At 35.6% G+C, this 60,948-nt stretch overlaps 7 protein-coding genes across 7 annotated transcripts; 3 read left to right on the top strand and 4 right to left on the bottom strand.

Moving 5' to 3' along the window:
* The first annotated feature begins 451 nt into the window (after nt 1–451).
* On the top strand, nt 452–2,231 carry LOC111879364 (protein DUF642 L-GALACTONO-1,4-LACTONE-RESPONSIVE GENE 2). The gene is made up of 3 exons (XM_023875802.3): nt 452–742; nt 858–1,355; nt 1,487–2,231. The coding sequence occupies exons 1-3, from the start codon at nt 652–654 to the stop codon at nt 2,008–2,010; spliced, it is 1,113 nt and encodes a 370-aa protein (XP_023731570.1). The 5' UTR covers nt 452–651; the 3' UTR covers nt 2,011–2,231.
* Nucleotides 2,232–2,476: 245 nt separating this feature from the next.
* LOC111879484 (protein SEMI-ROLLED LEAF 2) lies at nt 2,477–8,100 on the bottom strand. The gene is made up of 19 exons (XM_023875953.3): nt 7,791–8,100; nt 7,269–7,596; nt 7,097–7,171; nt 6,729–6,844; nt 6,504–6,618; nt 6,300–6,428; nt 6,144–6,191; nt 5,868–6,028; nt 5,513–5,709; nt 5,131–5,423; nt 4,909–5,058; nt 4,429–4,809; nt 4,189–4,338; nt 3,893–4,102; nt 3,620–3,817; nt 3,429–3,548; nt 3,244–3,342; nt 3,000–3,158; nt 2,477–2,919 (listed from the first exon to the last, which is right to left on the bottom strand). The coding sequence occupies exons 2-19, from the start codon at nt 7,413–7,415 to the stop codon at nt 2,782–2,784; spliced, it is 2,886 nt and encodes a 961-aa protein (XP_023731721.1). The 5' UTR covers nt 7,416–7,596; nt 7,791–8,100; the 3' UTR covers nt 2,477–2,781.
* A 1,765-nt stretch (nt 8,101–9,865) lies between these two features.
* Nucleotides 9,866–11,756, bottom strand: LOC111879395 (zinc finger AN1 and C2H2 domain-containing stress-associated protein 16). The gene is made up of 2 exons (XM_023875839.3): nt 11,411–11,756; nt 9,866–10,793 (listed from the first exon to the last, which is right to left on the bottom strand). Exons 1-2 carry the CDS (start codon nt 11,507–11,509, stop codon nt 10,014–10,016), a joined length of 879 nt encoding a protein of 292 aa, XP_023731607.1. The 5' UTR covers nt 11,510–11,756; the 3' UTR covers nt 9,866–10,013.
* A 3,267-nt stretch (nt 11,757–15,023) lies between these two features.
* Nucleotides 15,024–16,750, bottom strand: LOC111879378 (40S ribosomal protein S2-4). Its single transcript, XM_023875819.3, has 2 exons — nt 16,018–16,750; nt 15,024–15,354 (listed from the first exon to the last, which is right to left on the bottom strand). The coding sequence occupies exons 1-2, from the start codon at nt 16,696–16,698 to the stop codon at nt 15,190–15,192; spliced, it is 846 nt and encodes a 281-aa protein (XP_023731587.1). The 5' UTR covers nt 16,699–16,750; the 3' UTR covers nt 15,024–15,189.
* A 13,477-nt stretch (nt 16,751–30,227) lies between these two features.
* Nucleotides 30,228–30,840, top strand: LOC111879421 (uncharacterized). Its single transcript, XM_023875877.2, has one exon. It carries the CDS (start codon nt 30,308–30,310, stop codon nt 30,671–30,673), a length of 366 nt encoding a protein of 121 aa, XP_023731645.1. The 5' UTR covers nt 30,228–30,307; the 3' UTR covers nt 30,674–30,840.
* Nucleotides 30,841–48,259: 17,419 nt separating this feature from the next.
* On the top strand, nt 48,260–50,710 carry LOC111879360 (pentatricopeptide repeat-containing protein At5g66520). Its single transcript, XM_023875798.3, has 2 exons — nt 48,260–49,337; nt 49,427–50,710. The coding sequence occupies exons 1-2, from the start codon at nt 48,468–48,470 to the stop codon at nt 50,252–50,254; spliced, it is 1,698 nt and encodes a 565-aa protein (XP_023731566.1). The 5' UTR covers nt 48,260–48,467; the 3' UTR covers nt 50,255–50,710.
* Nucleotides 50,333–53,460, bottom strand: LOC111879361 (calcium-dependent protein kinase 7). Its single transcript, XM_023875800.3, has 9 exons — nt 53,167–53,460; nt 52,515–53,034; nt 52,287–52,410; nt 52,010–52,153; nt 51,696–51,848; nt 51,490–51,605; nt 51,147–51,314; nt 50,827–51,057; nt 50,333–50,734 (listed from the first exon to the last, which is right to left on the bottom strand). Exons 2-9 carry the CDS (start codon nt 53,022–53,024, stop codon nt 50,579–50,581), a joined length of 1,602 nt encoding a protein of 533 aa, XP_023731568.1. The 5' UTR covers nt 53,025–53,034; nt 53,167–53,460; the 3' UTR covers nt 50,333–50,578.
* Between the last annotated feature and the right edge of the window lie 7,488 nt (nt 53,461–60,948).

The following is a 60,948-nucleotide window of genomic DNA, read 5'->3' as shown; positions in this document are numbered from 1 at the left end:
ATAATTGTTGAAGTGAAAGTTTGGTATATATTCTTCTTAAATATCAAAATATAATATTTATCCAAATTAAATTTTAAATATCATATTTAGTCTTTATAAACTTAAATATCATATTTGTCAAAAATCCTTTTTTTTTACAATATTTTTAATAGTTTATAATCAAATTTTAATTTTAAATGCTCTACAAACAAGTTAATACCATTAACGTGATATTCGTAGAGTAGAATGGAAGTTATGTTAATTTTCAGACAAACAAATTAATATCATTAAGGTGAATTCAATAATTCATGGTTACATCACAAACCTTTATGTATTATTTAGTGTACTTCATTAAAGCGATCGACTTCACCACGTGACACATGGAACCAGCATTTGGAATCTGTATGAAGCAATTTGGAGTTAAGAATCGAACGTTCTTCAAATTCAAAGAACGAAAAAGAGAGCAATCACAGTAACCAATAACACTCACAGTCTCACATCACACCCAGGTTTTCTTGAACCCAACACCCAAACCCACGCATTTTGCTCCTAACTTTGTGCTTATTGAACATGGTGTGTCCCTCCTTAAGTTTCCAATCTTTAATGTTTCCCTTACATGTATATACATATAGGTTCTGTAATTGTTATCCTATATACTATGCATAAACAAATATGACTTTCTTAATGTCTCTTATCTTTTTTTCCGTTCTCTCCTTAAGCTTGTCATACTCTCAAGCTGCTGCTCATACTCCATTTCTTGATGGTAAAGCTACACGTCCTCTTTATTACGTGTGTTCTGTCCATTAGGGTTTATATATATAGGGTTCTTGCAAGATCGATATCAACTCTTTTTAATCTTTTGATTTGTCTTTATTTAGGGTTGCTCGCAAATGGGAACTTTGAAGAAGGACCAAAAGCATCAGACCTCCAGAAAACAGTGCTCATAGGGAGGTATTCCTTGCCGAAATGGGAAATCTCCGGCGTGGTGGAGTATGTCTCCGGTGGGCCACAGCCGGGTGGGTTCTACTTCGCGATCCCTCGTGGGGCTCATGCAGCAAGGCTTGGGAATGAAGCCTCCATATCGCAAGTTGCTGATTTAAAGGTTGGATCAACATATTCGCTCACATTTTCTGCAACAAGAACTTGTGCTCAAGACGAGGTGCTAAGGGTGTCGGCTTCCGGCCAGTCAAGTGACCTTCCGATTCAAACTTTGTATAGCAGTGACGGAGGAGATACTTATGCTTTTGCTTTCAAGGCTACTTCTGGTAGTGTGAAGATCAGTTTTCATAACACTGGTGTTCAAGAGGACCCGACCTGTGGACCTCTCTTGGATGCCATTGCAATCAAAGAGATGCGTCCTCTAAGATACACAAAAGGTATTATTATCGTCTCTCGATCTCCACTTACATCGGATAATAATTGATCAACTCTTATATATCTTTTTATGGATCTTTTAATTAGTGTTATACTGTTATGTGAGGTAACGTGATTGAAAATAATGCTTCAGGATATTTGGTGAAAAATGGGGGTTTTGAGATCGGACCTCATGTGTTCAAGAACTTCTCAACAGGAGTTCTCCTCCTTCCCAAAATACATGACATCATCTCACCACTCCCCGGGTGGATTGTAGAGTCACTAAAACCAGTGAAGTACATAGACTCAAAACACTTTCGAGTACCCGAGGGTCAAGCTGCCATTGAGTTGACTGGAGGGAGAGAAACTGCTATATCACAAATCATTCGCACCATTCCTAAGAAATTCTACACATTATCATTCACCATTGGAGACGCAAAGAACAGCTGCCATGGATCCATGATGGTGGAAGCGTTTGCAGCAAATGAAACTTTAAAGGTGAAGTTTGAGTCTACGGGAAATGGAGGTTTTAAGTCCTCTAGCTTTAAGTTTCAAGCGATTTCGGCTAGAACAAGACTCACATTCTTTAGTGCTTTTTACCATACCAAGCTTAATGACTATGGTCACTTTTGTGGCCCTCTCTTGGATGATGTTAAGGTTTTGCCTGTTTTTCCGTGAACATGGCAAATACTTGAACAACTAGAGATTGATTCAAAGGATGCTTCTTTTCTAGTTAGATTAGGGTACTGTACTGTAAGCTTTTTTTTTCATGGGCTTAATCAAGTAAGCTGGAGTAATAGGCATAGTTTAGCCCTTTTAAAGTCACTTTTCAACGATTTAGATTGGTTAAACTTTGCTTTGAAATAAACGGAGGTTGTTTTTTCAACCATTTCTTTTTAGAGTTAATTATTAATATTTGACCCTTCAAAAAGCTCTCCAATCATTGGAGATGATCTAAATATACAAAAGTTTAGCACTTATGAAAGTGGATTGAATGTAACATATCATTTGCGTTTGATGAACTAAATGCAAGTACTCTATCCTCAATACAATGTTAAACAAACAAATTAGAGTAAATCAATCCAGCCTGTACAATTATAAGTTTATTATAAGGTCCTTATATATGTATTCTTTGTTATAAGAATGCTAATTTAAATAAGCAAACCATTTATTCGAAAAACGGATAAGACACGACTTTGTTCTTATTAGTTACAGACTTACAGTCTCAATGGTTTACTCTCACCTTTAAGAATAAAGGCCAAAAATGGCATGTACATCAAATGTGTCGAAAAAGAATAACTCACATTGCTGAAATACCTTTTAAGACTAAAATCATCAAGATAAATAATTAATTAATGCCAACTTTAAAACGCCTTTCTTATGTTCTCCTTTCACTAGTTCAGGGTTGCATACGTAGGATAGGACCTTCAATGGCTGAACATGTCATCCTTAATATTGAGATGCTCTTAAGAAGTTATCATATGGACTTGATGTTGGTAGAGGAGAAATCTCATCTGTTACACCTTCATTACCAGATTTACTTGCACCAGAAGCTCCACTCTGTTCATTCAAACCATCGCCAGCTTGCTAAATAAAATATTAAAAAAATATGTAAGCCACATATCAAACCGATATGTATATATGTATGCATGCATATATGTATATACCGATTGATTGTTTGTGTCACCATTGTTTTGCCTCTGGTTCATGCTCATCATAGTGGACATTTTTGTTTGCTTCTCACAGTGATTTGTCATTTCCAAGAAAGACATATTAGGTGCATTGCATACTGACAGTCTACCAACTTGTTGTGCAGACTCCATCACCTACACAATATTTAAATAAATAATTATGATCATATAATCATAATCATAATCGTTCTTATAAACTAGAATAACTAAAAAGACTTACTGAGTCTAACAATTGATCGACACTCCAGAGATCCATATCAAAAGCCGTTTCTGAATCTGCTTTAGTGATATCATCATCAAGCGAAAAGAGTGGAGAAACCTACAGAAATCAACAAATCGTATGTTTAAAGAAATAAAAAAAACAAAAAAGCAAAATTATAAATATGCAAGAGGATTTGATTTTACATCATCTTTGAAGCGACCCTTATTTTGTAAGATATCTGCCAACCCATATTCCGTAGGACATACATCATCATCAGGCACGAATTTGTGGAGCAACTCTTCCTTAATGGAAGTTATTTCAGTCTGCACATATAAACTGAGTCAATACAATATATACACTTGCAATCCACAAGTAAATAAAATGACAGGTTTACCCCTGCGACAGTTTCCAAGTGTTTGACAACTGCAGCAGCCAGTGATTCTGCTGACATGTTGTCTGCAAGCTTTAGATCCGAAAGGGATTTCTGTGCAGCCTTATTATCCTCTTTAGAACCAAACTTAATCTGATTCTGATCTGATCCATCTTTAGTGGTCAACTTGCAGTCATCAACCAAACACAAGAACGGATCAACCTGCATGACACCATTAAGGTTATAAGTCTTTTTCTGCACAAGGGTAAAAATGACATTTTAGAGACATATTCTTACCATATTAGAAAGTGCAGCCTTAGCCAGTGGGACAAGTGGGACAACACCAAAAGCTTTAGAAGAGATAATTATCATGGAGATTGACAATGTATAAAGAGATCTTCTACGCGATGTTGGCAGTGATCCTTCTATACCTCCTTCCAAAAGAGACATATTTAGCAACGAAAACGCCAGCTGGAAGCTTCTGATTAGAGCCTCACGGCTGGAATTCTACACAGTTTTTCAAAAACAAAAAAAAAATTACAAAAAGGAAAAATATATTTAATGAAACCATTATTAATTAATTAATTACTTACTTTCCCTTTAGAGAATAACAACACCAAGCTGTAGGTGTGAGCAATTGCTTCATAATTTTCAGGTGTGTTTTCAGAGGAGATGGCTTGTGTCCAGATTGAAGATAGAAGTAGGGATATTTGATGACTACTGAGCCGAAGTGTAACTGCTTCCTGTATTATTTTTTTGAACAGAAATATATAAATTAACAGAAAATGCAAAAATGAAAACGACAGTGAGTGAAAGAAAGAATGAAAGTATACAATATCATTGTTTGCAACTGCTGCTGCACCAGCTGAAGAATTTCTCATGCTATACTTTCGGCTGTAAGTTGACTTGATCTTATTCATGACCCCAACATTATTGGCTTTTTGATCTCCTTTATTGGAAGCAAGCTGCTTCTCCTTTTGCATTTTCTGAAAGAGGGCAGCTGAAGAAGAAAACACAGAAACACTTCTGGAAAGCGACCTTGGAACAATTTCAGCTCTTTTTGGATCATCCAAATCCATGGATGGACTTGCATGAGGACAAACAGATGATGGAACAAGAACCACAGAGAAGATACGATGAGCTCCAATTCTAGTTTCATTGTCTTGATGAACCATAGCAGGAAGTAACTGATGAAATAACGCTTCAGGAAAAGCCTGCATATATAAAAAAAAAACATAAATCATTCATTTTAGCAATTTGAAGCATGATTTATTTAATATCATTCATATAAATTTATCATCATTGATCCTTGCCTTGTTGTTATATGCCATATTTGGTAAAGAGGCGACAACTTGAGCAGTTCGGTAAACAGCAGCAACTGTGGTTTGTGCTATAACTTTAACACTGGAGATGTTTTCCATCATGTCAGCCATGATATCAAAAATAGGGCTAGCATCACCAACCTGATTCATTAAAATAAAAAGACTCGTGTTTTAGCAATATATTAAGTGAATATTAATGAAGAATGATGATACCTTTGAAGATAACTCAACAAGGCATTCATCAATGGCTTCTGTGAACTGTTTGTTAAAGTTGATGACATCAGTTCCAAGGTTTCCATCGGTTAGTGAATGATGTATGCATTTCTTCAAATGTCTAATGATGTCACTTATAGCACCGACGATTGCAACAGATGCTTTTATCTTTGTTTCACGGGAGAGTGACGTGGCAACTTCTAGAATGTCAAGTTGCATGTTTGGTCGTTTAATGACATTTTTGTGGTCAAGATGTTTGACTAATACCGAAAGCAGAAAATGCGTAATTTCTCCTGAAAATTTCAAATAAAATATTTGTTGCTAGTGAAACAAACAAAAAAGAAAAAAGATCTAAATAGAGGAGTCCATGAATAATTAATACCAGATTCATCGATTATGTTCTGCATGTCATTGAGTACTGGGAATGCGACCCCACTTGAAGCAGGCCAATGATTCTCATTATCAAAACAACGGAATAAAGATTCCAGAATACGCCTCATGGTTGTAGCTTCCTTAGCCAACTTACCCATGTTATGAAGACACACACGTGACCAAAAGCTTGCGCTTTTAGCATCTTCTCTGTATAAAATAAAAAAATGACAAAAGTTATATTAAAATTATTTCTCTATTTCATTGTCAAAAGGGTTATTCTTAAAAAAGTATCATGTGAGATGTAAATCAGGTACTACAGTTGTGGTGGAAAGTTGAGAATTTGAGTTTTTGGAGAAGGGGCTTACGTTGACACAGTTACTTCACCCTTATCATTAACGATTGCTCGCCATGATTGAACCTTCACCAAAGCGTCTTTTGGGGTGACACTGCGATCATTTTTAAGCATTTCACGTACCCAAGAGTCCTTTCCTGGAGCTCCATAATTTTCCAAAACTACCGAAACGATCTATGTAATGCAAATCATTAATTAATTAATTAAAAGCTCATTTACTTTGTAAAAAACAAATAGGAAAAAGTATAGGAAGGATGTAAATAAAACCAGGTGTGGTAATTATGCTTACATTGTCAAACTCCGGTGACATATACGAGTATCTACCCATGAACCAAACCTATAATTAAAAACAACACATCAACAAAAGATAACAAAATAATTGATTTGATACCCTTATTATATACTACTATTGTATAGTATAAAGTATAAAGAAAAGGGTAGATACCATTGAAGAAAGGGCTTGCAACCCAGCTGAACGTAGTGGCACCACTCTCTCATCTTCCCCAACTTCTTGAGCTAATTGACAGAGTTTAGGGATAAATTTTTCTAAGGTAAACATGTAAGTCCCATCTTTCTGCAAAACACAAAAAGACTTGATGATTCAGAAGCTAAACATAAAAAAAAATGAAAACAAACAAAACAAACAAACCTGACTATTTACGAAGTCAAACAATGTTTGGCATCCGATAATTTGCATGTCATCTTGTCGTGTCTCATCCAGCAGAGTGTGCATGATTGCTAACAAACTATTAGCAAAAAGGGGCCTGATCATAGAAACACAAAAGTATTCGTTTAATTCCAAACTTCTTAAAAAAATGTGGTCATGACATGGTGGAAGAATAAGATCAAATATCACAGGAAATGAACAACTCACATTTGATCCTTGCATGAAATCAATAGCTTCCTGTATATAGCCATGACAATTCTTGCACCTCGAAAGTTCTGATTTCTTATTTCCTTGTAAAACCGTCGCTCAAGGGTATATGTGATCTGGAGGTACAAAAGGACATTATGGGAAATTAACAACATATTGCTTCTACTTCTTATATGATGAAATGTCATTCAGATCTTTCATACATACAAAGCCAAGCAATAAGCAAGTTAATGTTCCTTATTCTTTTTATTGTCCAAAAGAAATGTATCATGTATGGATATATACATGGATTGTGCTTTTGCCACAACTTACATTAAATGATTAGCATTCATTATAAAAGGAATCATTTACATCAAAAAAAAAAGTACCTTTGGGATCCGTAAAGGGTTCCTCACAGCATATTCACAGAGTTTCCCAACCTTACGATCATTTGGTTCTTCCTCCTTTTTTTTTTTTAAATTGAAAACAAAACATGTTACATAAGCATGATTATATAATAACATACACATAGAAATTTTGATAAATTTATAGGAGACTAACCGGATATACAGGGAATGTCTCAGCAATGAGCTTCTTGTACCTCTTCAAAGGCTGCCTAGACCTTGTACGGATTCCAGGGCAGAAGCAGCAAAGATGGCCACATGCTGGCACAACTTGCCTTGATATCACCCCGGAAACAACCGTCATGTTTGATGTTTAGAAAATAACAAAGATTATATAATTAATGTATGCCAATAAGGGAAGGATTCTTGTTCTTGTAGCTTTTATCAGCTTCCTTCCCTTCCAAATCACGATATTCTCGTAAAATGAGAAGGGAAGAAAAGCTATAAAAACTAAAACTTGGGTACTTCTTCAGATGTCCACCAGCCTGTAACAATACAAATCAAAGATCTGAATCAACAAATCGAATTCACATCAGAAACAAGAACAATAAAAAGTGTTCAATTTCAGTCAGGCATTTCATCGAATGGGTGGTATGCATACATATTGGAACGTGGAAAACGAGATTAAATCAAATAGGTGATAGGATCGTATAAAGTAACATGAAAGATCTGTTGTTACCTTCAGTCGACGCCAATACGGAGAAAGGCTAGAAGGCTGGTTAACAACGTTAAAGAATCTCAACAATGTACCAAATTTCCAGTTTCGCTCCACCCTTCCTCTTATGCATCTCCCCCTCAAACCATTCCTCTTTTCTCTCTCTTTCTCTCTCTTCTGATTTTTAGTTTTCACCCAAATTTTTCCATAATTAATATGAACGTATAACATCTCAGCCAGTCGCCAAACCATATTGTAAATAAATTTTAATGATTAACGTAGCATATATCAAAATTGGGGGAGGGAAAGATTCAACTGTATTTTGTATACTCGCTTTTGGCCGTTAGATGTGCTGAACCGTTCCGACTTGCAGTAGAACCGGGCACTTCTGGCTTTGTTTTTAAATTGAAAGGCTCCACCGGGTTTTTCACATATCCGAACTTTTTGGGATACTTTATCTTTGGCCTTTGGACTTTTAACTCATTTAGATGTTTAATCCCTCTTTAACTTTTTTTCCCGATTTAATCCCCAATGAACAATACGAATGCTTTTAGGTAATCGTTTGAAGTTCTAAATTTTTTTATTCGACAAAAGTAATATCTTGATGATTGTAATTTTATGATCTCATAAAGTATAGTGTGTATCATAAAGTACATTATGTTTCTAAAAACTTAAACATCATGGTTCATATCAATTGATTTTATGGTCAATATTGGTGTTGTAAAATAACGATTTGAAACTAAGATCTCACTTACCGACTTTTGGATAGATATACTTTAGTAATGCAAGTAAAATTTCTGTTTTTGTTTAAGTCTAGAACCCAAATAAATTTGACATTAATATATTATCTTTTCAAAGAAAATATATAAATCTAACATCAAATATAAGAAGTGTCTATATGTGCATCTAAAATGATCTATCAATTTGCAATAATCAATTTTGAGTGTTTTGCATGCACTAAATGATTCTAATTCTCATTTTCTGGTTATTTTGGATCAAAATGTTTTAATTTGTAGAAATACAATTCAAAAGAATCTTTGTTAATCAATTTAACAATGATTATTTGATTTAAAACATGCATTATTTGTGTTTTTTAGTACAAACTTAGTAATTTATTATTATGATGGCATTCTCATTAGGATTTGGTGTTAGAATTTAAATAGACAAGATTATATATAAGATGACTAATTAACTATGATCCTGTCAACTTGGATTTACTAGTTTATGATGGCATCAATATACTTATGATACTTTCATGATTCATCTTAATGAAACATATACCAAAGGCCTTCTAGTCTAATTACAGGTGTTGCTCTCTCTCCTTCAGATTGAGAGATCAAGTTTCGTATGAGACATAGATGGTGTTAGGAGTAATTTAAAAATAGATTAGATTTCTCATTTCAAAAAAAAAAAAAAAAAATCTAATGAAACATATAGCTTATTTCCGGTGTGTCAAAAAAAATTGTAACATCATTAAAAACAATTATTTCATCAAACCATGATTATAAAATGCAAATCAAAAGTGAAAGAAATTAGATAGGTAATCCTTTGGATTGTTATTTTCTTATGACATAAAAAATGAATACATATATTTAATTGCAATGACATTAAATGCTTTGGTGTATGTTTTTTGCTGAGAACATCATGTTGATAGCCGAGTCGATTAATAGGTCGGATACTTGAATGACAGAGGTTAGAAGTGAAGGGATCAACATTGTTGAAACAAAGTATCTTTGCTAAAACTTCAGCGGGGAACACAATAATGAAAGTTTAAGCATTTGGTTTCTATTATCCATAAGGGTGGGGTTTGTATAGTTGGATGTTTCACATTACATTAAGACATGTTTGTTAAAGTAGGGGTAGGCCTCGGGAAACTGTGAGAAAAAGATCCCGTCAACTTAAAGGCGAAATTTTACAAGACAGCTATGATGTTTGGTTTGGAATATTTGAGGGAAATGTACAAAATTATACAATAGTAAGATTTTTTTGTACCATGTTACGATATTTTATACTCAAAAGATTCAAGTTTAAAAATATTGTACGATAAATTTTCATATTTAATAATATGTAGTAAAATCAAATGAACCCAGAACAAGCCGTTGAGACACAAATGATTCTATATCTAAAACAAGACAATTCATCTTCACGGTTTCCTTCACAAAAATAATGATATGGAAAAACGAGGAAGAGTAACAAATATGGTTTGCAAATAACAAATTGACAATGGAATAAAAGAAATAACGATCTCTAAGCTTTGGAAGTACCTCTATGTTCTCTTTCAACATGCTCCACAAGTGCAACAGGATCACGAAACCCTTTACTACACTTTGGACACACATCTAATGTCACCTTCATCACCTCTTTCTTCTCATGAACTTTCTGCACATGATCTATCAAATCTCCAACCCTAGAAAACTTCATATTACAAACAGGACACACCTCCATTTGCCCCACCCTGTCACCACCACTGGAACCACCCTCTCCATCTTTCCCACCCTGAAACACTTGCCCAATATCATTACCCCATTTCACTATTCCAGCTCCAGCAGAAGCCTTAACAGATGAAGCCGCCTTCAAGAAACCATTAGCCCATTTCGATCCAGATCCGGATCCGGATCCATGGGTCGCCTGTTTTGGTGGTGGGTTTTGCTTTTTGCGATCCGGGTTCCCGTATCCCCAAAATGGGAAAGTGGGTTCGGGTTTTTTAGGGCCAGGGCAAGTGTGGTCGGGTCCGAACCGGTGTTTTAGGCAGTGGTCAATGGTGCAGTCGCGACATTTGATTGTGTTTGAGAATGTGAGGATTTCTTTACAGCCACGAACTGGACATTTCTTTTTCTTGGTGGCTTTTTCGTAATTTGATGGATCACAATCTGTGTTCACGTGTGATTCCCATGTGATGTTTGGATCTTGATTTGGGACTAAATGAACTCCCTTTGCACAGAGTGGACAGATGACAACTGTTATGTCGTTTTTATTAGCATTTGGGCATTCATGTGTACTGTAACTCCGGTGTTCTAGACAAAAAACCTGCAAATTTATCACAAATAAGATGATGATGATGATGGGTGTTCTATCCACCATGGAAGTAAAAAGTGCTCACAAATAGTCAAATACTAATTCATGAAGATGAAGTTATGACAAACAATTATGGAATACAAGAGTTGAGTAGTATTTGCCTTGGATTAAAAGAAAGAAAAAAATGCTGCTATTTTCAAGTGGATAGAAATCATGGCATGCAAGCAGCAAGCTTGTGTATCATTCTTTCTATGGCGCCTTCATGGCTTCTTGCCGATAATCAGTTTCCTGATTCATGTCAATGACATGAGGTTTTAGTACACATATGAATAGACCCTTTCCCCCTTTCTATAACCTAAAAAAAACCCTAAGAAGACATATACGTATTTAAACCCTAAAATTGAAACAAACAAGTTAAACAATCTGCCATCAAGGTCATGTAGAGTGCTAATTAAGCTCGCAATGATCAATTTCAACAATTATATCAAAAAAACTAACCATGCATCAAGCATCACAGGAACATAATAGCATCCACCAGTGAAACTCCACGAATTTAACGAAAATTTCAAACATTATAGCAAAGATTTATGAGGAAAAACAGCAAAAAGAAAGAGGGCTTGGAATAGGACCTTGTTGCAGCAATCGCAGGTGAAAGGAAGGAAATCTATGAGCTTACAATCATTAACAGAGCACTGTTCTCCCAGATTTGGAATTGCCGGCGTCCCCATTACTTTAAGCAAAAAAAAAATGCTTTTTTTCTTATATATGATGAATGAAAAGTATGGAAGTATGGATGTACATGAATGCGTATGTTGATTTGTAGGATTTGATGAAGCTTTCAGACTCCGCGTTCAAAGTCTTCTTCTCTGCGCGGAATCGAACAGTCCAGATGGGAGAGAAGACGGCGGAGCCCCCTTTCACAGAAACACGTAAAGACACGTCAACTGCATCCTCTCGGTCGTATCAATGTTTACTCCATTTGTTTATTTTTGAGCGACAAAATTGCAAATTTGGTACTAATGGTTAACAACAAGGTCCAAAAAATTTTAAACTTGTGTTCTAAAATCAAATTTTTTTTGTGATTATGGTCTTTTTGAAAGGTTAATTTTGTCTAGTTGTAAAACTCATGTATTATATGAGTTAATTTTAAAAAAGTTAAATATAAAAATTTAAATATTTAAGAACTTTGAATTTATAAGAAAAAAAAATTATGAGTTATTATATAAGAAATGTTTTTTATCTTTTAAATTTATACAAATAAGTTAAATAAATAAACAAAAAAAAAACTAATGAACTTTAATTTTAAGAATTTTGAAATTAAAATGTAAGTTTAATTAATGTCATTGATATCCATTTATTACTATATTTGTTGCAATTATTATATTAAAATGTTATGTATAATTTAATAAAATAGAAAAACTCATAAAATGACATGTGGAAAAAATTTCAAAATAACCATAAAATGACATTTGACAAATTGAATGAGAATGTGACAAGTGACAAAAAAAACTTTCATTTATTAGAAAGGATATTTAATTTAGTATTTCTATTAATTTTAAATAAGAAAAAAGTAGGCTTTAATAAGAAGCGTGTATTAGCACAACCTACACATGAAAGTACTCAAACTCAAACCTCAATTACCCAAGATGACGAAATGGACGATGAAGAGATGTATATGAAGTTGTTGGAGGATAATCTAAAAAGTTTCGAATCGATTTGATTCATAACACAAGTATTGTTCATTGTCTCCTTCCACCAACCCCATCAAAACCAGAGATTCCATGTTGATTTTCAATCTCTCTTTCATGTGGAACTCCTTGTATCTCCGATGATAATGAAACAGAAACACGAGGATGGCTTGTTGCAGTAGTCACTTCCTCTAATGGTGAAACAAAGGTTATGGTTTTGATTCAAAGTAGGAAAATCGACTTCCATATGGTTTTGTTAAGAAGAGAGCACCAGTGGTATTGGGATCAAGTTTCAGGGGTCTAGGTTTGATCATATATGTAACTTTCCAATGAGGCTTCATTGCATCTTTTCTCGTGAATGTTCAACAAATCCTTGAAGGTGGTCTTTAAATGAAGTTCTTCCAACGGGTTATTTGCGGTGATATAAGGTTTTTCTGTTCAGTAGAATATTGTTTCCAATAAATGAGGATATTGGTTACCAATTCATGTGTAGAAAGTGATAGGTATTGCATCGAGAGGGATATATATATATATATATATATATATATATATATATATATATATATATATATATATATGTGTGTGTGTGTGTGTGTGTGTGTGTGTGCGCGCCCAAATGAGGTTATTTATTTTGTTTTTTTATTTAATAGTTTATTTAAAATTAATTATAAAAAGAATTTAAAAGGGTATAAAATAACTTTTAGGTGGGTGATGGACTATTTGTTAAAAGTTTTGGAACAACAGGGACATCTATGAGGTTTTTTTAACTTAGAGATTATATCTTAAATTTCAAAAAACCATAAGGACCCTTTATGATGTTTTGTCTTTAAAATATGATACAAGATTTTGTCTTTAAAATATTATATAGATTTGGTCCTTCCAAAATTTAAATGCATTTGAAATTACTATTTTGTCACTCTATATTCTTTTCCATATTTTTTATTTACTTAAATATTTTTAAAAATTAAAAAAATAAAATAAAATAACTAATAACCTATCTCATTCAACCCTTTCTCTTTAAATATCCAACTCTTTATTCCCTCTCTTTCTTCTCTTCTCTGCTAGAGCACCACCGTTAGCCACATGTCACCGGATTTGCTTCTGTCCAGATCTACCATCGTCCACCCCCGTGCAAATCAACTGTCGTCCACTTCCATTCATCTCCGTCCAGATCCCCCACTGCCTACCTCCATACATATTTATCAGGATCCACCGTCGTCCACCTGCCCCGTCAATCAGATTTACAAAAACCGTCGTCCACCTCCTCTAATGAGTTGATCTTCACCTTCGTCGAACTTTCTTTCTTTCTCTGACGAACTAGATAAGGTGAAAACACGTGTGATTGTGATGCTAGGGTTTGCCTCTAATAGATGTTGGTGGTGGGTTAGCCCTTCGATCTAGCAACTCAAACAAAAAGTGGAGATGGAGGTTCAAATCGGCACGTGTTTCTTTGTTACCATTCCAGCGGTGGTACAAGAGAACTACTTGTACATTCATCACACTAATACTTAAAACTATACAACATTATGGCGATGATGATGGATGTTGTATTTCCTCAAATACCAAATACAACACGTAGTATAGGCATGTTCAATATTTAGATGATTCTATAAGAAAAAACATATTTAGTAAGGTTAATTATGTCTTGATCATTCAAAGATAATAATAATTCACAAATAGGCGCAAAGCAATAGAAATATTAGATGTACGCAAAGGTAGAGACTAGAGAGGTTCTTTCTATAGGAGACCTCCATTAGAAATAGAATATTGTGTCATACATGAAAAAATAAAAAAAAAAACATAATCAGTTTTTTTAACTAATGTGAACAACAATACTAATATAAATAAATGACATAAACAACTTAATAACACAAAATGCAAGCATCTGAATGCTAAGTGGTCCAATGACATGTAAATGGAACAATTCAAAGATCACCTCTAAATAGCTAAGCATTCAACGCATTTGATACATCATCATTTGACATGTTTGATAGAACCATACAACCTCAGGCTTCAATACGTTTGATACAACATCTAAACGATCTCTAAACGTATCAAAAGTCTTTGAAGGATTACAGAGTCTTACATTTTCTTAACCATTAAAAATGGTATTATAAAACAGCCCCCAACTAAAAATCATTTAAAAAAATCATCCACGTACATTTTATATTGCAAACAACAAAATACTTACATTTGCAATGTATTCTTTTGAGAATAAGATACTAAAGGAATAACACAACCACCAAAACGAAATACTTTGTGTAACACCAATCCATTTTGAGAATAAATTATTCAAGCTAGTAGTTTGTGCAATGGCTTTAAAATCTGAATCAAATAAGATGATGAACATTCTTAAGGCTCTAATTGTCAAATAGGGTAGAATTTGCAACAAGGATCTGAAGAGGAAGTAAAATTGGCAAGTTTATAAGGTATATGAGATTTTAGGGTGAATGGGAGAAAACAAAATTTGAATATCATCCATGCATTAGGGAGCCATTACTCATTACTAGTTTTAACCTATTTTTTCAGGGTGCATATCAAGTAAGAAACATGATGAGAAAACATCCATACGGCATTATCAAAGATTGTACTTGTATTCCAAAAACAGAACAGAGTAATTATCAAAAATCAAAAAGAAATAACATAAAATTCAACCGGTAATCTGTGACAAAACATCCTAGATAAAAACATAACATACTCTCCAAAATTCTCAAAGATTGTCAAGCAGGAATTTCAGCAACATCTTCAACATAAGTTATTGCCTTTGTGGTTGGCTTTGCAAGAAGATCTGTGTACTCTTGGAATGGTGATCTTGAAAACCTTGTCTCCCTCCAGAAATCAGGAGTCAAAAACCCATAAGTTTTCAGCAAACAGTCAAAAGTAGCCTGCAAAAAAAATCAAAAGTTGATTTTAAATGCCTTTATATCAACAAAATTCCAACCCTTAAAATACATATATGACATGTACAGGAACATAAAAAGCATAAAGTTTAAACACCATAAACACATGAGCAATTTAATAAATAATAGATGCAAGTATTTGGAACAAAAAGTAGAAAAAAAAAAAGACAACTAAAGCAACAACAAAATAGTGAAAAATAAACTAATTCACGTAGTTCATATCAAATGCAGCAAAAAGAACAATGTATAGATAAAAAACAATTGTGAAATATTCAATATTAATTTAATTATAATACCCAGATAAATCTAGCCAAAAAACACAGACTTTTTCTGAACTGATAGAATTACTCTCAATATAAGAACTCATGGACTAAAAGATTAAAAATTTAATACATCCTGCAAATAAGAATTAGGGGTGTGATTTTGGCAAATGTATAGCGAGATACAATGTTTAATTACTTCATACTTGACACTAGCAAAAAAAAACTATCGACTTACATTGAAACTGGAAAAATATAAGCAATAATTTCATATGCAAAGTAGTATAGATAAACCAGAATTGATGAGTAACTACTGAATAAGAGCAGATAACGTGAACAAGCAACTTATAATCAGCTCAAGTAATATGCAAAAAGAATAGTAATTGACCTTAACAAAGTTTCCAAGGGTTTTTGTGGATCCACGAGACATCGTAAACACGTCATCGATCCCAGCCATCTGAAGAACCTTCTTTGGAACTCTGGCAGCCACAATACCAGCACCACGAGGAGCAGGAACCAACCTAACAGTAACTGAACCACACTTTCCAGTAACCTTACATGGCACTGTATGGGGCTTTCCAATCTTGTTACCCCAGTATCCCCTCCTCACTGGAATCACAGACAGCTTAGCCAATATGATTGCACCTCTAATGGCAGTAGCCACTTCCTTTGAGCACTTGACTCCGAGTCCTACGTGGCCATTTCCATCTCCAACAACAACAAAAGCCTTAAACCTGGTTCTTTGTCCAGCACGGGTCTGTTTCTGGACAGGCATGATCTTCATCACCTCATCTTTAAGTGACGGCAGGATTTGATCAATGATCTGGTGCTCCTTGATGGGGAGGGAATGAAGGTAGACTTCTTCAAGCTTGGTGATCTTACCATCCTTCACAAGACGCCCCAGCTTGGTTACTGGCACCCACTTCTCTTCTTCTGTGTCGCGGCGAGGTCCACGGCGACGACCTCTACCACGGTCACCACCACGGCCTCCGCGGCCACCGAAACCACGTCCAAATCCTCCACGTTCTCCGCCTCCAAATCCACCACGTTCTCCGCCTCTTTCTGCCATGGTTGCTGTTTGCTTATGAGAAATAAGAGAGATTTAGAGATACGAAACCCTAGAGCTGAAGATGGAGAAATATATATGTGGCGCCGAAAATGCTAGGGTTTGTCAGATGGACTATGAGACTGGGTTGGGCTTATATTCGGAAGTCCATCAAAATACTTTTTTGACTGTTTCGGCTGTTATGTCGTGAATAAATTTAAATTTTCATTTCCTACTCTTAACCAACATGGACATGAATATTTATAAGTTTTGGGTTAAATAGAGTTATAACCAGATAAAATAAATGTATTTTATCTAGCAACATTGACATGAATATTTACTGGCCTAGCAACATTGACATAAATGTATAAGTTTTGGGTTAAATAAAGAAGTAGGTATTTTGCCAGTTTGCCTTGCAATATAATGTGTCTATCTTTTCATGAGATTTTTATGAGATTGACACTTTAAGTCTTATCTAAGATATGTGTGGAATGAAAAGTAGTTTAACAATAGTTTAAAATGTGTGTTACCATTCTAAAGCAAAATTTAATTTTTACAACTACCAAAGTATGTAACTACAAACGAGGACAATATATACATGTGTGGTTATTTTGTGTAATTGACCCAAATACAAATCATATGCGGTTACTTGCTAAATATTTTGGTATAAATTTATATAATTAGTACATTTTCTTGCTATGTGACCATTACAGTATGTTTATGCATTTTATGAAAAGTATTTTTGGAAATTTCTTCATTTAAAATAAAAATGTTGGTTGGATTTTTTTTTTTAACCGTCATTTTTGTGTATATCAATTGGGGTGGGTTGGATTGCGTGTTTCATGGACATTTGAAAGATTAATTTCATAGATTTTAAATGATATAACATCATGTTTTGACCTAATGATCTTGATGAAGGAAATTATTGATTGCATAAGCACAAATAGACTTTACAAACCTATTAGATGGGAACCATGTTGATAGTTATACGATTCTCTAAATAATGAAGGATTAGATATTGGTTCCTAACTATGTTGGTCAGAATTTATTTAATTTATTAAGTCAACGACAATGGGCTAAGTTGTAGCTTATACCCAAATTAGACTTAGACCATTTACACCCTAGTATGGGGGTGTGCATTTGAGTCACTCTAGTTGGCAATATGGGCTTGAAGAGCCAAGACTTGTTATCCTTCGACTATCGAAATCGAGGAACGTGCAAGTCAAATCACGCGCCATCAAACCCAACGTATTTCCCCCTTGTCTAGGTTCCAAGAGACCCAAAGTCTTTGCTCAACCCACTTGAAGGAACTCTCTACTTGGAATGGGCAAGTCAAATTACACACCACCGGACCCCAACTAAATAGGACTAAATCATAATCCAACCCACTTTCATACCCCTACTTGGGTTACAGGTAAACGTTACAAGGCCTGTTATTTACACCTTAGTATGGAAGAGACATTGTTTGGGAGTAAGTAACTTCGATTATGATTTTGAAGCATGTGTATTTCATTTGATTTGGTTTTATAATTAATCATCACAAAAGTTTCTAAAATTGCATGCATTGCATTTATCAATGGTTTGAAGTGTTTTTGGGAGTTATGATTGAGAATTGGATTGTTGTTATTATCCAATTCCAATCCAAAGGCTAACAACATGTTTACACAATTACTATTTTGACATATATTCACATTGGGGATTTGAGCATGGATTGAAGAACTAGTGAAACATCCCAAAAATACAACCCAAAAATTTTGTTTTTAAAACATTATTAAAACCATCAACCATCATAAGTAAAATCATAATCATGTATCATAAAACATCATAGTATCTGTCTCAAAACAAAATCTCATATCAAATCATCAGAGTGAACTCCCAGGCTGTGATTGTGGTGTGTATCATGCGATCAACCCGATCCCTTTCCCTTTACTAGTGGAAGTACCTATAACCAAAACTGAAAACTGTAAACACAAAGCTTAGTGAGCTCCCCCAAACTACCACATAACACACACATATAACATGCAACTAGGAGATATGGGCCCCACCCACACTCATGGAGATAAAGGCCCCGCCCACACTCCGCCTACACTCTGCTATTTTTAAGATATGGGCCCCGCCCACACTCAACTATTCGAGATACGGGTCCCGCCCACACTCAATTACTGTGAGATACGGGCCCCGCCCACACTCAACTGTTCGAGATACAAGCCCCGCCCACACTCAGTTACTGTGAGATACGGGCCCCGCCCACACTCAGCTACTATATTGACATACAAGTATCACACAGAAACAAGTATACTAAGTCTATCATTCAATCATGAATCATATCGCAAACATACTACTTGGAGATACGAGCCCCGCCCACACTCAACTAACTAAGAGGTACGTGCCCTACCCACACTCAACTAATAATAAACACATACTGCAAGCCAACCTTGGTGCCTTAGACCCATTCTTACTGAAGGGACACTCACCTCGCGTGTCTGACTGCTGAAACCCTGAGTGAGAAATATGTGGTTGTTGCTCCTGTGGCTCTCCGACAATAATTCCCATAATGACACTTACTCAAAAGTTGATAAATATTCTTAGGGTAAAATGACCATTTTACCCCTAGCTAAAGTCAACATCATGGTCAAAGTCAACTTCCCAGTTGACCGGACTCGTCGAGTTGGCCCGTCACCTCGTCAAGTCCTAATCTTCTCAACTACCCCCAACCCGACTCTACTCGTCGAGTTTAGCAAGAACTCGACGAGTTCACCTTCAATCATAACATCGAGACAATGTTCATTTGACTCGCCGAGTTCTTCCTGAACTCGTCGAGTTTATCTTCATAATAAGAATGTGTCTAGTCTGGGACTCGCCGAGTTATATGAACAACTCGTCGAGTCCGTCTTCATGAGTTGGGAGATGGCCTTGGACTCGTCGAGTACGTTCATGCACTCTTCGAGTCCCATGGTTTCCAGATCCATGGCTTTGTCCATTTCATTGAGTCCCCTCCCTGGACTCATCCAAATCCCTTCTGTACTGAAATGGGTTCCTTGGACCATAACAATTTTTGGGAATCAACTCACGACTCGCCGAGTCCATGCATGTCCAAGTCTAATAATTAGATTTTTGATGGGCAAAACTCATCCAGAGAGGTAGATCTGGGCTCTGTAAGTAGATATAACACGTAAAGTTATGAACTTTACGTACATGCATGGGACTTTTATGCTCAAAGGACCAAAAATAGGGTTTATTTCATACATGGGGTTCTCATGGCCATGAAGATGGCACCTTTATGCCATGAGGGCCCTCTAAGGTTCCAGATCTGAAGTTATATTAACTTGGGACGTCGAATACCCAAAGATCAAGCTTCTTGGATCCAAAACTTCATAAAAATGACCACAAGGAGATCTAAGAAACTACAAGTGAAGTATAAAGCTTGATTACCAGAAAGTGGGGAGAAACTGTTGTTGTTCTTGGATCTACAAACTTCTCTTGAAGTCCTCCTTCTTCCTCTTCTTCACACTAGCTTCAAACCACACAAGTTTACTCCGAAACGACACTCAAACATTCACAAGGCTCAAGGTGGCGAGTTAGAGTTTTTTGGACATTGAGGGAGTGATAAGGAAGGTCATAGGGGCATTATGTTCTTTAAATAAGGGGACAAACCCTTGAAATTAGGGTTTTCATCAAACAGCGCCTACTTGCCGAGTCGGTCTTCCGACTCGTCGAGTAGACTACTTAGTTCTCGCCCCGGATTCGATCTTACTCGACGAGTTGGGCCTTCAACTCCTCCATTTTTTGGACTCATATTGGTGCTTGTGATTGCTTTTGAAGGAAGGAGTCATTGGAAGAGTGTAAACACATTGGCTAGCTTGGAGCTTCATTTGAGCAAGTTTGGACCTTTGTAAGTGTCCAAGATCTAATCTTTCTAATGATAAGTTGCTAGATCTAAAGTTTTGTCCCATTTTTTTCCATAAATAAGTTAGCTAGATTGGTGGGATTCCATAAAGTTGGCAACTTTATGGATCCTTGAGGTCCTATGTTTATCATATGGTTCAGATCTGGAAAGTGATTGTGTTTTGGACCCTTGCATGAAAAGCTTTGGTGATTTTCTTCATTTTTACCCAAAAGGAGATCTAGACATGCATGTCCACAAAGCATCGATTTTTAGGTTCATTTTTGAGTTATAAGGCCTATTGGAAAGTTGGAATGCATATGTTCAAGGTTTAGGGTTGAACGCATTAAGATGATCATTATGTGTGTATCACGACGTGGCCATTTGGTGGTCATGATGTGACGATGAGAATTCCCCGAATGTTTTTGAATAGCTTTGTCACGACGTGAGGGTATGGCCATGGATCGGTTATGAGTGGAGTTAAGTCGAGTTAAATCGTGACTGGGCTAGGAATAGGTGGGATTTGTTTTCACGACGTGACCATGAGCTGGTCACGACGTGAGGGTCAGCTGATAGAAGTGTTGACTGTTGACTTTGGTTATGACTGTTGACTTGGGTTGACTATTGGTCAAAATGACTAATTTTGGAAGTTAGACTAAGGTGTGACCCTGTTTGATTCGATAGGTGTGCTATAGTGTTGTTCGCATGGAAGTACGCTATGTTAATCCTGTGAAATAGGTGAGCCTTTTCACTATATTTGTAGGTCGAAGGCACCAATGCCGACCCACTAGATTGTATTATGTTGGATGCTAAATGTCTTTCTGACTCTTGCATGTGTATGTGGGGTTGGGCCATTTTTATTTTTATGTTGGGTTGGTGCTATTTGCATGTTGGGCGGGGCTCCTTATGTATGTTGGGTGGGGCTCGTTATGTATGTTGGGTGGGGCTCGTTATGTATGATGGACGGGGCCTGATTGTATGTTGGGCGGGACCCGAGATTATGTATGGTTTTGTGGTATTTTAGGGAACTCACTAAGATTTGTTCTTATAGTTTTGTGGTCTAACATTTCAGGTACTTCTGGTTCGAAAAGGAAGGGTCTGATGTGATTGCACAACACTCCCCTTGATTTTATTCCGCATAGACATTTGATTTTACCCTTATATTGACAATATTTATATTGTGGTTGATTTGGAACAATTTAGTTGTATTTTTGGGTGTTTGAAAAATTAAAATTTTACCACTATTTTTGGGACGATACAGGTTGGTATCAGAGACTTGGTTTGAAGGATTCGAGCACACTCTCGGCTATGTCAGAACTCAAATTGAGGAATTGATAATATTTTAAAGGAAAATGAGTTTTCTAAAAAGAATTTTACAAAGAAAATGGGTGTGATGTGTGCAATCATTCGAGCTTAAGTAAGTGATTCCCAAAATACTCATACCTAAGTATTATGATTAGTATGTTGTTATGTAAATTGCATGTTAGAGTAGGGCTAAGGATACCTTCAGGAATCACATGATAGAATTGCATGATTTGTGTGATGCCTTGTAGCCTAGGAGGGATTGGATGTTATGTATTCTTGGAATCTATATTGACAGGGTTAATTGCTAAGTGTATGTTCCAAAAGTTGTATACGGTTAGGATCATATAGCCTTAGAATGACTAATTTAGCCTTATAGGAAAATGACTTACAAACCCAAGGAGGTTTCCAAACCGTTCAAAAATCATCAATCATTTTTTGTCTGCTCAAGAAAACCCAACGAACTTAAACTTTTTTCTAAAAAACCCAATGACGCTTCTAATTCGTTCAAAAAAACCCCAATCATGTTTTGTCTTTTCAAAAGGTTAAGTTTGTCGAGTTTTTTTGAATAGACAAAATATGATTAGGGTTTTTTGAACGGTTTGGAAACTTCGTTGGTGTTACAAGTCATTTTCATGATATGGTAATAAGCCACATAATCTATTTGTCTTCTTTGACTTTCATAGAACTGAACAAAAGTGTAACTTAGTTGGGTTTTCTTAGACAAAATGTTAAGTTCGTTGGGTTTTTTTTAACAGGCAAAACATGATTGGGGTTTTTTAAACGGTTTGGAAACTTCGTTAGACTTGTAAGTCATTTTCCCTTAGTCTTATTTCTTGTTCCATGTCGGGTTGTGTGCTTAGTGTAGAATTATTATTCGACTATCTATCTTATCCTGTATTATGTATAATTTCCATGCATAAGGAAACCGACAATGTTGGTAGAAGTTCCTAGTATTGCAAAGGCCAGTGAGGCGAGGATTCTTAGGAGAGCCTAGGGAGTGCTATAGTGGCGATATATATGTGTGTGTGTGTGTATATATATATATATGTTGTTTAGCATAGAGTTTGGTTGATTTTCTTTAGTGGAGTGACTTAGAGGATTCGGGATGGTTCTTGAGGAAAGTACATGTATGTGTGGAAGGTAGTATTGAGCTCGTACTACTGAAAGAACACAATTTGTACTTGAACCAAGAATGGTATCAGAGATTCTTAGGAGCTTGGGGTGTGAGAATTCCTTTGAGTTCTTTCTGATCGTTTGTATGTTTGCATTTAAGTATGGTAACCACTCGGGGAAGAGGTTCTGGGTTCGATTATGGTTCGGTGCATAACCGATTGATGAAAGGATGCGCAAGTTCATCACATCGGAGATTGCTCACGATATTATGGAGGCCACCCCTATGATTTTTGGTGCCATCATGAAGCTCTTAGATGAACGTCTCGGGGTGATATGTGTATATCTACATATATATTTGACATCATATCTTAATATTTTTAGCCAGTTTTATGCTCGTTATAGGACAAAATATACTTAATCTAGTACATGGTGTGTTGTAGAAGTAAAAAAAAACATGCTCGGGAACGAAAAAGGGAGGAAGTTGGAAGCTAGGGACTCAGATAAAGGCTAAAATGAAGGAAAGTCTCTTTACCACAACGTGGCGTTTTGAATTATCTCGATGAACTTCGAAGATTTGTTGATTACGCAATAAACCCAAAGACCACGTCGTGGTGAACCGACTTGGGGAAAATATATATAGCAGGCAAAATTCTCCGAAAACCTAACTTGTTCTTGAGCTTTAGTCGACTTTTAAAGGCCAAGAACGTTATTTCACTACAAATGACGTTTAGTGGCACAAAAAAAGAGCCATTAAAAATCAAAAAAGTACCACTAAAACCCCACTTTGCAATCAACGACACAAAAAAGAAATGCCACTAGAAACGCTCCCACTAAAGGCTTTTAGTGGCACTTTTTGGTTATGTCGTAGCAGCCCTTTGGGTTTTAGTGACACATTTTTTATGCCACTATAACACTTTTGGATTTTGTAAAACTTCTTTAATGACACTATAAGTGGTAAAATAAAAACAATCTTTATGTTTTTAGGACACTTTGTATTGTCACAAAATATTTTTATTCGATTTCTTTATAAATTTAAATGGAAAAACACAAAATCTTTACTTAAGTTCAAATTAATTTCTCTAACATTAATATTTGTGACATCCCCAATTTCACGGCCAGAAAATACCGATTTGTTTATGCTTTATTTTTAAAATCAGAGTAATCTCTTAAAGAAAACGGTTGCGGAATTTGTTCCCAAAACAAGATATGATAATAACTTATCAAAATATTTCTCAAAGAGAATGTATTTTCAATTAATAATAAAACCTCGGATGTCATATTCCGATACAGACATATAAACATAAACAGAACTTACATTTAATTACACTAATGATTTATATCTCCTTTAAATCTCTATGTGAAATATGTTTTCGTATCGATACATGTGATACAAAGAAAACTGAGTGGGTCAGGCTTGGGAGCCTGGTGAGCATATATGGTTTTCATCACACAATGTTATATCATATATTTATAAATATAGAACATTCAAACTTGTACATTTTCACCATATAAAGGCAACTCTTATCCCACCCCATCGATCCTCACAACGACACGATTTAAACTCTCGTATCTAAACTTTTCCTCTTTATCTGATCCCTACTCACGGATCTAAACTAATCTCTCCACCCGATCCATACTCTCGGACCTAAAACTAACCTCTTAGTCTAATCCATACTCCCGGATCTAAACTAATCTCTTGGTCTGATCCATATTCCCGGATCTAAAACTGTGCCCAATCCATACTTCCGGACTAGGGACAATTAACTATGTCTTAATCCATACTCCCGGATTAATAACAAGTTTACCTATTGGTCTGATCCATACTCCCGGATCTAAAACTGTGCTCAATCCATACTCCCGGACTAGGGACAATTTACTATACCTAAATCTTGTTCTGATCCATACTCCCGGATCTAAACAGTGCCTAATCCATACTCCCGGACTAGGGACAATTTACTATGTCTTAATCCATACTCTCGGATTAATAACAAGTTTATCTCTTTTCTATTCCATATTCTCGGATCTAAATCCAATCTCTTGATCTAATCTATACTCACGGATCTAAAACTAACCTCTTGATCTGATCCATACTCACGGATCTCATCTACCCATGTCCTACCCAACATATTCGTATATATAAAATATATATACAGTTTAACTCATAAAACCTATATGGTTCATCTATTCCATACTCATCTCAAATAAACAAACAATATATAAACACATAGCACGTATTTCATAACAAATACTTAATATTTATGTGTTAGAAGAAAGTGACCGCACACTCACCCAAAACATATACTTAATACATTCAAACAATACTTGTATTATAATCGTGTTTATGAAAGGGACTATACACTCACACATATAAACAACTTTATATTATACACATAGCATGTATTTCGTATAAAATACTTCATAATTATGTGTTAGAAGAAAGTAACCACACACTCACATATAAACAACAATATATATATACACATAGCATGTATTTTATAAAATACTTCATATCTATGTGTAAGATGAAAGTGACTATACACTCACACCAAACATATACTTAATACATTCAAACAATACTTGTATTATAATCGTGTTTATGAAAGGGATTATACACTCACCTTATCAGAAGATGATCAGACAACACTACGACTATTCAAGTAGATATTCTTCGGTGAAACCGGGATCACTTCACACACCGGGTTTCTCGCGGGCAGAGCTTCGGCTTAGAAACTCTTTTCTTCTCGGGATCTTCGGGCTTCGGGTCTCGGGGTGATACCGGGGCTTCGGGGGGTTAAAATTGCACGTAAAACGATGTAATATGGGAGAGAGATGAGAGAATGAGCAACCAAAATCGGCTGGCCCTTCAAATCTATTTATAGGGTAAAATCTGCCCTTGCCACGTCGTGACACATTTTTCCACGTCGTGGGCTTGGTCGTCATTGCATGCGTCATCGCAAGTTGCATCTGGGGGACTCCCGGAGGTGTCAGGAGACTTGCCACATCGTGGTCTCTTACAGTTTTGGGGTTTCGCGCCCCGAAATTTAGAAATTCATAATTTTCGCATACGAACTCCGTTTTCGACATTCTTTATATCGACGCGAAGGTGAGACTATGCTTTACAACTCTCGTTTAGACTCCATTGGCTAATTTTGACTTATTTTTAATATATTATAATTATATTACTTATATATTATTTTTAGTAGGCCGGTGCAGGAAAACTCCGTTATAAACTCATAACTCCTTCATCTGAACTCCGTTTTCGTCTGTCTTTTTATCGTTGGACTACTATCGATGAGATCTTCAATTCTCATTTAGATCACTAAGGATAGATATCTATCTACCTTAAATTCACTATTTACGTCGCGTTGGGTCGTGCTGGTTCTGTCGCGAAACTTCGACAGGTCATAACTCCTTCGTTATAACTCGTTTTTTGGTGTTCTTTATATGCACGGAAAACCTTGTGACATATACTACAACTTGGTTAAGATTAATCATTCTAAATAATCTTCCATCAAAAATTCATTTTTGATGCTTATCGTCTCTAAATTGACTAACCCGGATCTACGGGCGTTACAATATTCTCAATACATAAAATTCAAATGCCTTTAAAATTTAATAAATCTAAATGCTTTGCTAGTATGGAAGATTATAAAACAAAACAAATCATCATTTGCATAATTGTCTTTTGACCCTTGTGTGTTTGTGGAATCACTTGAAATAGCTTGTAGGAAATACTACAAAACAAAACAATTTATAATAAAAGTTAGTATGAGTATAGAAAGTTATTAATGCTGATAAGAAATTCAAAATACATTAACATAGGTAAGCAACATTGTTTGAAGATGGATCAATCTTCTTCGTGTACTAATAGGTAACTTTCTGCAAGAAAAACAAGTAAGAATAAAAAAATGTAATCATGGTTGTGTAGATCATGGTCTGTGTTAGTTTCAATAATGAATTAGGACTATTTAATAACTAACTTTCCATCGCATCTTTATTTGATTTAGAGGTTGAATGAGTTCTTTAGCTACCGTGTATGTGATGTTACAAATGGTATCATGGGAGTGGTGAAAGATTGATGCTTAGATGTACATAGAAGAAAAAACTCCAACCAATTTACATGGAATAATATTTGGGTTAATATTATATTCCTAATCGGTAGTGAGAATCAAGAAATTAGAACTTTAAAGCCTAAACCTTTTCAAGTTTGTCACAATATTTATTCACATCTCTTTGTATGTTTCTGGTTGATACCCACATAACCAAGTTTATAATACTTTCAAATGGATCTGCATCTCTGTTAAATAAGCATCATTAACAACTAACCTATAGAGGAAGCGTTTATCCTCAAATTCCAATTATTTTCTCAAGAAATCAGCTTCTATTGTTGCCTTGAATTGATTGTTAAATTTCTTTTCACATTTCAAGAAAATATAAAAAAATAAGGATATTAAACTATTAATCCGGAAAAGTGAAGGAGAGAAAAATATTCAAAACTTACATCAGGGATTTTTTTCCTTTCTCTTCAATTATATAATTTCCTTCTCCCAATATCAAAATATGTACAAAATGATTATTGCAATAAAAGGAGATAAATAATAATTATGTTTGTTAAATTGAATTTACTATTTTTGGGAGATATCAAAACCAAAACCATCTTTACAACATTAACAAACTAAAAAAATCAATTTTTGCACTTCAAAAAACTAAGATTAGCAAAATTTTCCAAAACTAAGATTACCTACAAGTGTTATCAAATCCCTATTCTAATAAATGAATAGTTCTAATCTCCATTTGACATGTTTCACTATAATACAATTCCTCATTAATATCATGCCACATGTTAAAGACATATATATTAGGTAACCCTTCAAAATTCAAATTTACTTTTTCTAATTATATTTTAAATTTAAAGTTATAATAACTTTAAAATTTTGATATACCTCATAATTGATGATTTATTTAAAGTAATTGATAAATAATAAACAATTCTATATGTAACATAAATATTTTCATAGTCAAGTGTAAGAACCTAGTAAGCGTTTTTTCAATAACCATTAAACAAATATGACAAAAGATCGTAAGTGTAAGCCCATAAATACAATATAAAATCACTAAAACTAAAACAATAGTTTGTATAAACATCAATCCCCAAAGATTCTACCCCTGTGGAATGGTGATTAACTTGTCCAAGTCAATCACCAGGCAAATCAAACACAACGATATTTAAAATTCATATTTTAATGGGCATTTTACAAAGCGACTAATAGAGCATTGATGATTATATGTACCTAACTTGTAAGCATTAGATACACCATGGGAAGGTATTGATGCATTTGACCTGCTCAACCCATCTACCTACTTCATATTTTGTCATGAGCATTGTATTCCCACTAGAATTGATCATCAAGCCAATGTCCCTGTACAAATGTTGCTTACCAATTTAGATGAGCAGGACTGCATGACATTATTCAGTCATCCATAATCTCTAATTATATAGAGAAATTAACAAAAATAATACTTTTTATTCGCTATCCAAAAGCAACTTACAAAGAATTTCACCATAAATGGCTCATCGAGATGCTCAAAACTCCTAATTTTCCAGCAATGTACGAAGTTAGGGCTAGATACTGAGAAAAGCTTTGAGAAGGAAAGAATCCATACGTACAGTCATCGATTGATTGTCTTGGCCATCATCATTGTCACTCCGTTCACAACCACCTCCCCAAAAACCACCTATATAACATAATCGTGCTTCCCTCTCCCTCCACTGTGGTCGTATGAAAGAAGAGAGAGAAAGAGAAGTATGAATCTCTTTTAAGAAAGGGAAAAAAGAGCAACATATATGAATAAGAAAAACCAAGCAGGAGTTACATTAAAATTAGCTTCTCATCATTCTAACCCCTTTTCTGATATGTAAAAGATAACCGAATGTGTTTAGGGATGGTGATATGTAGAATTGAGAAGAGAGAGATGGAGAGCAATTGATCGGGGAGCTTCCGATTTTCATTTGAGCGAGGGCTTTTTTCCCTCTTTAAGATTTTGGGGATAAAAGCAGAGGTTTTAAGTTTTTTGGATATATCATTTTTTGTGACTGTGGACGATTTTTTTTTCATTCTTTAAAATGTGCCACTAAAATATAATGATAGTGGCACAAAATTATTTTGCCACTAAAAAAATTGTGTCATTAAAAGTCATTTTATTTGTAGTGTTTGGAAGCTTGGAAGTGCAGAGATCGATTAGAAGCTCGATTTTTGAGAGATTGGAGGCAATACTTCTTATATTTACTTATACTTTTTTTTTTTATCATAGATTACAAGTTGAATTTTCTTTTTACATGTTTTTTTTGCTGGAGTTATGGGCTAAATATTTCGTTTAGACTAGATTACTTGCTTATTTATGAGTTGATTTAGAGATTGGATTATGTTAAGTTGGTTATTTGTTATGTTAACTTATTAAAGAACCTCTTTATGTTTATGATAACTATTTTTCTGTTTATTGTTGAGTTTAATTAAGTTTGCATGACGTATGATTCTTGATTAACTTGAATTTTATAATCTTGTAATTTGCAAAATTATAGGACTAACGTTTTGACAAAAACCTCAGAGTTAAATAGAAAAGTGGATAAGTAAACGTAGGCGCTAATATATGAAGACCAATCATATATTGAATTGATTTAATTAACCAAATAGATCAATCCATTATAAGTCTAACATAAATCAAACCTTACACTAGTAAATTTGTTAGTTTATCTACTTGATCATCATATGAATGAACTTATTAGTTAAAGGATTAGGTTAGTGAACATTAATGTAGTCATATTAGGAATCGGTAATCAACGAAGTATTAATCCATTGCACTTACATTAAATCAACCATAATAGCAAGTATATCGAATCTAAATGAAAGTCTTTCATTTATCTCGATTAAAATCATCTTTTGTATTTATTGATTAAATCAACCATAATAGAAAGAAATGAAAAGATAAAGAAAATGACAAGGAAGTGTAGAGGCTTGATGCCACAACCCTATACGAAGGGAAAGCGATAATGTTTGCCAAGCCAGACAAGCTCCATGTCAACCTTGATGTCTTGATGATTTCGCTGTTAAAACTTAAAATTATTATTGTTAAGTTAAAAAAAAAAAAAAAAAAAAAAAGAAGATATTTTTAATGATAGTAAAGGGTTCAGATTGTAATTCAATAGTAAGGCAGTCAACACCTTTTATCACCCACCCACCCACTAACCTTAAAGTTAGAACATTGTCGTTAGCTCTCTCTCTCTCTCTCTCTCTCTCTCTCTCTCTCACACACACACGAACATTTTGCTTGGTCATGGTGATGGTAACGTTTAGACTGATGAGGATGGATAGTGGGGATGATGATCAGCTACCGCCTCTGGTGGAGCCACCACCGGTGGCTGTGGGGCAGAGCCATTCAGCAAACCGGTCAATCGAGACGCTGGTGGTGGTGCTGGCAGTGATAACCATCGTCGCCGTGATTGCAGGGTTCATAGCACGGCTATGTGGAGGAAGGCATTATGGTGGGAATGGAGGAGATCATGAAGTTGAAGGATGTATTGAGAGTAGATGCAGAAGCTGTATTGATGCCGGCATTTCAACTGCACCACCGCCGCCGGCAGCAGCAGCAGCACCGCCAAAAGAGGAACCAAACCCAGCAAAAGAAGAAGCAAAAAAGTGAAGAATGTACGGAGAGGGTAAATTAAGGAACAGTAATAGTATATCTTTTTTATTTTTATTTTTACATATTTAAAATCTTATATGGTTATTCATTATTGGTTTAATCAATTTATTGGTGTAGATGAAGATTTCGGTCCCTTACATAATTAAATATGTTTTCTAACAAAATGATGAATTTGATTCCTGTTATATACATTTGATCCAGATTAAAAAAAAAAAAAAAAAAAAAACTTTAGGATGGTTAACAATCAAAGTCTTGAAAATGTACATCTTTTGATAATAGCAAATTTTGAATTATATATATATATATATATATATATATATATATATATATATATATATATATATATATATATATATATATATATATATATATATATATATATATATATATATATATATATATTACTTTCAATAATCGTTAATGATTAAAGAGTAATATTTGACAAAGAAACATTATCGCACTTACTTTAAAAAGGACTTACTTTAAAATGTAGACGTTGTTTAAGGGCTAAAAGGACTTATCACGTATATTTTTCGATTATTGTATGTTATAACGGGTTTGATAAAAAAAAATTAAATATGAAAGCTTAAACAAAAATTTATTTAAATTTGAAATTTTAGATTTGAAATTTAAAAATTAAAATTTGAATTTAAAAAAAAAACATATTAAATACTATATGAATATTAATATTGTAATTTATTGGTTATTTTCAATTATGACAATTATTAATTGAGGTGTAAATATGGTTGTCAATTAAGAAAAAGATAAAAAAAATGAGAAAATGACAAATGGAAAAACATTTAATCAAAATACAAAAAAATGACATGTGTCCAAGTTAATAAAAGAACGACATGTGACAAAATTATTTTCATTTATTAGGGAGGATATGAAACACTCTTTTATATAAGGCCATCTTGATTTTCTTTTGAAATATTTCAACTGTTTACCACTCAAATATCAGTAAAATCTGATCAAAATGATATATATATATATATATATATATATATATATATATATATATATATATATATATATATATATATTGCTATGGAAAAAATAAAAAGGTTGATTTTGTTTTTTTTTTAAATATAGAGAAATTGGTATTTCAAATGTTTTACAAGCTACAAAAAGATATTGCATTGAAAATATGCATTGATCAAATATTTTATAAAAAATGTGAACCTAAAATAAAAAAGCATTTTGATGAAATTTCAAACGAAACTTCTTGTAACGTGTCACAATCCGCACAAGAGAAATTTAGGGTTAAATATTTTATTTATATTGTTGATCAAACAATTACTTTTTTAACTACAAGGTTTCAACAATATCAACAACATGATAAAATATTTGGTTTTTTGTTTAATTCATAAAAATTACTTTCGTTAGATGATATAACCTTATAATTTTGTTGTGAGTGGAACACCTATTCCAAGTAAGAGTTTCATTTATGTTTTTGGGCAATTAAAGAAGCAAAATATAGGTTTTGTGATGGCCACGACATGGCGAAGGATACACCACGACATGGCCATCACCGAATAAAAAACGTATCATTCTTGTGCGCCACGTCGTGACAAGCTTATGGCCACCACGTGGCGGCAGTGTGACATCCCCAATTTCACGGCCAGAAAAGACCGATTTGTTTATGCTTTGTTTTAAAATCAGAGTTATCTTTTAAAGAAAACAGTTGCGAAATTTGTCCCAAAAACAAAATATGATAACCATTTATCAAAATATTTCTAAAAAAGAAGGCATTTTTATTAAATAATAAAACCTCGGGATGTCATGTTCCGATACAGATCAAAAGCATAAACAATATAAAATAGATCTTACAACAATCATTTATAACCACTGATTTACAATCCAAAATCTCACGTCAAGTCCACCAACTTATACTCTTGTGCCATTACCTGTAATGCAAAGAAAACTGAGTGGGTCAGGCTTGGGAGCCTGGTGAGCATATAGGGTTTTCAACCCACAATAATACATTTATTATATTCAGTTATCAAACAATCAACCCAAATACCCATCCCCATTATCTTCTTTATTTCTTAAGGTTTTACCCTAAGAATTGATTATACTTTCTTCATTCATTCCTAAGGATTACCTAAGGACCTGACACAAAGTCCATTTGTGTAACATCCCCCTCTGGCACGTATCACAATATTGTCCGCTTTGGGCCACTCACCTGACACAAAGTCCATTTGTGTAACATCCCCCTCTGGCACGTATCACAATATTGTCCGCTTTGGGCCGCTCGGCATGAGGACTTCCCAGGGGGTCACCCATCCTGGTACTACTCCCGCCCGAGCACGCTTAACTGCAGAGTTCTTATGGGATCTGCTGCCCTCACGGCTTTAAAACGCCTTTTGATAGGGAAGGTATCCACACCCCTTATAAGGAATGCTTAGTTCTCCTTCCCAGAAACTTGTAACGACCCAAAAATCACAAACTAAAAATTTCTTTAAAAACATTACTAAAATCATATTTATAAAACTGTATCATAAGTCATAACATAATTTTCGAGTATTAATTCAAAACATAATATCATTATCAGAGTCAAACATTCCCAGGCTAACTGACTATGGTGTGTGCACTGCAATCTTCCCGAGCTCCTCTTTTGAAAACTGAGTACCTGAAACCAAAACTGAAAACCGTAAGCACGAAGCTTAGTGAGCTCCCCCAATATACCACATACCAAACAATAACATAATAAGCACATACTGGGCCTTGCCCACTGCATCGGACCGAAGTCCGGAAACTGACTGGGACCTTGTCCCCTGCATCGGACCGAAATCCGGACTAACTGGGGCCTTGCCCCTGTATCGGACCGAAGTTCGGACTAACTGACTGGTACCTTGTCCCCTGCATCGGACCGAAGTCCGGACTAACTGGGGCCTTGCCCCCTGCATCGGACCGAAGTCCGAACTAACTAACTGGGACCTTGTCCCCTGCATCGGACCGAAGTCCGGACTAACTGACTGAACATAGCATAACATAACATATCAACTAGCATAAACACACATATACTGCATACTGCATCGGGCCGTTGCCCGGAACACATAACACATAACACATAACACATAAATCCTGTCTGAGCCACGAAGGCATCAGACATACTAACTACTGCATTGGACCGAAGTCCGGAAACTACTGCTAACTGAACGGGCCGGCATTGTGGCCTTAGACCCGTTCCTACTGGAAGGAAACTCACCTGATACTGCTGAACTGTTGCTGCTAATCCCTTTGACTGCTACCTGACCTCTGACTCCGAACTGCTGCTCCACTAGCTCCTCGAGCTACCAATGTCAATATAACACTTAGTCCAACTGACCTCCAAAGGTCAACTAGGTCAACTATTTCCAATGTCAAAGTCCTGGTCAAAGTTAACCTTCCAGGTCAGCCCTACTCGCCGAGTCCACCTACTGACTCACCGAGCTCATATGCTCAGGGTCCTTCTATTCGCGACCCGACTCGCCGAGTCAGACCATGACTCGCCGAGTCCAACGATTACCGAGTCCTGTCCTGTCCAACTCACTGAGTCTCCACCCAACTCACTGATTCAAGTCTCAGCTCGAAGGGTTTGGGGTTTCTCGACCTGACTCGTCGAGTCCACGAATAGACTCGCCGAGCCCAAGGCAATCTTCAACCAACTCGTCGAGTTGTTCTTCCAACTCGCCGAGTTCATGCCCAACTTCATCCGACTCGACGAGCTGTTCATCCCACTCGTCGAGTTCCTCCTCGTCTTTAAACTACTCGCCGAGTCCACTCGAAGGACTCGCCGAGTCCATTCGGTTCTACATACATGCAGAGGACTTTTGAGTCATGCATGGACTCCAAACTGTAGATCCACTCTTCTAAAGTCACTTCCTTACGTAAAGTGGCAAACTTTATGTGTGGCTAAGGAGATCTAGGCTCAAAACACTATAAACTAGGGTTTAAGACAAAGGGGCTTAACAATCAACCCATAAACTGACGCTTTACGATTCTCCAGGACAAGATACACTTAGATCTGAAGTAGCAGCTTCAGATCTGGGCTTCTAACTCGAAATGGGTCACAATCAACCATAAAACCCCCAAATCTCATAACAAAATAGGTCTAGATGCAAAGAAGGGAAAATGACAGCTTAATACCTCCAAGAAGAACACAAACTGAAGTAGATCTCGGATCTACACCTTTCCTTTGAAGCAACCTTCTTGATCTTCAAGTTCCTTTCAAGATTTCCTTCCCCCCAAAGCTATTTCTCTCAAATGGTGAAGGCTCCCACGAAATCTAGGGTTTACAGGTTCTCTAGGATGATATGGAGGCTGAGGGAGGGACATAACACTCTTTATATAGGATACAACTTTCAGAATTAGGGTTTTCCTCGCACAGACCAGACTCGCCGAGTCTCCTTGGCCGACTCGCCGAGTCGGTCACTTACTCCCCGACCCGGATCCCCCTCGGACTCGCCGAGTCCCTCATTGGACTTGTCGAGTCGACCCCTAAACTTAGGGTTTTCTTTCCTTTCTTGGTTTCCAAAACTTTGGGTGTTACAACTCTCCCCCACTTAAACTAAACTCCGTCCTCGAAGTTTGTGATGGCCCACCGCCTGCGATCTGCCTCCAATATCCCACCAATTAATCCAACACCAGCTGCCTACCTTCGCTGGTCTTCCACCTAGTCATTCAGACTAACATAAACCCCGCGAATAAAACCTCGGGTCAAACCTGACCCTGAACAACTTAGAAGCACAACTTACTCAACCGACAATCCTTCTGGTACTCACCGAGTACTGCACCAAACCTATAGGGGTTCACCCCTTCTTTTACGCGATTCCCTTGCCTTCCCAAGGCGGTGCTCCATAACCAACTATCTTCTCTGTCACTGTGAAGATCCTATCTTCACCAATCCATCACCCCCGCCAATTCCAGTACGGGTCAACACCGCCAGCAACCATTGACACTCCTATCTGACATAACTTAGTGCCGAGCACCCCTCGATTTCGACTAACTGAAATCCACCATAGACTGCTTACCCACAATACTTACTGACCGAAAATTCCTGCTATTCCATATCCGCCTTCCGGATGAACCGAGACCACCCTGGTCCTTACTGATGTCTCCACCTCTAGGTTACCGGTCTCCTACCGGTTACTACACCCCATCGCAATCTCCTAGCTGCTTTCAGCGACTTCTGAAGATCTCTCGACTATTTATAATTGTTCTATCCACTCTGCTACTCATACTGAAACTATCTGAAACAACGAGCTGCCTGCAATACTAAACTGCTTGGAACACTAAACTACCTGAAACACTGAACTGGCTGAAACGCTGAACTGGCTAAAACACACTGAACTGACTAAAACACACTGAACTGACTGAAACACTGAACTGGATGAAACACTGAACTGACTGAATCACTGAACTGGCTGAAACACACTGAACTGACTGAAACACTGAACTGACTGAAACACTGAACTGACTGAATCACTGAATTGGCTAAATGGCTGCTTCCCACAACTTCTAAACGAAATCTTCCTCTGGAACTAGTTTCCACCAGTCATCCTGACACTGTAACTCTAACAACCCCTCGATCCAACCGACCGGTCCATACGTCGAATCCTGACATCATCAAATCCAAAGCTAAAGAATGGTGGATCTTAGACTAACGGTAGCCCTTATCATACACGGACCCAAACGGTCCACTGCATTCCCAAATCTCATAACTGAGGTGACGATTTACTGATAACCATAACTGAAATACTTGGAAATCCGAAATCTAACCCGTGGATTCCCATATCCTCACTATTGCACCCGAACTGGTGGGTACTACTACTTCCCCCGCATCCAACAACGCGCTTATGCTGCCTACCAACCTGATAAAGGCCACGGCTACACCCGCGAAGATACACTTAGATCAACCCATAAACTAGGGTTTAAGACAAAGGGGCTTAACAATCAACCCATAAACTGATGCTTTACGATTCTCCGGGCCAAGATACACTTAGATCTAAAGTAGCAGCTTCAGATCTGGGCTTCTAACTCGAAATGGGTCACAACCAACCATAAAACCCCCAAATCTCATAACAAAATAGGTCTAGATGCAAAGAAGGGAAAATGACAGCTTAATACCTCCAAGAAGAACACAAACTGAAGTAGATCTCGGATCTACACCTCTCCTTTGAAGCAACCTTCTTGATCTTCAAGTTCCTTTCAAGATTTCCTTCCCCCAAAGCTATTTCTCTCAAATGGTGAAGGCTCCCACGAAATCTAGGGTTTACAGGTTCTCTAGGATGATACTGAGGCTAAGGGAGGGACATAACACTCTTTATATAGGATACAACTCCCAGAATTAGGATTTTCCTCGCACAGACCAGACTCGCCGAGTCTCCTTGGCCGACTCGCCGAGTCGGTTACTTACTCCCCGACCCGGATCCCGCTCGGACTCGCCGAGTCCCTCCTTGGACTCGCCGAGTCGACCCCTAAACTTAGGGTTTTCTTTCCTTTCTTGGTTTCCAAAACTTTGGGTGTTACAATTTGCTACCACGGTTTATACAACAGGCACTACGTCACATAGTCACCATGGTTCATACAATAGGCACTACGTCTCATAGTCACCAAGGTTTACCCAACATGCACGAAGTCACATCGTCACCAAGGTTTATCAAACAGGCACAAAGTCGCATCGTCACCAAAGCTTACTCAATAGGCACGAAGTCGCATCGTCACCAAAGCTTTACTTAATAGGCACGAAGTCACATCATCATTAAAGCTTTACTTAATAGGCACGAAGTCGCATCGTCACCAACTATTCCATCTACCTATGTTCTATCAAACATTTTTGTAGATATAAATACAAGCACAATTTAAATCATTTAACACCCATATAAAAACATCAATTCCAAGCTCATATCAAATAGACAAATAATATATAACACATAGCATGTATTTCATAGCTAATACGTTATATTTATGTGTTAGAAGAAAGTAACTATACACTCACGCATATAAACAACAATATATATATATATATATATATATATATATATACACACACATAACACGTATTTTATAAAATACTTCATATCTATGTGTAAGATGAAAGTGACTACACACTCACTTGATTAGAAGATGATCGGACAGCACTACGACTTGTAGAAGTAGTATTCTTCGGTAGATCTGGAAGATCTTCACAAAAACCGGGCTCCTCGCGGGCAGAGCTTCGGCTCGGGAATCTCACTTCTCGGGATCTTCGGGGCCTCCGAACTTGCTTCGGGGTTCGGGAATGATACCGGGGCTTCGGGATATTTCTTGCACGAAAAACGATCAAAACGGGAGAGAGAGAAGAGAAAAAGAGCAAAAGTATCGGCTGCCCTCGCAAGCCTTTTATAGGGCTGAACCCTCGCACGTACGCTGAGCGTACGCCTCGGATCGTCAGCACTTACGTCATTGGAAGAACTCGAGTGCGAGACTGGTCATGCTTCGCTGTACGCTGGGCGTAACCCGGATAAGTCCGGTGACTCCTCTTCGGATAATATCAGATTTAATAATCAAATTTATATTTTAATTATTTAATAAAATTCAAAAATTCATATCTTCTTCATACCAACTCCGTTTTCTACGTTCTTTATATCTCCGCGTAGGTGAGACTACGCTCTACAACTTTCGTTTAGACTCTGTCGGCTAATTTTGAATTTATTTTTATTATATTATTTTAGTAGGCCGGGACGGGAAAACTCCGTTATAAATCCATAACTTCTTCATCCGTTGTCCGTTTTCGCCTATCTTTTTATCGTTTCACTACAATTAACGAGATCTTCGATTCTCTTTTAGATGGTTTTGGCTAAAAACCGCTCGATCTCAAATCGAGTATCCGGGCTGCATACTACTAAGCTGAAACTTAGAAAAATCATAACTTCTTCATACGAAGTCAGATTTGGACGTTCTTTATATGTACGGAATCCTTGCAGCATATACTACAACTTAGTTAAGATTATTCATCCTAAATAATCTTCTATAAAAAGACATTTTTGATGCTTATCGTCTCTAAATTGACTAGCCCTGATCTACGGGCGTTACAGGCAGCCTGAGTGCTAATCCTAATTCTAGGGTTTATGACTCTATTTAAGTGAAGTGAGGGTCAGAGTTTGCACACCCTTAGCCTCCATCACCTCCCTTTCACCCTCTAAGAAACCATAGCCTCTATTTTGACGCTGTAAGCTCTTTGTGGTGATTTTAGCCCTTGAAGAAGAAGAAGATGTTCTTGGTGCATTGTTTCAGCTAGCAAACCTCCTCCTCATCATCTTGTTCTATTTTAGGACTCTTGTAAGTCCTCAAGTTCCCGCCTTTTTTTGTTCAAGCATGCTAGATCTAGGTTTTTGTCTATTTTCATCCATGTTTGAGGTGATTTGAGTGATGAGATCTCATAAAGTTAGCAACTTTATAAGTCCTTGAGGTTCTTTTGTGGACTCTTATCCATTATCCCATATCTAGAGAGTTATTAAGTTATGAGTTCCATGCATGAGATTTAATCCTATTTTTCCTCATTATGACCTAGCTTGTGCTCAAGACATGCATGTCTAAAAACCAATGATTTTTATGATGCTTTGGGATAGAGAAAGTCTTTTGGAAAGTTTGAGTGCATCGCTTGAATGATTAAGAGCTTAAAAAATTTAGTTGTCCAGAGTAGTTCCCACGACGTGATGGATCAACCATCAGGACGTGGCGACGAACATCCTCACGACTGTTTTGTCCTAACGTTGCCATGGCGTGGCCAATAGGTGTCCACGACGTGGCGGTCAACTGGGGTTAACCTTGACCGTTGACTTTTTGACCATTATTGACTTTGGTCAACTTAAGAGTTTTACGGTGTAGACTGAGAGGGTACTTATATACTGTGTTTAGTTGTCTTGTAGTACCGATCTCCTCTATCAGAGAATTGTTGTGTTAACCCACTGTTTACAAGGTGAGTATTCTCACTATATTACCTATGACATGGTAGGGTGCATGCTAGACTAGCTAAGTCTTATTTGTTTATTGTTGTTATGTTTGTTAAGTTGTTGATAACTCAAGGACTGCTAATAGTCCCCATATGGGCTGGTGTGAGCTCATAGGACCGTTGATAGTCCTAGGGTTGCTGATAACCTTTAATTGTTTATTATGATGTGTTGTATGTGATATTTTAGAGAACTCACTAAGCTTTGTCATTATAGTTGTGGAATAAAGATGTACCAGATACTTCAGATGATCATGGAAAGGCAAATGCTGGGTTGTACACTCTCCCCAACAACTTTCATGATTCTGTATTTTGTGATACTCTGATTTTTGGGATGATTGTATTTTGCTACTTATGGTTCTCTTGACTTGGTTTTTTCCTGGAAACTATATTTATTTAATATGAAAATTTTAGTCGTGATTTTTGGAACGTTACAGTAAGTCTCTTAAAACTTCACTCAAAAAAGATGAATAATCGGATATTGATGGAAATGGGTTATATGTTGAGTTAAAATTACTTCTGCATCTCTTTCCTAACGAAAAAATGACAACAGTTGATATTATAAAGTTTTTAAAACGTGTTGATTGTTTTCCTGTTGTATCTTTTACATATAGAATTATGTTGATGATTCATGTTACCGTTGCATACGCAGAACGAAGTTTTTCAAAATTGAAGATTTTGAAGTCCTATTTAAGATCTACAGTAACTCAAGAACAACTTAATGGATTGACTTTAGTGACGATTGAACGTAAAATGTTGGATACAGTTACTTATGAAGATGTTATTGAATATGAGATCTTTCAAATTTCAGGACTTTTTTTTGTTAAATCGCACAGGAACTCTAAGATATAGAGGCCGAACCTGCTATAAATTGTCCTTTCTTGCTTCCCAGAGGAAGTAGACTGCGAGTCTACTTATGTCTGCTTTGTGAGATACGTAATCCATAAAATTTCTATTAGGCAAAGACCATTTTTTAATTATTTTAAACATATGGACAAAAAATTATACGATTTAAACACATTTAAACACATAGATCATTTCTATAAAAAAAATGCGTAGGGACTTTTTTTTGTGTAAATTACATAGAGAGTTTTTGTAATTTATTTATTGGGATCAAACCTGCCAACATAAGTAATTATGGTGGTAAAATCTAAACCCAAACTTAAAAAAATGCACATGGACATTTTCTTGTAGCTTAAAAAGACAACTTTCGTATTTATTTTTGACAAAATTGCAAGGATGGCCCCTGTATTATGTCATAACTCGCAAGTTTGGTTCAAAAGGGTTTGGACTTGCGTCAGTGGTCCAAAAGTCTGATTTTGTTGCGAATTTGGTCCAAAATTTTCAAAACTTTTTAAAAAGACATATTTGCCCTTAATATTTTCCATTTTTGAAATTTTTAATTACAACAATCAAAAAAGCCAAAGACAAAAAAATACTCATATCTCTCTCTCTCTCTATATATATATATATCAATATATGTGTGTGTGTATGTGTGTGACATCCCCATTTTTACGGTCATAAAATACCGATTTTTTATGCTTATTTTGAAAATCAGAGTAACATTTTAAAGAAAAGTGTTGCGTAATTGTTCTCAAAAGAAAATATGATAAAGATTTATCAAATCATTTCCAAATAAATGTATTTCATTATATTAAAACCTCGGGATATCATGTTTTATACAAATCAAAAACATAAACAGAACATTATAAGCTTTACAACATTTATTTATATGTACTGGCCTATAATCCATAATCATTCATCAAGTCATCCAATTATGTTCTTGTGCCACTACCTGTAATACAAGAAACTGAGTGGGTTGGGCTAGGGAGCCTGGTGAGCACATAGGGCTTTCAACCCACGTTAAATAGTTTATTATTTTTATCACATCAATCAACCCAATTACTCGTTTATGTTATCCTCACTTTACGTCCCTAAAACACCTATCATAAGGGACCTAGCCTAAGGATCATCATCGGGATGGACAGTACTACTAAGGGGGGTTCCTCGACGATAAATGTCTGTAAAACAACCATGAGGGGGATAGAGTACAACGGTGAACACATCGTTCACAAACACCTACAGGTTGTAAGCCTACTAGCGTTCCACTGGACTATATAGAATAGTCTGTGGTCGCCATCTATACTCCGCTAGATGACTGGATCATCGTAAATAGCGAGGCCTCTCATCATTTTATCGCACATCGTCTATTTCATCTACCCATGTTTTATCCCAACATTTTTGTAGATATAAAATACATATACAGTTTAAATCATTTAAAACTTGTATAAAAATGTTCATCCAACATAGATATCAAGTAAACAGATAATATGCACACATAACACGTAATTTATATAAAACACTTCATATCTATGTGTAAGATGAAAGTAACTTTGCACTCCCTTGTTAAAGTGACGATTCGAAATTCGAGCAGCGTTTCGCTTCTTAACAATATGATTTCCTTCGACGAAACCTAATATTATTACCACTAGATTTTAGTCTAATATTTATTGTGACTAATTATTGGTCTAGATTTGTCATTAACTCAGAGTCTACTTCATGATCTATCAAGTAAGGAACAACCAGGTAGGATCATATCGGATGTAAGGTCCGTTTGGTATACGAAGTATATTGTTTGGATATCCCACTTTAAACACCTCACTAAATCACAGTCTAGACATCATCTCCATAAGTAGATCAATTAGTATAACCACTTTGAATCACTGATAAATTTTATTTATAGGTTCATAATAATGGTATTATAAGCTATATTTAAAGTAGGGTAGCATAACTTACTTAGCTAGGAGCCGGGATCTGCAGGGCAGAACTTCGTCGCTGAATCTTTCTAAGAAAGATTCTTACAGCGCTTCAGCGCTCACCTTACTATACTAAAAACTACAGAAAAAGAAGTCGAATCACGAAGGACCGAAATGCTCGGGGAATAAGAAGAGAAAGACTATTGAATCAAGAGAATGATCCAAGAAATATGAGAGGCTAGATGCTCTTATTTATAGTAATTAAATTTTCAAAAACTACCATCTATATTTACTTAAATGACTAAACACCCTTTATAATACTATTTTAAATAGATTTAATGATATTTGTACTAAACTAATGTCGAAAGTACTCAAGTCTTATAACGACCACATCGTCAATACCTTTATAATGTTATATATATATATATATATATATATATATATATATATATATATATATATATATATATATGGTTTATACTTTATTTTAGTACGTAAATGTGCTATTAAAAATTATAACTCATTCATACGAACTCCGTTTTTGACGTTATTTATATCCATGTGTAGTTATCGACGAGATCTACAACTTTCGTTTAGACTCTGTCGGCTAGTTTATATTTATATTTTTGTCCCTATTTTTATAAAGTTAAATGATTTTGCTAAAATCATAACCCTCTCGTGTGGACTCCGTTTTTGGCATTCTTTTTTCTCAAAATTCCTATTTTAAGGAATACTACAATTTTATTTTTGGTCGCATTAACTAAATGTCAACTGTTCTTTTCGTAGCTTTTTACGTCACACATTCCTTGTGCGCGGCTGACCTTTATATTTTATAAAAATCATATCTAATTGATATAGAGTTGGATTTCTACGAAACTTATATTTTCTGGATTGGGAAGTCGTGTACTTTCTATATATATATATATATATATATATATATATATATATATATATATATATATATATTAACTCACTTATTTTTACGATTTACGGATGATTCAACTGATTTTTCCTATTTTATTATATTATAATAATCATGAAACACATTATATTCATATAATTCTTCTTTATTACGTCAAATATGTTATAATTGTTGACCCTAACTATTACATTATCACATTAATGCTTAACCTAGAAACACGGACGTTACAATATATATATATATATATATATATATATATATATATATATATATATATATATATATATATATATATATATATACTATTTCTTTGTATTTGTGTTTGATAAACACCCAAAAGCATATTCATAGATTGAAGAACACTCAAAAACATCTTCTACCACCACCACCATTCGACCACCGTTCGCCACTACCACAGTTTGTTGCCACCACTGTCTGTCACCTCCATCTCCACCTAAACTTTTTCTGCTACTTTATCTCCGCCAAAAAATCATCCTAGAAATATCTCTTATGAACACATGCACACACACACACACAAATTCAGATAAGATGTACTCACATACACTTACAAAATCAGATTAACACACACATACAATCTGGTGAACACACAAATGAAATCAGATGAACACACATACACACTAAATCTGATGAACACACACACAAAATCATATGAATATACACACACATGAAATCTGATGAACATACACGCGAAATTAGATGAATACGCACATACACACACAAAATCTGATGAACACACACCTTAACCAAACCAAAACCTCTCGATGGAAATATTTGAAGCATACCTGACAACAAAAAGAAGCAGATTTGTGTCACCCCTTTCTCAAATTTACATTGTCGACCCCCTTTATTACATCGTCACTCTCAACCATCGTCGAGATCTGAAAACGACACATGTGGCTGCGATGTTAAGGCTTTAGGAGACGAGAAGGGCGGTCGTTACCCAAATCCTCTCCTTTTTTTGTTGCCGCTTTAGGTTTCAGATCGATAGTTCATTAGTTAAACCTTCTCTAGCTTCATTTTAAATCGATGGTGGGTTTTCCTTTCACGTAGGGTTTTGTGTGTGGTTTTTGTTTTAAATCTCTCCTTCTTCATCTTCCTTTTTGATTTGGAACAAAGAACATACCCATCTTTGACTTTTTTTTATTTGGGTTTTATTTCAGATCCAAAATCAAGAACCAAGAACACACATTATGTGTTTATGTGTGTGTTGTGTTCTACACTCACCGGACAATGTTTATTAGAGGGAAAAAGATAGTTAGATACACACATACAAAGTTCGATGTTGAAAGATTCAACATCTACTTCAATCTTAAAAGTCGATTTCATCTGGATTTGTAGCTTGAAGATCGTTCTTGAGTTATTGAAGTTCATTATTGAGTTCATGAAATCGATTTTGAGTCTTGATTTATTAAGAACATACAAAGGTGTTTAAAAGTTGTTTATTCATCAAAGTTTTTTGTCCATCTTCATGTTTGGACAAGAACACCCAAAAAACCCAACAAATTTTGATCATCTTTAGTATGTTTATGCTCAGGATCTACATCCTTATTTGGTTCATCCCATATACATGAGTTCATGAACAGATATGAGATAGAGAAAGATGTATTTTATTTTTGTTTTATTTTTAACAGTTGTAATAAAAGAAAACTAAAAATAAAATAATAAAGGCAAATCCGTCATTATAAAAAAGTTTAAAACAATTTGGACCAAACTTACAATAAAATCAATTTTTTGGATCACTGGCGAGTCCATACTTTTTTGGACCAAACTTGAGAGTTGTGACATAACATAATGACCATTCTTGTAATTTTGTCTTTATTTTTTTGACAAATTTTCAAAAATAGTCTATGTGGTATATCAAAAATAGTCATTTTGGTTTAAAAAGTTTTAGACTAGCACCACTAGTCCAAAACAAACACTTTGTTGCTTTTTTGTCTATTTTTTTTAAATATTTAAACTGACGGATTTACCTTTGATATTTCTTTTTTCTATTTTTTTATTATTTTTCTAATTAAAAGTTAAAAAAAAAAAAATTGTAACCCCATCCCACTAACATGCTTCTTGTAACACACCACTGTCGGTTAACACATCCACCACCACCGTCGGTCACCACCATCACCGTTGGTCACTACCACTATCGACGGTCACCACCACCACCACCTCTAGTTTTTTAGATCGCAAGAACACAAACACATTTTTTGAGATCAAACCTCACTTTAATTAAACCTTCGTTCTAAATAAACACAAAAACAAATCAAATCTCATTTTAATTATCATTAACCACCAAAACCCATTATATATATATATATATATATAAAGTTTGACCAAATGGTATCTGCATTTTGCTCTTCATTCTTTACCTATTTTGATATTTTTGGTCCTTACAATCAATATTTTTACATTTTTTTAGGAACCTTTTAATATTTAAAGTTTGACCACAAAACTTTAACGGTTTGACAACTTTGATCCATTTTCTAAAAATTTGCTAATTCCTACCCCTTTAATTCTTTAACTGTTTTGAAACTTCTGATCATTGCAGTCAAAACTTTTACATTTTTTTATAAAAACATGAAAAAAACGGTCTGGGGCAAAGTCCTGGCTTTTCATCCTTGCACTTTCTGCGTTTATCATATTTATCGATTCGAAAACAATATTAAAAGCTTCTGCTCCCCGCGTAGCGGGGGTAACATTTCTAGTTATATATTAATTTCAAAGTGCTTATGAACAATGCATTTTCATGCTTTTTGAGTTTTGCCACAATAATTTTGTATTTTGCAATATTAATTTCAAAGTGCTTATGAATAGTGCATTTTCATGCTTTTTGAGTTTTGCCACAATAATTTTGTATTTTGCAATATTTAATCCTTATAATAACAAATGGTAGACCTAAGAAGTGGAATTTAGGGATTGACCGAAGGGTTGGTCACCTATGGCTACCCAAAGTTCCAGTTAATGAGCTTTTGACGATGTATCATGAACCTTCAAATTCTTTACGGATCAAAAATTATATTCGTTTTATGTTGCCCTGTTTATGTTTTCTCACACTTATCCATAAAAAAATTATGTCATATAATCTATATGCCCAATATCAAACTTTAAGAGCCATTACATCTTATCTTCTTCTTCTTCTTCTTTATTTTTTTTTAAAAAAAATTTAATTTTACAATAGTTTCAGGTTATTTTCACATTATTTTACAACAAAAATTAGGATTTGTTTACAGTATTATGCAACTTTTGACAACTATAACACACATTTTTTACCTTGTTTTTTTACCTTGTTATTAGTATCTTTTTACAACAAAATAAGTTTTCCTACAAGAAAATTATTTTTTTTAAGGATAATAACATAAAATCCTTAAGCTTGCAAGTTTTTGTCGGTTTTACTCTTTTGTGGATTTTAGGTTCATGAAAACCGCATGTTTGCAAATTTATTATTATTATTATTATTATTATTATTTTCAATTTTACCTTTTAGTTTATTAAGAGTTTTTCTATAAGTATCCATCATTCTTTTCCAATTCCACCCCCTGATTTGATTTTTTGTATTTTGTTGTTTTTTTTCCTATTTTGTTTTTTTTTTGTTGTTCTTAATTCCTTTATTATTATTATTATTATTATTATTATTATTATTATTATTATTATTATTGTTGTTATTATAAATTTTGAACAAAATTTTATAATTCCGACGACATTATAAATTCGGAGGACGTTATAAAATTTGTACGGCTATATAAAATCAGGTTTTAATTATTTTATATTTTATATATTATTATTATTATTATTATAAATTTCGAACAACATTTTATAAATTGAACGACATTATAAATTCGAGCGGCTATATAAAATCGTATTTTAGTTCCTTTTTGTTTTATATTTTAATCTTATTATATATATATATATATATATATATATATATATATATATATATATATATATATATATATATATATATATATATATATAATTTAATGATGTTAAGTTAAATGTCAAAAAATTGATTAGATTGAGTTTAGGAGAAGGGGGGGGGGGGGGGGGGGGTTAAATTTGATTAGAAGTGGTACTTATAGAACAACTCATTATTAAAACCATTACGTTTGAAAGAACGTTAAGCTTTGTTTTATTTTATTTTTTTTCTGGTTCATAAAAGTCAGTTTGGTTTTTTGATCCATTAATGAATCTAAAATATGACTTTTGGTAAAATTGACAAAAAAAAAAAATTGACAGCAAAATAAGGTTTTTTTTTTTTTACAGAATAAAATATTGTTGTTACAACAATAACATTGGTTATTCTGGGCATTAATACTATCAGAATTGGGCTATTTTGACATTTTATATGTCAGCAGTAAAATTGGGCAACTAAACCGTAAAAATCATGCTATTTTGACATTGAGTAATGGGGTTAACACCAATATAATGGATATTAGAAATTGGCATTAAAATTGTCAAAATCGAGCAGCCTGAGTTGCAAAACTAGACATTATGTATGTGGCTTTTTTGTGAGTATTGTAGTTCTAGAAACCGCATTGTACACCGAAAATAGCATTGTACTTCAAGTTGCATTATACTTCTAATTTTAACAAATATTTTCAATTCCTCGAACCCGGTTTAGAAGTGTGGAAATCGATTTCTTTCCTTCCTTGAAACCTTCTATTTCTGTCTATGGATGTTGAGCATCGATTTGGGCACATACAAATACAAATAATATATAAAAGGTTCAAAAGGATCAGAGTAACATCCTCGTCCTAGACATCTCAACAATCGTATGTGGCATTTTTACCTGGAAAATGAGATATTCTCGGTTGCAATGATATTTTAATAAATAGAGAAAAAAAAAATAGTATTTCGTTACGTTATAATGTCGAGTTTTTTTAGTTCAAGGTTTTTTTAAACATTTTAGAAAAATCTTAACTCTATTCATAAACCCTGTTCATGACATTCATATGTATCATCATTAGAAGGTAGCAACAGACTTCTCCATAGTTATATAAGCTGATAGAGTTCAGTTTTTACTGCATAAACAAGTGTTCATCCAATATCTTTATTGTGGTCTGGATACAAGCAGAAGAACTGGAAGAAGAAGAAGAGAGAGTCGCTTCTTTGGTCCGAAAATGTCCGAACATGCGAGTGCTTCAGCAAATCCATTCCTATATCCTTACTCGAGCTTTACCTTTCTCCACCCTATGCTTCTCTCTCTCGAAAATCCTCAGCTTTTGCGCCATCTCCCCTGTCGGCAACATCCTATATGCCGAAAGGCTTCTCTTTCAAATCCCAAATCCCAACATTTTCTCTTGGAATTCCGTCATTAGAGGCTTCTCCCAATCTCATATCTCAGCAACAACTCAATCTGTTTCCATCTTCAAACGTTTGATCAGAAGAGGACACCCAACCCCCAACACTTACACACTTGTGTTTGTTTTAAAAGCCTGCTCGATATTACCAGCTACACAAGAAGGCCAGCAGGTCCATGCACGTGTCATACGATCTGGATTTTCGACAAATTCGTTTTTGCAGTCGTCGTTGATTAATTTTTACGCAAAATGCGAGAATATCAGGTGCGCACGGAAGGTGTTCGATGAAATTCCTGACAGAAATATGATTGCTTGGAGTACGATGATTGGCGGGTATGCTAAACTTGACATGTTCAATGAGGCATTGGCTGTATTCGGGGATATGCAGAAAGCAGGTGTTGTTCCCGATGAACTGACAATGGCTAGTGTGGTATCCGCTTGTGCTGGGTTGGGGGCACTCGATACAGGTAGGTGGGTGCATGCTTACATCAAGAAACAAAGGATCTTGATAGATATAAAGCTTAATACTGCACTTATTAATATGTATGCAAAGTGTGGATGCATAGAAAAAGCTAGAGAAGTGTTTGATGAAATGCCCACAAGAGATTCAAGAACTTGGAGCTCAATGATTGTCGGGTATGCAGTTCATGGGCATGCAGATGATGCTCTTAGGGTATTTGCTGATATGGAAAAATCCCAGGTATTATACATTTGAACATTCCTCATTCCATTCCATTCTTTCGTCATTCCATTCCCATGTCATTCATGTTGTTTGAAATCTTGTTTTAGGTGAAACCCAATAATGTAGCATTCCTTGGTGTGTTACTAGCATGTGCCCATGGTCAACTAGTTTATGAGGGACAAAAACATTGGGATATCTTGCTCGAGTCTGGAATTCAACCATCAATGGAGCATTATAGCTGCATGGTTGATCTATTTTGTCGTGCAAACCTATTTCAAGAAGCTTACACTTTCATCAAAAACATGCCCATTGACCCTGATCCAGTAATCTTACGCACTTTTCTTGTCGCATGCAAGAAAAACAAAAACATGGAAAAAGGGGAGTCAACAGGTCAACAACTCCTCAAATTGGAACCATCAAACCCCGAAAACTACGCCCTTTTATCAAGCTTTTATGCAACATGTTCATCATGGTCTAAAATGGGGAATGTAAGGAAACAAATGAGAGATAAGGGGTTAAAAACTACACCAGGGTGTAGCTCCATTGAAGTTGAGGGAACCCTACATGAGTTTGTGTTAGGGGATTGGTCTCACCCTGAGAGAGAGGAGATAATGGAAGTGTTAAGTGATGTTTTGAGAAGAGTTAAAGCTTTTGGGCATAAAGTGGATGTTTCAGAGGTGTGTCATGATGTGGGTGATGAAGTTAAAGTGGAAGCTCTTTGTGAGCATAGTGAAAGATTGGCTATTGCTTATGGGATTTTGAAGACTAAAGCTCCTGTGGTGATTAGGGTAGTGAAGAATCTTAGGGTTTGTGGGGATTGTCATGAAGTGACGAAGATTATTAGTAAGATATATGAGCGAGAGATTGTTGTTAGGGATAGAGTTCGGTTTCATAGATTTGTTGGTGGAATTTGTTCTTGTAAGGACATTTGGTGAACGCATAGAAGGTGTTCAAGGAAATGCTATAAATGGTGGCAATTAACCGATTACAATATATATGAAAACAAAACCATGTTAGAAAAATAATAATAAAGACTTGTTATTAGTTAGAATAGAATGCTTTACAAGATCCAATATTCCAATTCGCTATAAGAAAAAAAGATGAAAAAGAAGGGATGATGGCCCTCAAGGGATATGTGTAAGTAAACACATCCATATTTACAACCACATCTTTCTCAAAACAAAAAGAAAAAAAAAATCTCAATAAATGTATTTCAACAACTTTGATTCTTTTGAACAAAATCATCATTAATTTTCTAGTCATCTTTCCTCATTGCCTAAATCCAGTGATGCATCTTGGAACAATTTCAAACTCAAATTATTGTATCTCTCTCTCGAGTACTGTCGCGATGCTTTTCTCCAATCTGTTCCCGCCTTCATCATCGCCGTGAATTCCTCAAAACTAATCTTTCCATCCTAAAAAATCAAAAACCATTAAACATTTAAAAAAAAATTAGTAATAAAATCATAAGTTATATAAATGTTCTATGAAATACGCAAACACAAACCTTATCAGTGTCAACATCATGAATGATGGCGGAAATGACTTCTTCATTATTGGCTTCATCTTCATCAGCTAAGGCTTCCCTCAACTCTTCAACCTCTATGTATCCACTTTGGTTTTTATCAAAGAATGCAAAAGCATCTTTAAGATGATCATCATTGCCCATCTTTCTTAAGTGAACCGAAATCGCCACAAATTCACCATAATTCAAGAATCCATCTTTGTCAACGTCGCCCTGTTTAAGGAAAATTTTAAAAACAATCGAAAAAGCTCTGACTTTCTGTATTAAGTCGTTCTTTCTGTATTCTGTATTAAGTGAATTACCGCTTCCATAAGTATTTGAAGATCTGCATCAGCGATTTGATGGCCAAGTTTCTGCAATCCAGCTTTCAATTCAGCTAGATTTATCTTTCCTTGTTTGTTTGTGTCCATTAAATCAAAACCTTGCTTTATGCCTGCCACTTCCTCTGCAGATAAATGCTCCGCAATTACCTGCAAGTTTTTTTTTTATGTTAACCCAAAAATGATTTATAACATGATGATTAATTGTATAATAAACAAAATATATATATATATATATATATATATATATATATATATATATATATATATATATATATATATATATATATATATATATATATATATATATATATATGATGCTTACTCTTAGAGCTCTCTTCTTTAGCTTGTTCATGACTGAGAATTGTTTGAGTCTTGCTTTAACAGTTTCACCTAATGAGACATTTGGTGCCTTTTTGGCATTCTGTATCCACGGATGATCTAAACGAATTTAAAAACAATAAAATTACATTACTATTTAGTTAGTGCATTTAACCATTTATAGAGCAAAAAAGAGAGATTTTATTGCACCTAAAACTTCTTGCGCTGTAAGGCGTAACTTGGGGTCAGGATTGAGCATCTTCTTGACAAGATCCTTTGCAGTATCAGATACCTTTGGCCATGGATCCCTCTTGAAATCAACAACAGATTTAATGATTGCCTGTGCAACACCTTGTTCAGTTTCTGCAATTAAAACAAACCATACTTTTCATCAATAAATTTATCTTCACATATCATCATTATGACATTGCAAAAACCAACATCCAACAATTATATATAGAAAACCTTATTACCACTCTATTTTAAGAAGAAGAAAATCAAGATTTATCTTTGTTCATACATACCTGCCCAAAAAGGTGGGACCCCACAAAGCAATATGTATAAGATGACACCAGCACTCCACACATCCACCTCAGGACCATAGTTTCGCTTTAAGACTTCAGGAGCCATGTAATATGGACTACCAACAATTTCATTGAATCTTTCCCCTGTAAACATTAGAAACAACTCCATTTAATAGCACAAATAGATCGAGTTTTAAAACAAAAACCAAGGGTTATATGACTTATATCTTTTAATGCTCTGATAAGATGATATCTCATGACTATTAAAGGTTGTTACCTGGTTTAAAGAAAACAGATAACCCAAAGTCAATAGCCTTCAACGCTGCAGTTTCTTTCTTGTTTGCAAACAAGAAGTTCTCTGGTTTAAGATCACGATGCATCACACCATGCTTGTGACACATCTGCAATAAAATAGAGCAATTGAAAATTTGTTAACTAACATTTTGTAGGTGGAATGGATGATTTTGGGTAAACAGAAATCAATCTGGAGGGATTATTGTGTCACCTGAATAACCTCAACAATGGTTTTTGTCACACCCGCAGCTGCCCTCTCAGTGTAGTGTCCTCTGGCAACAATCCGATCAAACAATTCGCCACCCTCACATAACTCCATAACCAAATGAACAGCATTATCATCTTCGTAAGTACCCTTTAAGCTCACGATATTAGGGTGTGGTGGCATATGCTTCATAATCTCGACTTCTCTCTTCACATCTTCAATATCGATTCTGGTTCTAAGCTTCTTTTTTGATATCGATTTACAGGCGAAAACTTCACCAGTGGATTTATCGGTACACATATAAGTAATCCCAAATTCGCCTCTACCCATCTCTTTACCAAGAACATATGTTTTCTCAATCTCAGTTCCTGTTGGGTTTTCTAACACAGTGGTTTTATAGCCGCCATTTCCAGATGGATTAGACGAACCATAGTCTAATGAAAACGGGTTCGGTTTATTTTTCCCTTTTTTCTTCTCGAAATCGGTAGTGGAGGGTGTAGCACAACAATTACCCATATCACCAGAGCTTCAAAATCAAACCGATTAATTTTTAAACCTTTTCGATTGGGTACCGTATCAGAAGGTTCAGCAATTTACTAATCTAAAACAGCACAAAACTTAATCAAGGCCTTCAAAGTTAAAGATCCGAACGACCTACCTTTAAATCGAACAGATCTTGTGATTCTTCAACTTGATCTTAGAGACCTGGTTTGGATTTTTCCAGTAAAACAAATCTGTGAATCTTTTTATCAGAAAAAGAGGAAATGGATGATGTCCAGATTCTTGGGAGATGTGAGACGTGTGATTTATGGAAAGAAAGGGGTTTGGAGGGGTTGAAGAAAAGGGTGTGAATGTGAATGTGAATAATTCAGGGTATCAACATTTCAATTTTCACCCATTCCTGATAAAGAAAGGAGAGTCAATACCGACAGTTTCCTACCTATTGCACCTATACATTTCCCACTCGTCACTTTAACTTTAAGGGCTGCTGCTCAACTTGTTCAACGAACTCAAATGAAACTTTTTTTTTTTTTGAGAACTACTAAAAGGGTTCTTTGCTTAACTATAGGGTGGTAATTGTTGATACGATACGATAAAAATATATGACACGAAACGAAATTGGAACGAAACTAAAATTCGAATTCGTGTTTGTGTTAAGTGTAGAAAACACGATAACATATCGTGTTTAAAATTTGACACGAAATTGACACGATTTAGCATTTATTTGTCGTGTTTGTCGTGTTATGTATGATTAAATATTAATTAAATAAACTATTTTTTTTTATTATGTTATCTTTATTGTGTCGTATCGTGTTTGTCGTTTTTTAATCGGTTCGTTTTCGTGTTAGTTAAAAAAAACACGACATCGTGTTGTGTTGTGTTCGTGTTACAGAAAACATTGTCGTGTCGTGTCGTGTCAGACAAAAACACGACACGATGACCCGATTTGCCACCCTTAGTTAACTCTCACTAGTCTTGTTTTTTATTTTATTGTTATTATTAATTTTAATTTGGATAATGATTTAGAAGACCAAAAAATTTTCATTTTTGCTCATGTTTATTTATATATTTATATTATTTATGAGTAAACTTGTTTTTGGTGTTCAAAAAGTATCATATAATCGACTATTGTCAGTTTAACCGACTTCCGACGTCCATGACAGCTCCGGCAAACCTCCGGTCATCTTCTTTGGTGAAGTTTTATTTTTTCAATGAAGTTTTTTGTGTTCTTAGTGTGTGTGTGTAAGACAGATGAATCTGAACAAAAAAACACACACAAATCGATTTTTAGATCTAAATATCAAGTTCTTGGTGTGTTCTTAGTGTTTGTGTGTGTAAGAGGGATGAATCTACAAAAAACACATGCATACAAACTGTTTTCAGATATAAAAAAACTAGTTTTTGTTGTGTTCTTGGTGTTTGTATGTACAAATATATGGATCTGAAACAAACGCACAAAAAAAAGATTTTTAGATCTAAAAAACAAATTCTTAGTGTGTTTTTGGTGTTTGTGTAACACCCCGTTCTTTTTAAAATCATTTATAAACTATGGTTATAAACCTTACATGACTTATAGTCATGCATCATAAGTTGGTTTTAACGCAAACATCAAAAGTATTATCATAGTTTACAAATATTGGTGTTACAAAAACACATCATAACCATAGTTAAGGAAAAAGATATACAAAAGTCCACGATTAAGCTAAGTCTTCCAAAAGTTCACTTTTTAGCTTTAAGCTTCTATTCCTTTGCTCCTGTGTTGAGTACATAATAATTTTGAAACAAACAAATATGTAAGACATAAAGTATTTTATGATATATGGGTTTAGACTCAACAATATAGTAACATGTAATAAGCTTTAATATGACTCAAGCTTCTTGCAATGAAAAAAAATTAATTCAAGCATGATCATAACTATATTCAATGACAACCTTATCGGTTTCCTTATATCTTGCTCCGTATAGAAATATGGTCTTTAGATCATACCCTACTCCTTATGGCATCTTGACTAGAATCTACTTTGTGACGGAGGTACCATCCTAATAGAGTCTTCCAAATGAACTAGTCCAGACACTGAAAACAATGAATTCATTCATGACATAAAAACTCAAAGATTAATTAATAAACAATTGACTAAACTCAATCAAACTTAATTAGTATGCTATATACTTTCAAAACAACGCTCATGGTAACGAACAATGTTCAATCATCAAAACAAGTTGTTATGAAAATATAGGTATAATATGAATATTGGTTGTTATATACCTCATTATGTTTTCATGAAAATATAGGTATAATATGAATCATGGTAACGAAGACGTGATCGTACACCTCATTATGTTTTCATGATTTGATTCCGGGATACTCTGACATTATACTATTTTGAAAACAAGTTTTGTAATAATCGTTGGTTTTGAAATGTTTTAACAAGTTTAAATTTAGCATGATTTTTATGAATGTTACAAGTTGGTATCAGAGCCTTGGTTTGAGTGAATTGGAGGAAACACTCGTGTGTATCCAATCTCAAATCGAGGATAAGAATTTTAAAATGATTTTCAAACGGTTTTCAAAATAATAAAGGAGGCTACAAGTGTACGATTAGTTGGAGCCAGTAAGTAGACCCCAAAATACCTTACGTATTATTTGATTTTGTGATATGTTAGAACAACATGCTAGTACTAGGTTAGGGATCTTCAGGAATTGCATGATAGAATTGCGTGATTATATGATGCCTGATAGCCTAAGGTTTTTCCTTATATGAAATTGACATCATTACTGTAGTTGCTTAGTGTGTTCATTACGGTTGTACATAATTAAGATCTTATAGCCTGAGAATGTTTGGTTTGGCCTTATTTCCTATTCTTGTTTGATGAAGGGCTTAGGGTAGGACTAGGTATTGGAAATTCTATAGGGTCCAACGTAACCTATGGCTAACATACACTAGTGTTGCAGGGTTGGTGGAAGTTTCATGGATGACTTGTTTGGGATTAGTCCGCCAGTTATGAGATACTTAGCCTTCCTCTAGGGGTGAGGATTGAGCGCATGCCATGCTTATGTATAGTGTTAGGGCGTTTTGATGATACTTGAGACAAATATGGGTAGGTGTGGAAGGTAGTATGGGCTCGTACTACTGAAAGCACAAGACCCATACGCGTAGCAAGGAAGTCACAACCCCTAGGGTTTTGTTGGGAGTTGGTTCCCGGATTATTATATGAAATATATGATATCTTCCTGGTATACTTTCAGCATGGTGGTTACTCGACGATTTGTGACTGGATTCAGGTCAGGATCAGGAGGCACCAGTAGTGCCCGAGACTATCGGCCAAATGGGGCCAGGCGAGATGGACACCAGGATGGAGGAGATCCTGCATGATGAGGTTGCTGTGATGTTACAGGCTCAGTTACTGGAGATCACCCGTATGTTTAGCTGTCAGGGCTCGGCAGTACATTCAGCATGGGTGTGCAAGTTATCTAGTGTATGTGGTGGATATGTGGGTTAGGGATCAGATTTTAGTTTCAAAGGTTCCAGTAGTTAGGGAGTTTGCTAACATGTTCTCGGAGGAGTTACCTGGAGTGCCTCTAGAGAGGCAGGTCGAGTTTAGGATCGACCTAGTGTCATGTGCGGCCCCTATCGCCAAGGCGTCGTACCGGTTGACACCACCAAAGATGTAGGAGTTGTCATCACAGCTGCATGAACTGTTGGGCAAGCAGTTCGTTCGTCCGAGCTGTTCTCGGTGGGGAGCGGCAATTCTCTTCGTCAGGAAGAAGAGTGGTTCACACCGGATGCGTATTGACTACCGGAAGTTGATCAATTTGACGGTGAAGAACCGTTATCCACTCCCAAGGATAGATGATCTTTTCGATCAGTTGCAGGGAGCATCTTGGTTCTCTAAGATAGACGTGAGGTCGGGGGTACCATCAAGTTAGGGTTAGGGAGGAGGATGTGGAGAAGACCGCGTTCCGGACTCTTTATGGACATTACGAGTTCATGGTGATGCCGTTTAGGGTCACCAACGTGCCAACAGTGTGTATGGACCTGATGAATCGGGTCTGCAGATCGATGCTCGATCGTTCGGTCATCGTGTTTATAGATGATATATTGGTGTACTCCAAGACCCGAGAGCAGCATGAGGAGCATCTAAGGGATCTATTGGGAGTTCTGAGGCGAGAACGACTTTATGCCAAGTTCTCGAAGTGTGAGTTTTGGTTACGAGAGCTTCAATTCCTTGGACATCTCGTTAACTAGGAGTGGATTTTAGTCGATCTGGCCAAAATCAAGGCGGTTATGAGTGGAAGGTTCCAAAATCTCCCTCGGATATTAGGAGCTTCTTGGGATTGGCATGGTACTACCAGAGATTCATACAGGATTTCTCCAAGATTGCAGTACCCCTCACTCGTCTGACGAGGAAGGGGGTGGATTTCTGGTGGGGCCCCGAGCATTAGAGGGCGTTTGAGAACCTCAGACAATGACTATGCGACGCTCCAATCTTGACTCTCCCAGAGGGAGTTGAGGATTTTGTATTTTAAAGTGATGCATCCATCACAGGACTGGGAGCGGTCCTTATGCAGAGAGGACAAGTGATAGTCTACGCGTCGTGGCAGTTAAAGCCACAAGAGATGAGATACCCTACTCATGATCTGGAGTTGGGAGCGGTGGTATTTGATGGGTTTTGAGTATTCTAACACTCATATGGTTTACATGCAACCCTAGATGCTTTGGATCTATGTTTTCTATAATATACATGCAAAATTTCAAAATACCAAAGCATCATCCTAACTAGCATACAATGGAGTAACTATACTACAAAATTCTAGTTAGATGACATACCTTTTAGTGTAGTTGAAAACCTTGAAGCTTTAAGAGCCTAACACCAATAATGTGAATGCCTCAAGTGGAACCACAAATCACCACCAAAAAATGGAAGAACTAGAGAGGGAATTCCTTGCTTCAAAAAATCGGCTAGCCTTCTTCTAAGATCACTTAGGTGCCAATTTTGGTAGCCTTAGGGTCTCTTATATTGTGTGGAAAACTAGGGTTACACCATGTAAACCCTAATGACCTTCCATATCCCTCATGTTCCATGGGTTAAACCTCCATGGAGTATCCATGGGTCACCGCATGAGTTTATCCCAACATAAGGAACTATGGATCATTAGCCCACTTTATAAGAATTAATGATTTACCAAATCAACCCCTTATATTTAATTAGTCTCTTTTGATCACAAAATTAATTCCAAATTAATTCTTGATCAATACTAATTAAATAATATGATTTCATATTAATATATTAGAACTTATAATATATTAATAAATCATAATTATCCTCTTCTCAAAAGTCCATCCTTCAAATTGTCCCGGTAAAGTGCAACCCAAATAGACCATGCTACTCTCGGGTCAAGTGCATACCAAATATAGTTATGGACTTAGACATCTTATCCAACAGTCTTCCACTTGGATAAGTCTAATAACTATAGTTGTAAGTATAACTTCAAGATCCGACTAGCAATCATGGATCTTAAATGCCATTGTCGAACTTAGACGTACCATTTTAGATAAGTGATCATAGAATCCTATGTTCTCAAGATATCAGCCGGACAAACACATGGAACACAGTCAATTTTATTGTCCAACAGTTTGTTTCCTGATTTTTGATTTGTTTGCCATAGAACTTAATCGAACACATCAATTTACTTCTGACCAGGCCCGACACATAGGTCAAAAAAATCATCGAGGGGCCCAAGATATCGCTTTTAATCCTCTAAGAACTAAAAGGAACAAATAAACTTCGATGGTATATGCTTCTACTAACTATTTATTAAATAGTACACAACAACACATTTTATAAAATCGAGTTACCGATGCGTTTTCATACTATCAATATACGACCAACTCACAGTCAACAACTCATATATATATATATATATATATATATATATATATATATGTTTGAAGATTATATGATATTATCGTCTCACGATCACTCGAGATAAAATCCATGAAGCGATACAAGTGAGCGTGGGTTAAATCCAATATTCAGACCTCATGTGTACTCATGAATGTCATAGCAATGTCTAACCATTTCTGACAATCTACAAGCCAAATTCATGACAGTCTTGCTTCAATACCTACTTCCAAAGTATGATCGACCGTGGATAGTTTGAAATAATATAATTATTCTGGAAGTCAAAACATGCAAAATGAAACAATAGTAAATGATTGACACAAGACAGTACCATACTAGTAACTAAAAAGCACCTTTTATTTAAGCATCAAATGTCAATTACATTTCAAATATTACAAGTTTCAAAAGCTATCTAATCATTAAAATTAATATCATCCTTCAGCCCAATGTGCCTCGCATGTTGTAAATGCTTAACCCTACTCAGTCCCTTCGTGAGGGGATCTGCCGGGTTCTCATCTGATGATACCCTCTTTGCCACGAGGAGTCCTTCTTCTATCTTGTGTCTTATTAAGTGATATTTCTTGTGATGTGTCTGGACCTGCCATGATCCCTCGGTTCCTTGGCTAAGGAAACCGCACTATCGCTGTCATAGAAAATATTCATAGGCTCCTTTATAGCTGGTATAACTCTAAGGTCTCCGATGTAGTTCTTCATCCATATCGCCTCCTTTGTTGCTTCGCTTGCTGCTATGTACTCTGATTCGCACGTTGAATCAGCTACAGTCTCCTGCTTGGAACTTTTCCAAGTAATTGCTCCTCCACTCATGGTAAACACCCAGCCCGACTGAGAGCGTAAATTATCTCTGTCGGTTTGAAAGCTGGCGTCATTATACCTTGTCACTCTCAAGTCATCACTTCCACCGAGGGTAAGGACCCAATCCTTAGTCCTCCGCAGGTACTTAAGAATGTTCTTTACCGCAGTCTAGCGAGCCTTGCCAGGATTCCCTTGATATCTGCTGACCATGCTCAAAGCAAAAGACACATCAGGGTGTGTACAAGTCATAACATATATGATTGAGCCAACAGCGGAAGCATATGTCAATCGACTCATCTCAGCTATCTCAGCCTCTATTCTCGGACTCCGAGCCTTGCTCAGTCTGGCATTGTGCTAGATCGGTAAGTCACCTTTCTTGGAATTATGCATGTTGAACCTCTTCAACACTTTGTCCAAGTAGGTACTTTGACTAAGTCCAATTAGTCTCTTACTCCTATCTCTCAATATCCTTATTCCTAGGATATAGGCAACTTCTCTAAGGACCTTCATAGCGAAACACTTCCCAAGCCAGGATTTCACCTCCTGCAAGGTTGGGATGTCATTTCCTATGAGTAGTATGTCATCCACATACAATACCAAAAATCTAACTATACTCCCACTAGCTCTGACATATACACAGGACTCATCCTCGTTTCTCGAAAAACCAAACTCTTTGACTTTCTCATCGAAACAAAGATTCCATCTACGGGATGCTTGTTTCAATCCATAAATGGATTTCTCAAGCTTACACACTCTATTAGGGTACTTAACATCGACAAAACCATCTGGATGACTCATGTAAACATCCTCAACCAACTTCCCATTAAGGAAAGCGGTTTTGACATCCATTTGCCATATTTCATAGTCATGAAATGTAACAATGGCTAGCATAACCCTAATAGACTTAATCTTCGCTACTGGCGAGAAGGTCTCATCATAGTCAACTCCCGGAGTTTGAGTAAATCCTTCGCAACCAGTTGCGCCTTATAAGTGTGTACCTTTCCATCCATGTCGGTCTTCTTCTTGAAGATCCATTTGCACCTGACTATCTTACGACCTAGTACATTGTCAACCAAGTTCCAAACTTGATTATCATACATGCACTGAATCTCGTTGTCCATCGCCTCTTTCCATTTAACAGACTCGGGGCCTACCATGGCTTCCTTGTACTTATTAGGTGTTGGATAAGGTGTCTAAGTCCATAACTTATTTTGTATATACT

The sequence above is a fragment of the Lactuca sativa genome, chromosome 9, assembly GCF_002870075.4.
Source record: "Lactuca sativa cultivar Salinas chromosome 9, Lsat_Salinas_v11, whole genome shotgun sequence".
In the NCBI taxonomy this organism is placed as follows: Eukaryota; Viridiplantae; Streptophyta; class Magnoliopsida; order Asterales; family Asteraceae; genus Lactuca; species Lactuca sativa.
Note: the sequence above shows the minus strand (reverse complement) of the source record. Positions and strands in the feature narration are given on the sequence as shown.

Excerpts from the sequence above, each read along its gene's own strand:
- LOC111879364 (XM_023875802.3), top strand. The coding sequence starts at position 652 with ATGACTTTCTTAATGTCTCTTATCTTTTTTTCCGTTCTCTCCTTAAGC. Across the intron at positions 743-857 it reads TCATACTCCATTTCTTGATG|GGTTGCTCGCAAATGGGAAC; the intron begins GTAAAGCTACAC and ends GTCTTTATTTAG. Across the intron at positions 1,356-1,486 it reads TCCTCTAAGATACACAAAAG|GATATTTGGTGAAAAATGGG; the intron begins GTATTATTATCG and ends ATAATGCTTCAG.
- LOC111879484 (XM_023875953.3), bottom strand. The coding sequence starts at position 7,415 with ATGACGGTTGTTTCCGGGGTGATATCAAGGCAAGTTGTGCCAGCATGT. Across the intron at positions 6,429-6,503 it reads TTGACTTCGTAAATAGTCAG|AAAGATGGGACTTACATGTT; the intron begins GTTTGTTTGTTT and ends TGTGTTTTGCAG. Across the intron at positions 6,192-6,299 it reads TGCAAGCCCTTTCTTCAATG|GTTTGGTTCATGGGTAGATA; the intron begins GTATCTACCCTT and ends TTTTAATTATAG.
- LOC111879395 (XM_023875839.3), bottom strand. The coding sequence starts at position 11,509 with ATGGGGACGCCGGCAATTCCAAATCTGGGAGAACAGTGCTCTGTTAAT. Across the intron at positions 10,794-11,410 it reads CCTGCGATTGCTGCAACAAG|GTTTTTTGTCTAGAACACCG; the intron begins GTCCTATTCCAA and ends ATAAATTTGCAG.
- LOC111879378 (XM_023875819.3), bottom strand. The coding sequence starts at position 16,698 with ATGGCAGAAAGAGGCGGAGAACGTGGTGGATTTGGAGGCGGAGAACGT. Across the intron at positions 15,355-16,017 it reads CCCTTGGAAACTTTGTTAAG|GCTACTTTTGACTGTTTGCT; the intron begins GTCAATTACTAT and ends TTTTTTTTGCAG.
- LOC111879421 (XM_023875877.2), top strand. The coding sequence starts at position 30,308 with ATGGTGATGGTAACGTTTAGACTGATGAGGATGGATAGTGGGGATGAT.
- LOC111879360 (XM_023875798.3), top strand. The coding sequence starts at position 48,468 with ATGCGAGTGCTTCAGCAAATCCATTCCTATATCCTTACTCGAGCTTTA. Across the intron at positions 49,338-49,426 it reads CTGATATGGAAAAATCCCAG|GTGAAACCCAATAATGTAGC; the intron begins GTATTATACATT and ends ATCTTGTTTTAG.
- LOC111879361 (XM_023875800.3), bottom strand. The coding sequence starts at position 53,024 with ATGGGTAATTGTTGTGCTACACCCTCCACTACCGATTTCGAGAAGAAA. Across the intron at positions 51,606-51,695 it reads TACAGCGCAAGAAGTTTTAG|ATCATCCGTGGATACAGAAT; the intron begins GTGCAATAAAAT and ends AAATTCGTTTAG. Across the intron at positions 51,315-51,489 it reads TAAAGAAGAGAGCTCTAAGA|GTAATTGCGGAGCATTTATC; the intron begins GTAAGCATCATA and ends AAAAACTTGCAG.